This window comes from Coloeus monedula (genome assembly GCF_965178545.1).
Source record: "Coloeus monedula genome assembly, chromosome: 1".
In the NCBI taxonomy this organism is placed as follows: Eukaryota; Metazoa; Chordata; class Aves; order Passeriformes; family Corvidae; genus Coloeus; species Coloeus monedula.
In genome coordinates this window covers 65,400,088-65,472,176 of record NC_138781.1, presented here as the reverse complement: position 1 = coordinate 65,472,176, position 72,089 = coordinate 65,400,088, and the positions used below count along the sequence as shown (strand labels likewise).

The window sequence follows — 72,089 nt, the reverse complement described above, 5'->3', positions numbered from 1 at the left end:
CCCATAAAATTGTGCACTTTTTTTCTACTTGAAATTGATCTGCCTTGACATACAAGAGGTATTAAATTTTATTTCTGGACTTCTCACTCTATACTTCTAGTATAAAATTTTACATTCAGTATTCTCTCCAGACCTACATAAATGCATTTCTCTTTACCCATCACCGTACATAGAACAATGAACGATGATTAGACTGACAGAGCATCACTGTTTGCTCAGCAACAACGCCCATCCACCCCAAACCCTTTCTTTACTTTGTATCATCTTCCCTCTTGAACACGGTAATACCCTTTTCTAAAAGCAAGTAAGTTCTGTGATCACTTTTGAGTAGAGATTTGCTTCAATTTAGTATTTTGATTTGAAATTAAAGGATGTTTCTTCAGTCAAATTTCTTTTTCTTTGGGAGAATAGGTGAAGATTCCTCTGATCAAAGTTTGTGAGGCAGACTGACTTCATGATGAAGCTGTTGATCTTGGAGAAAAAGTGCCTGCTGGCAGAAATGGACTTAAGCAATTCTTTCAACAGTCTACAGGCACCTTAACTTCTGTAGATAAAACCAAGCTTTTCCAATGTTACTAGATGTAAGAGAAATGAGGTGATCTCATTTATTTTCAGTCAAATGAATGAACTGTGCTCTTACACATATCTCAGTATGCTGGTTTTAGCCAAGATTTCACTCATATTAGTAGAAACCTAAAGAGGAATTTGGGCTATTTGTGACATTGAGCCAAATTCCTTTCTGACTGTCCTCTGGAATAATTTTTGCTGCTTTTGCACCTCATTCCCCATTCCTGATTGCTAGCAGGTAGACAATTCCTCCTTTTTTTTTTTTTTCTTCAGACTCTTTAATTTTTACCAACACAAATTCAAGCTCATTTTAGCAGATATTATTTCTGATTTTTCCAGCCAAAGAAGGATCTAAAGCAAACAAAAAAAGAAATCATTGACACAGAACAAGTTGTGGAATTTGCTGCAGCTGGCAATTTTGGAAAACCAATGTATAAGATTTTAAAGTAAGAATATCCAGGTTTGTACAGAACAGGCCCACAGTAATGTTCAGTGTGATGGTTGCATTCACTATGCACTCCAGAATGTTCAACACCTCATACCTACAGAGGACCTGAGAGTAAGAGAGCTGCCTGTCTCTAATGGCCTCTTCCTGATCATGTCCCACTTGCCATTTTTAGAAACATGACAATGGACCAGATATTTGTTTAGAGCAGACCAATGCTTCAGATCCTGTGTAAAGCTTTCCTTCTCCCCTCAAGGTCCAAACTTGCCTGCACTGCGTTGCCAGTGTCCAGTTTATGCTGGAAGTTTTTTTATGGCAGAGGTAATACCTTCTTTTTCATATCTACCTTGCATGTAAAGTTGAGGTCATAGATAAACATGACAGCAGATACAATGAAAAGAACAGTTCTGGGATTGTGTAAGTGAGAAGCAGGATGCATTCTCTGACATTTGTTTGTGGTTTACATGATCTGTGTTTACATCATCTATTTGTAGGGATTTCCAATTTTTCTCAAGGTAGACTGAAATGGAAGATCTTTTTGTGACAGTCTGAGATGCTTTTCTTATGTAGATGACTTTTTCAAGTCTAATGTTTAATTCTGGATTGGGAAGTGGTTTCTGCAGCTTAGAAAAAAACAAGTGAAACTTGAGTAATTTTTTTGCCTTTAACATATGCTGACATGGATATGTGCAGGTCAGTGTCTCAAAAATAGAGAGGAAATAAAGGATCTATCATCAACAAACTCAAGGACTGCAGCCTGGAAAATTCTTATTTTTAATGTTTTCTGTTGATAATGGAATGTCTTACCAGTAGAGAGCAAAAGCAAAATGATGAACACCTGTTTTACTGGAATACTTTTAAATAAAAAAATCTAGTATTTAGTTGTCTAAATATTAATTATTGTATGTTTGCACAGATATTAAGGTATGCATGCCTTTCAGGAGGACCACTCATGGACGTTATCTGAAGGGCTGACAGGTTAATATTGCAGAGTGACTGAACTGAGAATGGTTTTATTGTAGTTGTTGAAGTTCAGTGGACAGAACTGGCTTTGGGTCCAGGCAGAGGACAGGTGGAAGACAACTTGGTAAACTGCACGTTAGACAACTGATATATAAAGGATATGCAGGAGGGCAACTGTGCTGAAACTGCTGAAATTAGCCTTCAGACAGGGACTCCTTAAATGCCAGGGGAAGTTTCGAACATGGGTGTTACTGGTATTAATATAGTATGTTCTACTGTCTTGAGCTTATGATGGCAGTGCCTTACCTGTGAGATGTGGAAAATGACTCCACCACCCATGTGCTTGCAGCACAGTGACTTGCAACATGCCAAGCTGCCACTCTTTTGTAAGTGAGAAGTATCATTAAATGTGGTGAGCCAGTTTTCCTCCTATAGGTTCTTGGAGTAGCAGCTACAAATTCTGTTCCTGTGTAGTGTGGGTGTGCAAAGGGGAGTGACACTCTTTAACAACAAATGTACCTATGCTCACCAAGGGCTGTATAAAGATTTGGTTTTTTTGACTTAGAAGTCATTTGCAGAACTTCAACCTGGATTACTTGAAATAATAGAGCTGTCACCAATGAAATATTTTGTAAAAGCAAGTGCAAATTGCACCCTTTTCAAGAGCCTGCTGGGTAATAGCAGAAACAGAACAACAGAAATGAGGCAGACCAGTGAGTGGAAGCAAACATAAATCTAAGATGCTGAATTCTAGTGAGACAAGAGTAGCTTGCAGAGTAGCTCTTAATTTATCTCCTGTCTCCTTCCCCCAGTTTTTGCATTATTCTATAGGGAATCCCATTACTGATTTAGATCAATAGCAGGCTTCCCAAGGTATCTGTGCTCCTGTGTAACATCTTTGTTGGCAACAGGGATGGTAGGATTGAGTGTACCCTCTGCAAGTGTGCTGATGACAGCAAGCTGCTGATATTCTGCGGGAAAGGGATGCCATCCAGAGGGACCTTGGCAGGCTTTTAAGAGGTGGGTCTTTGCAAACCTCAGGAAGTTCAACAAGGCCAAAGAATAGCTCTCAAAGTGTTTGCAAGGTCCTTTGGTCGGAGCAATCCCAAGTACAAGTACAGGCTGGGTGGAGAACAGATTGAGAGCATCTGTGAGGAGGACTTAGGGGTGTTGGTTGATGAGAAGCTCAAGATGACCTGAGCTTCCAGCTCAGAAAACCAAGCCTGTCCTGGGCTGCACCAAAAGCAGTGTAGCCAGCAGATCTAGAGAGGTGATCCTCCCACAATACTCTGGTCTTGTGGACCCTACCCGGAGTGCTGTGTTCATCTCTTTGGCCTCCAAAAAACCTGTTGGAGTGAGTCCAGAGGAGAGCCACAAGGATAATCGGAGGTCTGGAGTACCTCTCCTAGAAGACAGGCTGAGAAAGTTGGGGATCTTCAGCCTGGAGAAGGCTCCAGGGAGACCTTATAGCAGCTTCCTAGTACCTAAAATGGGCCTACAAGAAAGTTGGAGGGGGACTTTTTACAAGAGCATGTAATGACAGGAAAAGGAAATGAAGGAATAGCTCTCAAACTGTTCACAAGCTTTAGAAAAACTGTATAAGATTTTGCATATGGCTCAAGGAATTATTGATAGGTTTTCAGGCAATGTTATGATTCATAATTCCACTGTTGGAATGTCTAAGTTTGATTTTTGCTGCTTAGAATTATTTTGAAACAAGGGTGCTGTTAGGAACACCTCTTGTACAAGAGTCCTGAAGAAGGATGAATTTTATCCATTCTGAATGTCACAGAAAATCAGTTTCTGTCTTTTTCTGCCCTCAAAAATTCCTGGCTTCCTGGTAACTCTTAGGCTTATCCTTTTAATCACTTCACAGCATGTAGAGATGATGGGTATGGGTCTAGAATATTTCCCCGGCCCATAGGCATTTTCACAGTGCAGCTGTTGATCATGTGAACATATTCATGTTTCCTTCACAGCTGACACCCTGCAAATGTCTGGCATGCCTGGAAATGGCAAAAGTGTTCAGAGCAAAAGGAGCTTTCTTCTTATAGGGATGGCATGTCAGTTTTCTGGAGGGTTAGGGAATTTGAAGTGAAAATAAGGATTTCTTCAATTACATTAAGACAATACAGTCTATCAATGAATAAAAAGTGTTTTGTGCTAAAGTATGGGTCTAGGAATACAGACAACAGAAAACCAAGTAACTTTATTTTTATTCCCTTAGAAGTAAAGGATTTCAGAGCAATAAAGTTAAATGTTTCACAGATTTAAGATTTTTAGCTTGTCTCACCTCACTTTTTTTTTTTGGTAAGAGATGCCTCTTTAAAACTCTGCCTCTTTTGCTGTGAAGTTTAATAAATTTTTGACAGCTGTCAGAGTAGGGATGTGCTGAGAATGCTGCCTATCACACTGACCAACTGTGTCACTGCTTCTTTGTTCTTCCATCTGTCTGTCTTTTTCTGTTTGTCATTTTTTGTCCCACTCTATTACTACAAGTGCCTTTCAGACAAGTAGCATTTTTGCAAGGTGTTTTGTACAACATCTACACAATTGTTCCTGATGCATGTCATCCCCCTGTGTTTTTTCTATGTATTCAATTCTCTTTTCTAGCTAAAAAAATCCTACAAGGTAAAATTAGATCAACCCCCTGCAAAACCAAATATATGAAATCTCATATGAATGCAATTATAATTTTGACAAGAGTCTAAAATGTTTAAAGCAGAATCTCTGAGGCATTAACTTCTGTCAGTGCTTGCTTCTTCACTAAAGCAGAGCTCATGCCTTTATGCAAGGATTGAACAATCCAGTCAACTAATTAAGTATGCCTTCTGTCACTTTTTTGAACCCTTTCATTTGAGGGTGCATGAATGTTTCCCTCTGTAACCTAGTGAACCTAATATAAGACAGTGAATTGTCATTTGAGCTAATCTAACCATATTATTTTCTCTGTTTAAGGAAACAGGGCTATAAGGACACATTTATTGCATATCAAATTATTCAGGTCTTTTGTCTGCAGCGAAGCTCATTTTAACAAAAATCTGATAAAGGAATAAATATGTAATGATGAGTAAAATAATGCATACTGGATAGAGATGACATATCTAATTCTAATGTTAATGGACTTAGTATCAGAAGACAGACAGTTATGCTTCTGTAATCTGCATTGCATAAATCACCTGAAAGAATATGTTAGGCTTATATACCAGCAGAGTGGACAACTGTGTTTGAAGTTAAACCTTAGAACACATATCTGTTCCCACAATCTTCCTATCATTTCGTAGTACATGATCCACAACCACCACTGAACTAGTGATCTTTCTCCATTTTTTTCCAACACGAAGGATCCAGTCTACTGTTGGCTTTCTGCTTGCCCACTGCCTTGCTGAAGCCCACCCTTTTTGGTACTTTTCGCACCAGTTCTCTCTGGCTGCTCCAGGTGGTGAGATAACTGACTGCTTTGTGATTGCAGCCTATACCTACTTGAATTGTGAAGATGTGCCATCCTTCCTACCACTGCTCTGTGGATGTATTCTTATCCTGTTCTAATGAGGCTTTTAAAGATAAGATGAGCCTAAATATCTGGGAATAGTGTTTTCTAGAGTCGTATAAGGCACATAAGTACATGGACAAATGGATTACCTCTACAGTGGATATCTTGTTCTTAGAGCTATTGTCTTGGAAATAGTCTTTGATATTTCAAGCAGTATTTCCCCATTTCCTAGATATATTCTATTTGTCAGACACAACCCAGCTTCAAAATGGCCGGTTTCTAATCACTGTGGTGTGCTGTAGGTCCCTAAATATGTAGGGAAATGGATTTTCACCATTTGAAAAAGTTTGTATTTTGCTAAAATATTTTTTAAAACCCAAACCAAACCCACAAGCAAAGAACCCAAACCCTACCACTCCCAGCTCCCACCAGCTTTCAGTATGAGAAACAAAGCACAGTTCTTCTCTTAAATTATGGCACAGTTCTTATCTTAAACTATGGGAGAATTTACATTTGTTTCTTGCACGTAGTAGTTTTAGAAAGGGAGAGAAGGGAATGGTAGAGAGGTGTCAGTCTCTGAATAAAAATTCCTCTTTCATATATAAAAATGCATTGAGAATGAAACAGATAAATTTTACGAAGTCACTGTGAAGCAGAAAGAACAACTGCAAAGTAGCTGTGTAGAACATTAGTAGTGATTGTTTTGTTTCATTTTGATTAAAATTTTTTTAAACAAACAGCATGATGAGAGTACATAAAAAAAAGATTTTACTGTAAATACTAACATGTTGGGACTGATCTATCTGTTGCTTGGCAGAGGGTAAAAACCCAAACGTATAATTTGGTATTTCAGTGTGAAATACCTTCATACCGGGACAATACCTTATATATTTTTATAAGAAAATATGTTAATTATTTAAGAAAATATATATTTATGCCTTCATATATATATATTTAAGGCATGAGATCTCGTCTCACATAAACTCTTGTTTGTATGTCCAATCCCATCTTTCTTAAATCGTGCCATAGCTTTGAGGGAAAAACTGTATACAACAGAGAGTTTGGAGGTTTGAATAAGTCAGCAGTAATAAGACAGTTTAATATTGTGCATTAATGAACTAGAATGAAAATAAATGTCAGCTGAATAATGAAATATATATACAAATAAAAAATAATAATAAAAAGCAAACATCAGTAAGTTGTACACACACATCAATGCATGAAAGTGAATGAAGCAGAGAGGACAGCAATGCCCACAATGATATCCAGCAAAGAGTTACTGCTTCACACCACATTCTGAGAAGTCATTAGATAACATTGTGATTCAGTATCTTAGTCATTCCTTTCTATACATTACCACAGCATGATCTGCTAAGCTTTAAAAGCAGTTCTTTTGTGTTTCTTTTTGTTCACTTCTTGCTATATGTTCTATTTTGTATCAATGAGGATAGAACATTTCATACAGATTCATCTGGGGAAGGGCTGTTTTTCTTTAAGGGAATGGTCAGGTTGTCCAGGATTTTTGTGTTCACAGAAACAGGACTTCTCAGCTTGTGTCTGCATGAGACGAACTACACTGCGCATCTTGGTCTTCACCTTCACATGGGGTTGTTACCTTCACCTCTCTCTGTCACTAGCTTCCAGGTACATGTTGTCTCCTATCCACATGCATTCTATCATGTCTCATTCTTTGAATAAAACCCATGTTTGGAAGATGGGAAGTGAAGGCCAGGACTGAATTCTGTAGATACATACAGAGGAGGCACTCTTTATGCTCTTTATGCAGATTTACCCCTTCCTGCATTCAAATGGTTGTAGGAAGCAGCTGCCTTGATTTCTTCCATTTGTGCAAGGCTGTACCACATTCACCTCCAACTTTATAGGAGCAGATTCTATCTCCTGCAGCAGGTGTAGCATGGATTCAGAAACAGGACCATGCAGTAGCTTGGATGGACTGCAGTTGGGTACTCCAAAATTAGTAACACTTTAAGAGATGGAACTTTGCCTCCAAATTTTCTGTTTTCCCTCTGGATTTACTGTGGTAAGAACTGATGCTCTCTGGAAGAATTTGAATTAATCTCAGGGTATGGTGCTTTTATTTAGGTGTCCTCTGTTTGGAAAAGGCCACTAAACCCTTCTAATGAAATAAGTGCATATCAGTATTTTCACACAAATACATTTCCAGAAGAGGTGTGTTTGCCATTCTACTGCTTAAGAAACCTCTTCAGTATCTATTAGCAAGTGTATAGACAGATTTAGAGTCAAGAACTGAATTTTCACAATTCGAACCTGGAGTTTCTTGATTAAAATGTATTTCAGTATAAAAGAAATCTGCAGTGACTGACCCAAAATGACTGTGTTTTTGAAAGCTTGATTTGCGTATCACCTAAACTTGCTTTTGTCTTTGCTTGCTTTTATGTGAGAGAATGGTTATCTTTGCACTATGGTTGCATAATTCCTTTATAGACTGCTCTTCTGTGACAAGTAAATATCGTTGCCACCAGCCCAACGGAGTGGCACAAGTTGAATCCCATGCTAATGTCTGGTGGGTATCAAGACAGAGGACAATCGCAGTGCAGAACCTCATATAAATTGTGCATCCAGTCCTAGGATCCATATACATCAGATTTCTTTGTAACTTTGCTTTGAACCTTCAAGGGAGCTATGCAATATTTGGGTTATCTGTAGAATACATTGAGAGACAGAATATTAAATATTCTGAGGGAAGAATGCTGATCCCCACTTTACTCTGCTCTACACTGGCAAAGTGCTTTCTTCCCATGAATCATCTACTCTGTTTTACACCAATTTTCACTTAGCAGTCTATGGCCTGGCCTCTGCTACTGAAACCTGTGACACAGTTAGCTGGTACAGGGCAATTTGGGATGCAAAGAACAAAACTTTCCTGCCTTCTGTGTTCAAGTAAGTCAGGCCACTGCCACTGCCAATAATGTTCTCCTATGTATTTTTTATACACATGAATATCATGCACTTGTATTGGCATTCCTTGGGAATTAAAATATGACATTGGTTTATGCCATATTACATTAGCCATCCCACTGGGGTCAACAGGTGTATTCACACAAGGAAGGAATCCAGGTCTGAGCCTTTGATTCCTGTAGCATTCTTCTTTTAACCAAACCACAATATTACTCTGTGCTTAGATTATGTTCAGTTGCAGCTGAGAGATGATCGTTTGTCTTTCAGATTCCATTCACATGACTCTTTTTTCATAACTGATATACATTAATTTATGCTACATGCTCTCAGGACTATGTCATCTGAGAAGTAATATTTAGATAGCCAAGTATCTGACACAAAAAGCATATGACTATCACACACACACATTTAAAAGTCCAAGAAATCACATCTCCCAGTTGCTCATATCTTTCAGTGTTTGTGTTGGTTTACTTTCAGTAAATACAACTGCAGATCTTTGGCCTGTGTCACATGTCAACTAAGGATAAGAACCCTCAATACAGGAACTCAGTTTTCAAATGTAAATGAGGCAAATACCTGAATCTCAACAGTTTCCTTATATATCTTTGAACTACCAGATTATGCAGGTGTATCATCTGTATTATGAGGGGCAACTTGTACATACAAGAACCCATTTATGTCAATTAAACTATTTGTGTATGGAAGCTAAAATAAGTTTAGGGCATGCACTTTGGCATGTAGACACTTTGCCAGAGTAATTGATGGAGTGAATTGTGAATACCTCATCTAAGGGCATTAAAATACAGAACTGCTAAAAGTCACTAAAGCAAAGGATTTTATATTTTTTTAAACTTTAAATATTTTGCTAGATTCTGACTATTTTATTCTGTGTACTGTCTTGCTTAAACCCAATATAATAGAAAAACTAGATTTTTATAATTTTTTTATTACATTACAAATGCTGGGAAAATTGTAATGAGCTAGAGTTTAGATTTTGAAGCATTTAACTACTCCATTTCCATCTGAATTAACATGTAATGCCATCTTTAATTCTGTATTTATCACAGGAAATTTTTTGCTTGAAAGATATACTTCTGGGAATATATTAATTGTCCTGTGCCATAATATCACTTCTGAAAGGATTAAGTCCTTAAATATTAGAGTTCAGTAGGACTGTTCTTAATCTTTGCTGTAATAATAAATACTGAATGTCAGACCTTTTCAAAGATCCAAATTGGAAACGTCGTTTATCTCAGTAAAATGAAGGGAAGCTCCACATGTGTACATATGAAAGTAGGGAATTGTTATCCCAAATATAGCTTGCAAAGATAATTGGAAAGGATTAATTTACTTCATGTGGCTTTCAGGGATGTGAATAGTCTGCTGTGTTCCCAGGAAACAAAGAATTTGGAAGTCTTTTGCTGGTGCGTAATTGTCTTCAAAGTTTGCATTCTCAGGTATTTTTAGGTGTACCTGTCCTTGAAAAGGTGATTCAACCCCAAACCTCAGGTTTTCCCTGTCGGAAGCTTCTTCATATTGCTCCAGACTCCTGACATGAAATTTTGAATATTAGAATATTTTGTCAGTTCGTTTATAATATTCGTGAAATAGAATTTCTTTCAATAAGTTACACATGCGTATATCTGTACATGTATAAATATTGATACATACCAAGTTTTGGAAGACTCTGTCAATAGAATTAGGCCATGTTATGTTTGTGTTCTAGCAGGTACAGTTTGAGTCTCAGACAGAGAGGCTTTTTTCAGTCCTGTGTGGGAAGCTGGTTAATCAAGCTTCTGTACTTTTCATCTGCACCCACAGTTTTACCTGAGTTGCATTTCCCTTGCTTAGATTCCTCCTACTTATGTAAAGCCTCCGGCTCAACAGTCTAACATTGACCTCTTTGTTCATGGCCATTTACTTTCTGCTGTATGGCAGTTCCGTAGAGGTACTGTGCAAGCAATTCCCTTTCCAGCATATTGCCAGCTGGAAAGAGCTGACATGAACCTTCTAGGAAAGTTGTGATATGGTGTAATATCCACATTCACCTGCAGCCATCAATTTTAAGGCGTTATCTCTGAAAAGCAGAGGGGATTGAGTGGATGTGCTGTAAAGGAATCAATGGAATATCCACTTTAATGCTCTCCTGAGAATGAAGGCATGGTCTGCAGAAATCCATTCCGGCAAATGTGCTAATGCCATGGTGTTTGTGTCCTGGACCTCCTGTGAGGTGAGACCCTGCAGGGTCTCTGTGGTCTGCTGTTGAGTCCCCTCTCAACAAAGAGGTTCTCTAGAAACAAAATCTCCAGGACCTGTATATAGACATGTAGCTTCAGGGAGCAAATGGAGTCCCAGAATTCTATTAGGAAACTGTTCATCTCTAGGGTTGCAAGAATATCCAGTGGTGTGGGAACATCTACTGGTCTGGTTAATACTAAAGTACCAGCATTCAACTTTTACAGATGCAGATCAGATCTGCATTTCTCCCTTCATTATCACTGCATGGGAATTTGCTTGAATGTAGAGAGTAGGTTGCTTATCAGCTGATATGGTGGGACGTGGAGTCAGCCTCAGCTGCAGACTCAAGAAACCATGAAATAGATGAGTTTCATATGTGATTTTGTGAGGCAGTATAAAAAAAAATGTCAGCTACACAAGAGTGGCTATAGGGCTGTGAAAGAAAGTCTTTCCACATATGAACACCTATAAAACATCAGTAGGTGATTTAAAATATTTTTCAGTATGAAAATATAATTTGGATAGTATACTAATTAGTTTAATTACTTAAGTATTATTTATTAAATGCTGTCATGTATGATATTTACTCTGGTTTAGTTGTGCAGATTTCGTATCAATGGATTGGTGTATTGTAGAGCCCTATCTTAATCTGAAAGCTCAAGAATTAAAACATTGTATCTTTTCACTCATTGAACACAGGAGGTTGTTAGGCAGCCAATTTTGAGGAAATGCAGGTAACTTTGTTTGGAAAATCTTAGGTGATACAAGGCCTACACTCATTCACAAAAAAAATGGCTTCACAGTGGATGAGAAGTGCCTCAAATCCTCAGAAATCAAATCACCAAGTGCTAGACGTATGCCAGGCCCGTGTTTTACTGTGCCATCAGCAAGCCACACTCTCTATTCTGTGGAAAACTGACTGCTGCCTCTTGTTCACTGTAGAGGCTGCACCTGTTTCTTCGCTCCTGTGGCCACTCCTGATCTTCTCCTCCTGAGTGCCACTCTACAAGGCTGGACACTACACCTCCATGTTTGTTGTCAATGCGCATGACTAAAGTGGCATTTTCATATTCGAGTGCAGTCGAGGCCCCTTAAAGCAGAGGGTTGCAAGTGTGAGAGAGAGATATGTTATTCCCTAATGGCTTATTACCATTCCATTTGCAATTCAGATCAGCTCTAAATTGACTGAAATTTTTAAACACATAGCAGGCAGTTTAAACTAATGATTGTCTGGAGGTTCACATCTGACACGAGCTAAGCTTCTGCTCAAAACAAATTGCAAATAATTCCTTCCTTAGAGTCAAAATGTCACTTTTTTACATGGTGCATTGTTGCCAGATTTTGTCAGTTTTGTGAAAAGAAAAGCCACACCGAACCCCACAAAAAAACTGCTGAATGTTCTGAATTAGACAGCCGTGTGGCACTGGGGTTGCTCCCCACCCCCCTTATTTACAGTAATGTATATGTGTGCGTGGATCCCTGTAGCCTGATGGAAAATCCTTCCAGCTCCAGCTCCCAACACCCTCAGCCTGCACCACATGCCCCCAGGGCCTGAGCTTCCAAACAACCCTTGCAGGGAGTGGGATGCCTTGGCCACCAGCATCTCTGTACCTATAGCTGCCAGGGTGAATGACCGACTCCGCTTCATCCCAGGCATTCTGCCTTGGCTGCCTCCCTGTTGTCAGCTTGCCTAGGCCCAACAGCCACAGTCCTGGAAGTAGGGGTGCCATGGGTGGCTGTGGTGTATCACAGCGATGATGAACACTGCACAGACTGGGCGCTGTGTGCCCTGATGGACAGTGCTGAGCCTTCTGCACTTCCGTGAAAAATGCCTGGTGCTGGCACAGAGCTGCTTTCTTCAGTCCCTGGAGATGTAGTAAAATGGGCTTAATCCTTCATTGTTTCCATTTTTCAGTACCGTGCAATGGCTGCTTAAAGCAGTATTTCAGAGTTGGAGTTTAATTCCATCAAGATTTCAAAGTCCATAGGTTTGATGATGATAAAAAGGGAAGCTCTTTAAAAATATCCAGTGGGGTGGAAATGGTGTGTTCAGTTTGTGATTGAAATTGAGTTTCCCTTGAAAGAAATAACCCATCTGAAGGGACTTGCTGGAGAAATTCAAATAACTTGCAACCCCATATAACTAAATGCACATGGGGAAGTATCTGCTAATTTCTAAAGAGAAAGAGCTTATCTAGAGAGAAAACTAAAATCCATTTTTCTTTGATGGAATCCTTGTATATTTCTGCTTTGTAGATGCTATCAAAGGGATAAGGTTTGGGACAGTCTTTTTCACTCACAGTGTTACTGGATCTGTTATGTTTGTTGGTTGTTACTTGAATGCCTGTATTACTTAGCTGAATTGTGGCAACTTTCGGACTCCAGGAAAAGGTTTGTTTTTCAAAAATTATGACAATGAACCCTCTTATATTCATCACAGTTGTTGTTCAGTTGCTGTTTATGTTTCAATCTTGAACTGTGTATTGATATACTTTGTACAATATTGCATGTCTCAAAAGCTTTTGCATAGTACATGGTCATGCTTAATGTTTTCTCAATCTCTTTTCCCATTGAGAAATATTCCTTGAACGGTTGTTAAAATGGTGTTTTGATGGAAATTTTCTCATGAGAGAAAGTATGGTGAAATGGCATGCTTCTTATGCACTAAAATTGTAATTTCACTGAAAATTTTCATTTTCTTGCTGAAAAATATAAATCCAGAATGGATTTCAATCTATACATGGTAAGAAATCCTGAAACATCATTTGATTGTCTTGATTAAGAATGTCTCTGTGAGGAAGTAAAAGTTGAAACCAAATCAAAGGACTTTTCTTTGCGAAAAGTCAACTTTCCTACTACATGTTCATTACATGTAAAAAATTGCATTTCGGGTTTTTTTTTTTTTTTTAAGGAGAGGGTAAACATTAAAAACCGCATTTCTTCAGATTTTCTTAACTTTGTGATCTTTTTGGGAATATCTACCTGCTCAAAACTAGCTCTAGGAAAGAGGTGTATATGTGTTACATTTTCCTTATGCTTTCAATATGTACAGTTGAAATGTGATATATTTTGCAGTTAACAAAAACCAGCAGCAACAAAGAAGAGGATCAGCTTACAGATTTTGTATATGGATTAGTATAAAATAAGTTTCTGCTTTCAAAATAACCTTATAAGTGCCACCTGCTTCCACTATATAAATCTATTTTGTTGGAGAATAAATTTAAATTCAGTTTGCCCAGCTGCAATTAAGTATATATAATAGAAGTATTGCTGATTGATTTTAAGGTTAGAACTCAAACAAAACTATCTTTCATCTCTGAGGCATTAAAAACCATTTTTCATCTTTTGATTTGCTGGAGGGAAGGAATGCCATCCAGAAGGACCTTGATAGGCTTGCGGAGTGAGCCTATGCAAACCTCAGGAAGTTCAACAAGTCCAAGTGCAAAGTCCTGCTCCTGGGTCATGGCAATCCCCAGCATCAATTCAGCCTGGGGTAAGAATGGATTTAGGACAGCCCTGTATAGAAGGACTTGGGGATACTGGCGGTTAAAAAATTGAGTATGAGCCGGCAATGTGCACTTATAACATAGGAAGTCAATCACACTCTGCATCAAAGGAAGTTTGGCCATCAGGTTGAGAGAGGCGATTCTGTCCACTCTACTCTGTTCCAGATGCCACCTGGATGACTGTGTCCAGTTTTTGGGTGCCCAGTAAAAGTACTGTTAGAGCAGATCCAAAAGAGGGTCACAAAAATTATCTGATGGCTGGAGCACCTCTCCTGTGAAGAAAGGCTGGGAAAGGTGGGGCAGAAGGTTTCAGGGGGAAGGTATTGTCACCTTTCTGTATATAAACAGGATGTCTTGTCCTGTAGTGACAACAGTTTTAGACTGAAAGAGGGTAGATTTAGATTGGATAAAAGGAGTAAATTTCTTAAAAATGGGGTGGTGGGATGCTGAAATGTTGCTCAGAGAAGTTCTGGATGCTCCATTATCACAAGTGTTCAAGGTCAGATTGAATGGGGTATTGAGCAACCTGATCTAGAGAATGTCCCAGTCCATTGCAGGGGGGTTTGACAAGATGATCTTTAAGGTCCCTTCCAACCCAGACCATTTAGCGATTCTATGATTCAGTGCATGCATTGGAGGTGTTTCTTTACCACTTCTCTAAAACCTGTAGTATGGGTAAAAGACAGTAGCACTACCATTCTACAGCTTTGCTCTGCTCTTTGCCCCTAGTTAGAATTATGCCATGACAATAACATATATATTACCCTTAATTTACACCAAGACAGGATTCATAATCCATTTGATAAAAAGGCTATACCAGTTATGGCATGGCTTGATATCAAGGTGATGTGCACAGTATAAATAATTGCATAGGAAATTTTTTTCCCTCACAGCAGTGATGTAGCTTTTTTTTTTCCTGAGTTATGACATGCACAAGGAGGATTGTGTAGCAGTCCAAAAAGATCTTGTGAAGCAATCCTACTATCTAACACTGTATTAAAAGCTTCAACACTTGTTTTGGTATTAGTTTCTTTGTCTTATATTCATCTAAACATTACTTTCATTTATATGGAATCTCAAGTGAAAATAAAAATAAATGGGTATCCTAACCTTCTTGAAAACCATTTCTGATGCTTTTGCTTTACATTTTTCATGGTGCCATACATCAAAAGCTTGTCTCTCAATAAACTCAGTCTGTGCATTGCACTTTCTTCCATCTCATAGCCCTTGAGAGACTATGAGAGTATTTTCTAACACCATGAAGTATTTTCTAGTACGAGATGATAAAGAACAGAATCCTTTATATTTTCTCACTTTGATGCGACAGGGACACAGAGAACAAATTCCTTGCAAATAACACAAAAAACACTTTAAAGAAATGCTGAGCTGCTTATTACATTAGCATTGACATGAGGACCCATGGTCTCTATTGCATGGGCCTCATGAAGATACCATGCAAATCCAATCAATTCAAGTATCTTTTGTCATATTAAGTTACAGTACATGTGCTGTAGATCCAGGATGTTGAAACATCCAAAAGACTCTGAGGCTTTAGTTAGGCTTGGATAATCATCAAAAGCTTGGAAAGTTTTTTGCTCTATATGAACTATTTTTGTCCATGAAATCAGGCTGGAAATCTCCCAAGACTGGGTCCTGGGGAAGATTATTGTTATTTCAATCATCTGGCTAAAGAAAGAGCCTATTGTCATGTGTGATTATTGGCCTAATCCTGCAAACCATGCACAATGTTTTCAAACATGAAGTCAGTAAAGGTAAGCACAATAATATCTATATATATTTCAGGAGCTATTTCTACCTTAGCAAAGGAGTGAAAACAGTGGCAGAGAGACAAGTTAATGTTATGTACCACACTTTCCTCTTCTTTGAATTATAAATAAACAGAGCAGGACCTTGTTGGGAAGGGCTCCTTTTTTCTTCTGTCTTAATGTACAGTAACAGTGACTTGGTTGATGAGTGTTGGTCTAGTAATTCTGATAATACCGTTAAATATATATTATTCTTATTTGACACTGAAAGCTGAAGGGCGGTAGTCATCTTGACAGAGAAAAATACTCCATTAGCGAATGGGAATATTTTTAGAGTTAGTAATTTAGTGCACGAATCAATTCCTATTCACTGAGTGCACATGCGTGTTATCTATTCAATATTTGCAAAATCCTTTGCAACATGTGGTATATGGTACAAATGGTATGAGCTTTATGGCTTCTTTGATATGCTGGAGTGAGTGCTCTTAGCATTTCTGATGACTCACACTGTCACTTGTGAATTAATAAGTGATCTGAACTCTTCAGTGTAATGAACCCTATCATTTATTAAAAAGGGAAAACTGTTCCCCTAATTAGTGTGGTGATGTTTGATAAGAAAATTCTGTTTTTGAAGGACTACTATTATTAAATATTGTCGGTAAATACTGTTCATTTTTATGTTTGGCAAAGCACTTTCTGGTAGTTGACTTGATGAAATTTAGCAAAGCATTTGTTGTAAAAGTGTTCTTTAACAAATTTTGTCTACTGTCTATGTTATCGTTTTTTAAAAAAAGAAAATATTGAGAATATCAAAAATATAGGAATTTGCAGTAAAGGGTTCATCCAAGGCATGTCTTCCCAAACCCAAGAATGTTAGCATGGGATTTAAGTGGGTGATTAAAAGGGCATAAAAAACCATTATTGACAATGTAAGCAACATGGTTTTTTACTTTCCTCAATGCACATTAAAATTGTAAATTGGAAGGTGGGCTCTGTATCCTTCAAAATGGCCTTGCATTTTTTGTATGTTCCAAAAGTCAGATGGGAGAAGTCTCTGAATTCTTACTTTTTTTCACCAAAAATAAGGACAGTTTGTACTGCTTTCACTGTATGGAAAAAAAGATATATTTCAGAGGACATTAGGCACCATTGCTTGTCTGTTTTCATTTACTCCCCACAGTTGAATAGAGGAACGGAAATGAAAAATCACTATGAAAAAACGTAATTAAAAAGAAGTATTTAGTTGTGGGGGGATATATCTAAATACAGCCTTAAAATCCCAATAATAATAGATACTGTTAAAATGCTATCTGGTAGTCATTGAGTTCTTTAGGAAAAAAAGTTGGAAAACCATGGCTGACACTCTTACTGTTTTCTGAGACTGATGTTGACTTTAGCTTCATTCCTTAAGATGGATATGAATATGAAGAACTTCAAAAAGGTATCATTATGTTTTAAAACTGTTGTTTTAAAATGTTTTTTAGCACTTAATATAAATCTGTGTGTAGTCAATCTTAAATTGCAATTGAATTGAACACCAAGCCTCAACATCAGTCTTCAAGATGTAGCAAAGTAATTTGCAGGCACAAGTCATTAAGGGCTTGAGACAGAAATACTCATATATGTTAATAGCTTTACAGATCAGCAAACCCAGTAGTTTCAGTGGGAATGTGTATGCCTGTGGTGTTATTCCCATGCATGGTTGTACTACTAGATTTCTTTAGTGTATGGATATATACATAAGTATGATTACTGAGTTTACATTTCTGACATAATTTTTTGCCGTATACATTTCATTAATAATAAGCAGACTCTATTTAAAATGTAGCCCCCAGAGAATTTCTGTTGTTCAGAAATTAAATTTAGAAGATATGTGTGGTGTCTACACTGTGTATCCCTTTTTATTAGAATTGTGCATTGTCTTTGAAATAATATTGTAAAGGTCAACTCTATTGTACAGATGAATTGCCAAGTTATAGTTAAAACACTGGAGGCTTTTTGTAGGATCTCAAATAAAAAAGAGGAATAGAAAGGATGATAGAAAGATTATCACATTATTAGTTAAGCAGCTGATTCCAAATGATATATACTGTCAATAAAATCTTCCCTTATTGTCTTTAAAATCATCCTCAAAATTATTTCTTTTTGCTCCAGTGGCTACCTATCATCCTGGAGTCTAGAAACAAGTCTTGAATAACAAGTCGATTTCTGTTTTGTGTATCTCTGCTCCTCTGTTGTGTTCAGTGATAAATGCTCTCAGTAATAAGTTGGCTTAAACTTCATACCACTTAGATTCCATGTCACAAGGTGTTTTCTTAAATTTAGTGCCATCTATGGAACCTTGAATATAATTTTAAAAGGGAACAGAACCTACATTTCAGCTAAGGAGCTTATATTTCATCTAAGTGGACCTTTTCTTTCCATTCGTGTCACTATGCAATCTTAAATGAACAGAAGTAAATATATGAACAGATTTTTAAATATGGCCAATTTGGACATTGAATAAATAATTAGAAAACTAGCCATTTTGTGAAGTAGCCATAAGTTAATACGCTCGGAAAAAAATACTTATTGTTATCAGCTTCATTTATTTAGAAAGAACATGCTTGTTTTAAATTCAATTTTATATAAAATAAGAGTTTGGCCATGTAATTTCTTGTTGGACAAAAGACAAGAGTTGCTCAGGACTTACAAATATGGACTAATTAACAAAATGTTAGAACCATAGAATCATAAAATTAACCTGGTTTGGAAGGGACCTTGAAGATCATCTTTCGATAAAGAGCTGATTCCCTTGTGGTCAGGGACACTTTTTGCTAGATCAGGCTCCTCACAGCCCAGCCTGGCCTTGAACACCACCAGGGATGGGGCATTTGCAGCATCTCTGGGCAACATGTACCAGTGCCTCACCACCCTCCCAGTAAAGACATCCTTCCTAATATCTATCTATCAGTAAGATAAGTATGTATTGTTCCTACTAACAACTCAAAGAAATAGAATTTCCAATTGACCTACATTGTGGCTTGAACATTCAGAGTCTGAAGGGTTTGTCCACGGCAGGGCAGGGAAGGTGTAGCCCTGAATGTGTTCATGGGCTTCTGTGTCTCTCTGTCTCCGTGACAGCTGTGATGACTCAGAATATTAACCAGATCACTTTTTAATACTACTTTAGCTAAGCAGCTGCGAAACAGATAGCTTTTCAGTTGTTTAGATTCCTTTTTTGTCATTCTCTTGTATCTTTCCTTATGAAATTAAAAAACTCATAATTGTGCTAAAATAGGCTGTAATAAAGCCAGTGCATGCAAGTTTTAAACAATTGGTTTAGCACTGTAATTTTTAAGCAGTTAATGAAAGTCATTGTTTTAGATCTAGTCATGTAAGTGTAAAATTATGAATGTCTGCCCTATTAATCAAGTTGCTTTTGAATTCTAAAGAGATTCTGAGGTAGGAGTTTGCTCAGTGAGACATAATCGTTTTTCCAGCTCAATACAGACCAGTCCCATTATTCATGTTTTCTTTTCAATAAGAACTCACACTGTAATTCTAAGCACTTATGATAATTACAAAGGACATTTTTTCTTTTTCTTTTTTTCCTTTCCTTTAAAATGCTTCTTTTTCCTCCATTGGCATTATAACAAAAAGTAGAATATTATAACCATTTTAAATTCTAGTTGGGACACTTGCATTTTGCTTGGCAAATTTTATCCATTTTCTTGCTTGACTGTGCTGTACAGCTGTGTTGTTAAACTGCTGTTGCATATGCCCCAGGTTTTGTGCTATTTCAGAGCTTATGAAATATGTCAGTTGTGACTGTCCTACAAGGAATTTGCTTACTGTAAAGATGATTTTTTATAGATTAAAATTTGGCTTAGTGTATACTTATCCAGATAAAGCCTGAGGCAATCAATAATTGAAAACATGAAGAGATTAAAAGGCCATTATATATATACACAATTAGAAATGCAAGTATCATTGCGTTCTTATAGAGATGGAGACCTTTCTGGCAGTTGGTATTATCTAATCTCTTACATAAATACCTATGATGGCTGTGCTTATTCTGTTACGGTAATGAAAGTCTTAAGCCCTCAAACCCATCTCTGGTGTTTCACTCTTCCTCTGAGCTGGCTCCAACCTGGAGCAATGCAGCATGCTTGTGTAGTGGGAAGCCAGCTCCATGAGGAGCTGATTGGAAATTAAGCTCCTGTTTACTAAAACTGTGTGATGAAGCCAAGGCTGGGTTTATTTATTGCTTACAAGGGCAATATATAGGTACGGTCAACGGCTTTTGTTGCAGTTTGGCTTCTTACTTGCTGTGTGACTGTAAGCCAGATTCTTTCAAAAGTAGTCAGTTGTTTTGGTCTTTCCAAATTTTCAATGTGTAACCATAGTGTTTTGAAATGAGTGCCCTAAAAACCTTGTGACTCAACTCAAAGTAAACATAGACACTTTGGTTTTAGGACAAAAGACACCTCAGCTCAGCTGATGCCCTTTTATGGCTTCAAAGTTCTCCAAGTAACCGCAACCACCACATTGTTTGGGAGGAATGTGAAAAGCAGATGAAGATATGACATGATATGATACGATACGATACGAGATATGATATGATATGATATGATATGATATGATATGATGTGAATGCCCATCATTTCCTTTTGAGACCTACTGAAACCAGTTGGTTCCTTTGCCCTCAAATAGCTACCTCAAATATAATGAACTTTCCATTGGAAATGCCTTTTCTCTAAATAGTCAGTAGAGGCATAGATATATCTGTATCTCTGTCCTTAAAATTCTGGATGTGTCTTCTCTCTCCATGAATTGCATGCGGAATCAATGGCTGTGTTAGCCAGGATGGATTCCTTAACCTTTCTCTCCCTACTCTGACAGTTTTTTGTACAGAGTAAAATAATTGATCTAAGCAGATTGGATTTCAGACCATACTTTCACTTTAGGGTAGTTTAGTGTAATAGGTGATTCATCTGCTTTCTTATGTCCCTCTTTTTTGTTTCCTCTCTTTTTGGAGAGGGTGTAAAGACTGATGCAAGTAAGATATCCTGTTATCAGTAACTGGAAATTGAGATCCCAAAAGAGAAGCTGCTGTTAAAGGTATAAACCATACCATCTATTTTTTATTCACTGATACCACTCAGTGTTATGTGCTTTTGGATTTAAGATAATTTTTATTTGTATCTGCATGACCTGGTGATCACTGAAATACTACTAGGGGAGGAGATTAGACAGAAAAGTGTATTCTTGTCATACAAGTAGCTGGTAATATTTTAAAGCACCAACACCTGTGGTGCTAATAGTTGCAGCCGGAATTCATACAAACATGCCTGAAAGTTACTGATGGAACAGATACTGCACAGTGTGACTTTTCATAAAGTGGCAAAGCATCAAGAACACACAATGAATGATTTCAGTATGTGATTAGACCCATGAGCACTCAACAATTGTTATCATGGATTAGGCGGCACTTCAGAACCTTGAGATAGTTGTCGATTTTGTGGGAATCTCGGCGGAGGCAGTGCAGCAGGTTGTAAAAGGCAAAGAGTCTGGAGTCCTCATCAGCAAGCTGCAGGGATGGAAGTCCGTCCCATGGAGTGTAAATGTCATTTCCGACCTCCCCAGAATGAACCTAAATACACAAAATGGTACTAATAGTAAATGATAGTGAACCTGACTGGATGTAGAAGGCAGCATTTAAAATGCTGTCATTGAAGAATGCAAGTTACTATTGTATGGCTTCTAATGTGCTTTCTGTTGTGCCTCACACTATCCCATACAATGTTCCACATCTTCATTCAGATTTTGAAAGAATTTGTCAGATTTCCTGGTTTATTTCCCTAAAGCATGTAAAAAGCATAACTGTCTCAGTAGTGTTTTAAGAGAACTGGTGTGCTAACCAACATTCAGTGAAACCTGACTTTGCAAAGAAATCAAACCTTCCTTCTTGCATGGACTCATCAGGGACATCTCTCTTTGGCTCCCTCCACCTTCAAAACTTTGTTAACACTTGTTCTTAGAAGTTGTTTGTGTGAAACCAACAGATTTGTCTCAGCCCTTATCAGACAAATCTCTCAATAATACATATTCAGAAGTACTGGGCTTCAGATTCCATTAAAAAAAATGCTGAGTGATACAATGACCTCTAATGTTAGAAAACTACATGTAGGAACTCATGTAGTGAGCTAGTATCTGTGGTGAAGATTGGTTTAATTCTCCTTGTTTGAAAACAATCATTCATTTTCTCATATCACATAAATCTACCTTTCATAGCAAGAAGGAAGTCTGTGCCTACTGGTGCTTGTGCACCATCCTTATTTCATACAAGTTGTACTTTGTAAAGACACATAGGAGAATATGTGTCGCTATAATCCAGTTTAAGCAAAAGGCAAAAAAACCAGACCCACTATGACTCAAAAATGTGGTTTGACACTAATGAATGTGCCAGTCTTATCTCTTTCAGTAAATAATGTGAATGAGAAGGTGGTGACAGGGCAACTGGAGCAGCACCTAACTTACTCTTATCTGGAATCCTCACCTGCACCCTTTTTACACATGGATGTGTGATAGAGATGTATTTGATTACACTGATAAATGTATTTGTGGCCTGGATGGTATAAGGTTTCTGAGTGAAGAGACACCTCACTGAAAGAGAGACCATGAGCAATCTAGTGGAAAGTGGTGGATACAATGATGGTGGCACTCTTCGCGCTGTTCAGCTGCTCAGAGCAGTGAAGTCAGAACCTCTTGTCAACATCTAACTCACTGACAGAATGATAAATTCAGCGACTAACAGAGGCCCCTTTAAAAATAAACAAGCAAGAGCTGGTTTTATTCAGGAAAGCTTTCAATCAATTACTGGTAACAAGAGCTATTCAAGTATGGGTTTTGTGAAACAACAGCCCTGTTGTCTAAACTTACAAATATAGGGGGAACCAAGTCTGACACAGAGTCCAGAGGAATCAGTGTGGTGTGAAAAGAGAAATGAAAGATATCAGGGTTACTTTGCTGTATGCCACATCTTTGCAATAGCCCAGACTCCCAGAGCTGTTTTAAACACAGTATCTGTTTCCAAAAACTATGCATAATACCTATTTGTATACAGATAAACATAAATATGCTAAAACACACACACACACACACACATATATATATGTGCATATGGAAAAAATGGAGATGCCTTGTTAAACAATCAGGATTGCAAATTGAAAATACTCAAAGATAGAGTGACCACAGACAGTCCTGATGATTACACCCTCCCCTGAAGCATGACTGGGAGTATGATGGATTATTCTCTGACAATTATATCACATTGTCTCTTTAGAAATTGCAAGATAGCAGAAGAAAAGAAAGCTGAAAGAAGAAAGCTGAAAAGTTCTCAAACTCGACTATTTTGTCTCCCTTTTTTATCTTCACATCTACTGTTTCCTTTCATATTCCAGGCAGGGAGAGCCTATCAGTGTATGTGTCTTCCTTAAAGCAATAGGCTGGAAGGGTGTTAAGGACCTAATACTTACCCGCCCAACGATTTTCTCCATTCCTTCTAGAAGTCGTTTGTTTTGTTCTTCAATCTCCACAGCCTTCCAGAGAATGGTTTCTGGAGCTTCTTTGATTCTTTGTACTTCAGAGGCCAGATGGATCAGGGGATCATTCCAGGAGCGCAGAACTCCCAATATTAAATTCAGTAGGTCTTCATGCTGCTCATCCATAGTAAGGAAAGGCAGTTAAAAGAAGAAAGCTAAATTCTGGTAACATGTTTAGAGCAGTGTCCTCAGACACTGTGATTTAGGAACTTATTCCAGGACCTATCACTGTATGTGCCCTATAGCCTAGTCTTAGATAGCTCTATGCAATTGCATTTTTGAAGTTTGTCATTGGTGTCATCATGTTCTACAATATTTGCACAAGTCGTATTGCAGCGGAAAATATAATCGAATACTCTCAACATTAAGAACTAGCAAGCATAACTATGTCTCATCTCTGTGAAAGCACACCCAGAACTCCTTACCTGATTTTTGATGAACATTTTAAAATCCACTGATCTTTTTTTTTTTTTTTTTTTTTTTTTTTTTTTTTTTTTTTTTTTTTTTTTTTTTGGGTTTAGTACTGACTGGAAGGTGCACATTCTGGGAAACCACTAAATAGCTTTTATTGCCTCTACAGAATTCATCTGTCCTCCCCTTTGAACAGTAGTGCTTCCAGCAGTAGCTCTCCAGTTTTAAAAATTGTCCTTTCTTGTGGTCCATAGGAATTCATAAAGCTTATGGTTTAAGGTAGTGGCAGTATTAAACCTTTTCTTCTTTGCTAGATGCACAACCCAGGGCTGTGAATTCTATTGCTCCCAATAGAACATCTGAATGACACACAGAGAAGCTGGCAATACTGTGGGATTGAGAAGATACCACCACCACCATGAAACTGATAGAGATTTCACTCTGGAACAGCCCCATTTATATAGCTCTGATATTTTTCTCTCCTGAGAATTTTCAAATTGTATCTGTGAGCATAGGCTGAACAAGATTATCTTCATCTTCATTGAAGTTTATGATTATTACAAATGATGTATGTATGTAGTGTGTTTCTCTTTACAGATATTTTGCAGATTTTCACACTAGAGTCTTTGTATTTGAATGATGATGTGACCACTTTTGCCTACTGGTAACAGCAAGAATATATTTTCAATGCTTTTTTAGTAATGCCAGTGTTTTGAGTTACTGGAAAACTATTTATCTCTGTCTACATACAGCGATGTGTTTTTATGTTTGTAAATATATTAATTGTTTATAAGATGTTTTAAAATAATGTTTAAAAGTTGTAGTGTTCTCAGCACTGCACAAGCATGGTATCTGGCATTGCTCCATGAGGTAGTATTTTAATTGGAAATAAGATGCAGTGATTAAATGTACCATACAGGAAATGGAAGGTATGATGAAAGTCACTGGTACTTATATATGCTGTACGGTTTGCAACTTAATATCAGCAAATGTTAAATCAACTTTGGCTTTTTGGTGCTTTCCTCTTCCTGGCTTTTTTATTCTGATAGAGCTGATCTCCCTCTCTGACTGCTGCCTAATTGTTCCATAACCCTCCTTCCCTGCCTTCCCCTGTTCTGTCTTACACTGAATGACCCTAGAAATGAGACTTACATGAATCTGCTGAGCCTGCTCCTTATCTTCAGGAGTGGTTAAAGATGCAGTGTGGCAGCTATTGACAGCTTTTGCAATGAAACCCCGGCCCTGGGCGTAGCGTTCATCCTGCAGATCAGCACGGACAGGCATTATTGAGACAGAAAGGTAAGAGCTTCTGCTCAAACACTGTGCTAGCTAATTGTTGTTCCATAGCTTTTATCACTTCTTTTATGCTTTAATGGTCAAAAGTTTCTGGTGAGTCTCTAGAGTGGAACTGGCACCCAGCAAAAACATATGTTCCACAGATAAAGAGTGATGGGAAAATGTTATCTGTTAATAGAAGTGCTGGGGATCTTAGCAGCATTCAGGACTATATACAGATTTGGTCACCATTGGGACTATCACTGTCTGTGCAGCAGTCATATTTGTTTACTTATTGTATGTTAACATATGTTTGTGATTAAAAGTATTAAATTGGTGTTTTATATTTTCTTGCTCTCAGGAAAAGAGTACTTACAAATTCATTGAACATTTCCGAAGAGAGGAAGTGGATGTAGTGTGAAAGTTTAACTGCTCGGTCAAAAAGTTCCTCAAGGGAAAGTTGGCAATTGACAGATCCATTGGGGCAGATTGGCAAAGAGGTCACACCTTCCTTTGTCAGAAGCATGTGGGACACCAGAAGGACCACCAGCAACAAACCTGTTCCAGTTTAAAACACAGCAAAATAGGCTCACATTGACTTGCAGGTGCATTTAGAAGTGGCTGTCAGAGCCAAGTGCTGGGTGATTTGGGCTGTGCTGTCATACAGCTCAGAGAACCCCCTGTGCTGGCTGCTGAAGAGCAGTGGAGAACGGACACACTGTAATTCTGTAATTCTCTCATCCTTTCTCCCCTCTGTCATCCTGATGCTATAGCAGAGCCTGTTACAGAGTTTGAGGAGATAAGGTAACCTGTGCTGCATGTACAGTGTATTCTGAAGTATTTTACTGTGTGTCTGAATTTATACCATAGTGATAAAAAGAAGAAAAAACAAATCAAACTTCTTCACAGTGCAAATACAGATACATAATTATATTTGCACAGATACATATGTTTGGAAAATAGATTGGCCTTTTTATTTTTTTTCCTTTCTTTCTTTCTTTCCCTTTTTTTTTTTTTTTTTTTTTTTTTTTTTCAGTCCTCCTCCCAGAGGTCCTTTTCTTCTTTGAAAACATTTGGAGTTAAAATTAATTTTTGTGAGAGAGTGGGGTTAGGTCACTCTTAAGGTTGTGATTGTCCTGGGATTTTCTTCAAAAGATTTCCAGCAGCTGTGCTTCTTTGCTCGTTACAGTTTAACCCTAAATTTCCTACTTCTAAGAAAACAGTGATAGTTTTTGTCTTTTCTCCCTGAGCTTCTGAAACTGATATAAAGAACTTCTCCTTATCTAAAGCACAAAGCCTCATCTGTTTAAAACTTTCCATATTAACTTAACAGAGTTAAGTTTTTTATTCAGTGAAATAAAATAGACAGAAAAAACCAATGGAAAATAATGAAAAGAGAATATTTGGTAAATGAATGTACTTGTTCTGAGACTTTACTTCTGGAAACTGACCCGTTACCTATATTGGTTCACTAGACTTATTTATAATGCTAAATTAAGTGTATTTCAGAAATCAACAAAACCATCTGTAATGATATAATGTGATGTTTCTTTCTAGCTCTACATTAAAAAAAAGTGGATTTACACATTATTGAAGTAAGCCTTCCTTCTCCCCCATGGCCAAGGTACATGCTGCACGCTGCAGTTAGGAAAGTACTCTGAGGAATAACTCTATGAATAAGAAAACCTGAGACTTGTTGGCTTGGAAAGTTGACAACCATTAGGAAAACATTAATTTGAACATTAATACATCACCTCTAGACTTGTGGATAATGACTTCCAGTCATAGCCTTCTGAGTGGTGTAGCAAACCAGTCCAGATCCAAACTTTCACATGAAGGTGTGAAATCCCTCAAGCCAATTTTCTGTGACACTGCCCAATGCAAAGGTACTCTTAGAAGACAAAAGGAATCAAGTTCCTTTCTTCAGGTTTCACCCTATCTGGAAAACTAGGGGGCTGGAAGACCTCAGTTTCTAGATCTGTTACATTTCAGCTGCCTCCTAGTTCAATCAAAATGGAAAGAAATATAAAAATTATCAGCAGGTGAATGTCAAAAGTCTTACCTTTCAGTGAAGCCCCCTTGGTGCTCATGGTAGGGATCCTGTATGATGACTTGCTTTACCAGAAAGAAACCTCAATACTTGCTGTTATTCTCTGCACATACCACTTTTATATACACCACCCAGGGTCCATTTTGCATACATTCAGCAGGTCGTGGAGTTTGCCTCGATAATTACAAACATCAAATTGCCTTTCTTCCACATTCATATTCAGTATTTTTTTGGTCCTTTTTTTTTTTTTCCTTTTAACTGTGAGAGGGAATTTCATTAGTAAGTTGAGCTATGGGATCCCAAGTTTGATTGAATGAAGAACGTGTCAATATTTTGCCCTGAATGAGGTAAAAAATGCCACTGATCCTAGAAATCTCCAGTTCTGAGACAGGTATTCTCAACATTTCTAGTGTGCTGCTCCCATTACCCACAATACTCTTCTCATCCTTTCTTGTTTCTTCAGCCGCCTAAGCTTACTTACGTTAAAATTCTGGCTATTTGTGGGAGGCAAACAGTGGTTTGCAATGTCCCCATTGAGAGAAATAGCATAAATTGTACAGAAATTTATCCAGCATAAAAGGAATGCAGGCTCCTGGAAAGACAGGTCACTATCTGTAAAATTATAGGTATGACATTTCTGGTAGGTTAAAAAATATATTGCACAGTACAAATCTCGGTATAACTGATCCTCAGTCTGAGAGATGTTTAGAGAAATAGGCTGAGTTTTATATTGAAAAAGTAATAATTTAGAAGAATTGAAGAAGTAGGAGTTATATGTTTACTGCTTAATCTGAAATGTCTCATGAATAAGTTAGCATTATCTAAAAAGAAACAAACCCAACCTCTACAAACCCATGAAATTATTTTCTATATTCAAAAACCCTCTGCGTAAAAGATGGGCATTTCCACCACATGCAAAACATGTGCTGTCGTCAGCAGTGAGGTTTGTTCTCAAATCTGATGCATCTGTGGTAACCTACAAACCAGCCTCAGCAGGTTGGCCCTGGTTTCTCCTTGTGTGAGGCTCATCTGCATGAATATGTTAGCAAATATATAACCTTTCATCTGTTTCTCAGGTCCATTTACCCATGAAGAAACTTTCCAAATTAGATGGTCATAATGAATAAGGTATACAGTGTTAATGAATTTTCTTGCCTTTAGACAATTTGTTCCATACCTGTGGAACGGATATACATATAACTCAGAATCCTTCATTGTTTCATAACTGTGGACAGGATTCTGAACAAGGGAGAAGAAAAGTAAAGCATTTAGGGAAGGCATTCCTTGGGAAACAAGATGCTTAGGCAATAAATCAGAGCTGGTAACAGGAGCTCTACCTTTGCTAAGTTCTAGGATGTTTTCTAGAACAGTTTGTTCTGCTTAGAGGCTGCACTGTTATTGGAAATTGAAGTTCTGCTGAGTAAACAAAGCAGTTGTTGTCTGCAGCAGGAAAAGTGGCAATTTGATGAAGGCAGTAATATTAGAATGGGGCCACGGCAAAAACTCTAGAAAAAGCATTTGTCTCCTAAACTGATTTAGTGGCTTATGAGCTTGATTTAATTCAGCTCATTTGAAAACCTGCCCCAATAAGATTACAGGTGAGACTGAAAAATCCTGGTATCTCACATTAGAAGAGTCCTGTGAATTAGATGAACAGTTCTCAACCCACCTCTTGCTCTTTCATTTACTAGTCTCCTTTTCTTGGCATTCTGAGGGTTTGGTAGTGGGGCCAAAATAAGGCGCACAGTTAATTAATAGTCGGGACTAGATAACAAAGGCAGCAGGTAAACTCCCAAGGCTGTCTTTTCCATTTTTGGAGAGTGAGACCTCTCTGAGGCCTGACGGCATCAGCTGAAGTCAATATCCTCATATGACCTAGCTTGGAGAAGAACATGTCTTTTGCTGTGTAAATGTAGACAAGCACCTTAAACGTAGATCACAGGAGAGTGGTTTATTTGAAACAATTGCATGACATTTTAATTAAAACATTCTACCACAAAATAATATACTTTAATTTTCTCTTGCACCTTTCATCCTCAAATACTCTACGAACATGAATGGATTAAAATTGTCAGCAATCAAGAATCATAGGCAGGAGAGAAGACACTCTCCATAAAGTAGATAAGTATAAAGGTGAAGTTCTTTTGCCAGGTGTGAGAACTGACACAGAGGTTAAGTTTATTTGTATCTGCACAGGAAGTCTTGGGGGAAAAAAAAAAAAAATCCTGATTCTCAGACCTGCACTTTAAGTGAAGAACATAATTTCTTACTAGTACCAAAAAAGAAAAACAAAAGTGAGAGAAAGAAAAGAGAGGAAAAGTTATAATAACCAGAAATAAATATATTAAAATACTAATTTTCTTTTATAAATTAGGGATTTGGTTCTATTTAAAAGTTGAATAAAAACTTCAAAGTAGCTGAAAATGCTTCCTTCTGCCTTTTGAAAGGGACCTGGCTTTATAGAACTATATATGGAAGAAGTAGTATGAAACTTGGCATCCCATTGTCTCTGATTATGCTCTGAACCATGGAAAGGAAGTTCATCCTAGCCCCCAGTAGCCACCTAATTTTAACAATAGCTCAAGACAGCACTGTAAATAGCCGGAGAGTTATCAGTACTGAGGGAAAAGCCTCTGGAACAACTTGAGGATCTACAAAGCAGGGCTGTGATTAGCAGCATATATATAAAAAATTATCACATTCCTTTTATCTTCAAGATCTTTCCTGGAAATAAAATGAGTAGTTTTTACCACCCAGTGTAAACAATATAACAAAAGCGGGACTTACTATAGGCAGACTTTATTGTATAGCCTTTAGCTCATTATTCATGCTTCATAGGCATTACATGTGATGTATTGATATTACAGATAACAATATTTAGTGCTCATTTTTCACTAACCTTATCTTTCCATCTCATATCAGGTTGAAAACCATAAATTAGACTGTGGCATCTTGATTAGGACCTACTGATCAGTACTGAAGATCGAATATTCCTATTTCATTTTACTTTATTTAAAGTTTTTGAGATATGCTAAGTCTTGTGTCTAATTGATGGCTAATGCAGAAGAATGAAAAATCCTTTCTAATAGACTAGCTCCTTACTTAAACTACTTAAGTAGTTTAATTGAAGACTGGTAATATCACTTGATTTTGACTTTTACTTACTTGGAAATATCTGTCTTTAATTACAGAACATTAGTTGATGCAGAAGTTTGAAATGCCAAATTTTTGTTATGTTTTTGAAAGATGACTCCCAAGTGCAGATCATGCAAAGCTGAATGTTCAGAAAAATATTCCTGTATGTGATCTAAATGATTGACTCTTTGGATACACAATAATAAAAAAAAGGATTTGTGTGTTCTTGTGTTCTTGTTTTGCACATGCAATGAGATATACAAGGAAGGCCAAGGCCCCTCTGGAATTAAATCTGGCAAAGGATGTCAAGAAGAACAAGAAGGGCTTTTTCAAATACATGAATAACAAAAGGAAAGCTAAGGATTATGTGGGCCTGTTACCAAACAGAAGGGACACCCTGGTAACAGAGGATGCAGAGAAGGCAGAATTGCTGAATGCTGCCTTTGCATTGGGACATGACCAGCCTTCAGGAATCTCTGACCTGGGAGCCCAGGGTAGAGGAGGGTTGGAAGGAAGGTTTTCCCTTTTTCAAGGATGACTGGGTTAGAGAACAACCAGGCAAACATGATGTCCACAAGTCCATGGGCCCTGATAGGATTTATCCACAAGTGCTGAGAGAATTGGTGGACACCATAGCAAGCCTGCTCACAATCACCTTTGAAAGTTGGTGGCACTCAGGAAAGGTGCCTGAGGACTGCAAAAAAACATCACTCTGGTTTCCAGAAAGGACAAGTAAGAGGAGCCAGGGAACTACCATACAGTCAGCCTCACCTCAATCCCTGGAAAGGTGATGGAGTGCCCCATTCTGGGGGCCATCTTTGTCCACATGGAGGACAAGAAGGTGATCAGGAGTAGTCAGCATGGATACACTAAAGGTAAATCATGCTTGGCCAACCTAATTGCTTTCTGTGATGAGCAAACTACCTGGATAGATCAAGGGAAAGCAGTGGATATTGTGGAAAGCAGCTCTGTGGAGAAGGACCTGGGGGTCTTGTCTTTCTTATATAAAATAGTTGCTAAGTTATCCTGTCAACTTTACTTAGTGGTTGGCTTTGAAAAGTTGCAAAACTGTTTTATCTGGATCAAAACCAAATCCTCAGAGCACTTTAAATTTTCATAGAATCATAAAACCATATAATGGTTTGGGTTGGAGGGGACCTTAAAGTTCATCTTGTTCCAACCCCCTGCCACGGAGAGAGGCACCTTTCACTAGACCAGGTTGCTCAAAGCCCCATCCAAACTTGTGGAAAATAAATTTGGAAGAGGAACATAGACAGAATATTTTGTTTCAATCTAGATAGTTTTAAATGAAAAATGTTTTGTCTTTCATGATTACTCCCTATAATGTCCATGAAACTTTTGTGCAAAATTTAAGTGATCTTCTAGGAGTCTGTTAAACAAGGGCTCTTCTCCCATCTTCATCATATAGGGAACAGGAGAATTTTAAAAACATTCTTTCCAAATGTTTGTCTCAGCAAAACCAGCAAAATGGGGATTGAATCCTTTCTTAGTGTGCTCTCTGCATGCAGGCTGGTAAAAAATAGATAAGAACATAAGGAAAATAACTCCATATGGAGAAAAAAAAAAAGGTGGAAATCTTTGGGAGATTTTCAGTTTACTTTTAATTCACATACCAGTGTGGTTTCATTAAATTTCAGAAGTAGAAATAAAAATGAAATGGCAGAACATGTTTTAAAAATAATTTATCAACACTGCCACTATGATGACATACATCTAAGTACACCATGAAATATTAAGTGTGAATCCCAAGTAGAATTCCAGCTAATGATAGCAACAACCCAGGGGACTTTGCAAAGAATGGAGTAAAAGCTGACTAGTATATATTGGTCCTGATACTTGAAGTTGTTTGAAGCCTGTGGCTCAGTGCTCCCTAATGCTGTATCTGTGTATTATCAAATAACTTGGCAGTATGAATTTGATCTGGATCACGCATAACTGCATTATGGCACTTCAGCTGAATTATTGAGAGACCACGTTACAGTACTTATCCTGGCCTGATACTTGATACCAGATTTATCTGACCCTTGGAGGTCGGATGATAAGGATCTGACATCTGCTAGGACAGAGATGCACTACAAAACTTTTGGTATAAATGTGAAATGGCAGACTTAGCCCATGCTGGTTCAGCATTTAATGTCATGTGGTTTATTTATAAGGTATTATTTATCCAGTACCTTAAATCCAATTTTCCTTTACCAGAGGTGAAAACTAGTGATTTTGAAAGTGAAGACAAAGGGGAATCTCCACCCTCCAAAAAATCTTTAGAATGGATTACTGGGACCATTGCTGTGTAGTTGAGATTTTGAGTAGTTGTGACAGCTTCTTCTGTCTACCCAGTTTGAGTCTTGTTCTGCTTCTGGGACGGTGGAATAACATGCTGTGCCATAGTTGGCCTAATTGCCAAAGCTGTGAGATACAGCCCAGCCCAAATGAAGAAGTATGTAAGTATTTGCACACTTTAAGATACTGCTATAAAAACATCACTTTTTAGTGATGTTTAGTGTTTTAGCTCTTAGTCTCAAGAAGTATGCTTGACTCTGAAGCACACTGAGCACCATAGCTCCAAAGACTGAAGACCTCGTGTTTTAAATAGTTTCTATGTTTTTTGCTTGTTTTCCCACACATTAGCTTTTATGTATGATTTGTTTCCCTTGACAATGTTCAGCTACAATCATAGCTACAATATGCTACAATCAGGTTATTTTCCATAAGATCCAGATTTCAGCTAATCATTCTTCAGAATAAAGTAGAATGAGTTGCAAGATTTTACTTAGGGTAGGCATGCCAAAGTGGAATTTACTAGTGGGCTGGGTAATTATTGGTATTGGTTTAAGTGTTATATTTGTGTAGCACATTTCTAATAAAAAGTAAGAAACAGTGAAATTACCATCAGAAGGCTGAAATTTTCCTGCCAGTAAGTGGGAAACAGGAGAAATAGAACTTGGTTTAAGTATTTGCATATTTTTAATTCTATGGATAAATGCATCATTGGAAAAATATTTCCTTAAGTGCTTTGTGGAACTACAGTCTGTAAAAGTAAGAGGATGTTTTTTTCAATTGCAAATACATTGAAAAGAGTACTGAAGTGTGCACAGAGATTTTAAGCACATTTGAACAGGAAGGTATTTCCAGTTTGTGGTAAGCATGCTTCTGTTTTAGCACGCAGTATTTGATTTTAGTAATGGATAGTAACACAAAATGGCAAATGGCAGTTTTGTCCTGCTCTTTAGAAGTGCATTTTGTGAAGATGCATTTTTCCTCCTGATGTGAAATGCATGTGAAATGCTCATTGGTCCAAAAATTTCTGATATATATGTCAGGATTGAATGGAGAGTAAAAGGTGAGTAGAATTTTTTCGGGGGCTGTGGTATTAGCTGAAAGCAAAATAACAAGCAGAGATCTATTCTGATCTTGCTTTTTTTGGAGGATCTTACTTTTAGCTATGCATTTATCAGAGGGAGGATTCTCAATCAGAGGATTGCTCAAAATCCTCTGTTTCATAATGGAATGGAAGTAATACTGAAACAATGTGATGTTTACCTAATTGTCTTTAAGGAAGCATTCAACGTCATTTTTCTCTGAGTGATTTCAAAACCTATCACATTTTCTTTACTTCATTTGTTCATAACTGTCTCTAAACCTAATATATAAAAAAACCCCAAACCTACAAAACCCCAACAAACCCGTAATGGATGAGGTATATGTGCATCAGGCATCTCCTCTCCCACAGGAAATTTGGAACCTCAAATCTTATTTAGTATCTCACTAGAATATTTCTTCTATTCTACCTCATTTTTAAAGTATTTAAGTTAAGGTTGTCATATTTATTGAACCCAGGCTAGAAATTAATATTGACATAGATTTTTTTGAAAGACATGTGAAATTATTTTAGTAAAATGCATTGAACTACTTCCTAAAACTATTTTCTTTGAGGAAAAAGTGGGAAAATAGTTATTCTGTTACTATATATTCTGTGCTATTAAAAGGAATTCTGCTACAAGGTAAAAAATGCATGGAAATACATATAGATATATACAGCAGGAATAGGCCATGGTAAGTTCTGTGCCGAGGTTGTCAACTATTCCAGGGCATCTGGCAGGATTTGCTTATAACTTCAAAACTTATAGCTGATAGCTATATTGGACATTAATTAATATAAGCAAAAAAGAAATGAATGTCAATAAAAATGAAAACAACTGAAGCTTTTAAAGGAAACATTTTTAAACAGAAATAGAAAAAATATAGTCAAGAAAACTTTTTAGTAGCAGACATCTCTAACCAGTCCTTAAAAGGTCAAATACATTAAATTGCACACCTGCAGCACATTTTTATGTTTAAAAATTCATTAAAAAATATTGAAGGTGCATTTTTGTTCAATCTCTTCTTTAATGAATATATTTGCATATAATCACAGCTTTTCTCCTTTAGAGCTTTCTTACTCATTTCCTAAGTCCTCAGTCTGTAACCTGATCTTGCGGGATTTGCAAAGCTGAGGCCAAAGTCACCATGGAAATGTCATGACACTGCCATTTTCGGAAGTGCCTGGTCATTTTAAGTGGCTGACACGGTGCAGCTTCGTGGCTGAGCAGGAGCAGGAACGTCAAATAAACTGTGCAACTCACTTCATTAGCCATGGATTTTTGTGTAAACAGGAAGAGGTAAAGGAATTGTTGCCTGTTTTGTCTATGTATTTTACTTTGGTTTTTTTGAAGTGCGATTATAAATTCATTATTTGAGCTTCCCTTCAAACACAGCTCTTCCCAAGGCATGAAGGCTTTGATATTGTTACAGTCCTCCTTGGGAAAAAAATAAAAAAACACAACAGCAACCCAATAGGAGGGAGCAGAGTGCAGCACAATCTTTGCATGACTTTCTCCTTACAGATTTTCTGATTTGGCTGTGGTTTCAAAGCTTGGGGCTAATATTCCCTGTGGAGCATATTTCAAGAGTGTTTGGCTTTATACCTGTGAAACACATCAATACTATCCCACCTTCTAGACAGCAGAAAAGATAAAATTTTCCTAGTGAATAAAATTAACTTCTTTCTATCCTTCATAAAAATGAATATGCTAAACAGAGGTAGTTGATTAAAAAAAATAGACTTAAAGTAATTCTAATTAAAGGACTGAAGTTTTATTCAAATTATTATATTCTTTCCTTTAAAAAAAACCTCAACATCCTGCCAACCTCCTTAAACTTACGAGTTTTTAAATCAGTCTTTAGAAAGTAGAGGAGAGACCTGTATCAAAATAATGCATTTTTACATTTGTATTTGCTGTGAGGGATGCAATCATAGTATTAAAGATTTCTAATCTACTCTAAATCTTATAATAAAAAAATATTTCAGTTACGTGTAGGAGAAAGAGAGCCAGGTTACAATTAATGATGATCGAAGAACAGAACATCTCAGTTTTTGAATATTTATTTCTCATCTTTATAACAGTGGAGCAAAAGAGTAGGTCATGTTGGCTTGCAAAATTAAAAGTGTGGTATGAGTTTGCAGCACATTTTGCCACTATGACTCTTGAGTTTGTGTGTAGACATATCCTGTAGCTGGATCGATTATTCGCACATGGCTGTGAGCTGATGATTCCAAGTAATTATATGGGGATGAAAAGATGGCAGAAGGTTTTTTTTACTTTACATCAGACTTGTTCTGGAGAAAAAATCATCTTTAGGTAAATCAGTTAATGTAACTCGAAAATTCTTCCTGTTATAGTCAGTTTATCTTCCACAAAAATTTCTTTCCTACATGGATCAGAAATCTATGGCTGTTAAAAAAAACCAAAAAAGAAAATACAAACAAAGAAAAAACCCCAAACCCTTTTCATTTTAAGCAGTGTCAGTAGAAATAAACCTTTTTACTTCTTAGAAATAGTGATCATCAGAAGAACAGAAAGGCAAAGTGGCCAGTCATTTTTACGGTGCTCTGATTTTACTCTCTACCTTGTATGAACAAGTATGAAGGATTTGTAACTACACTGGCAGTAACAGAACCTGCAGGTATTTGTAATAAAGACCTCATTAATCCTGTAAAATCTTAGTGTGAGGTAGAGCTGCTGTTAACCATTCTCACTGGGCTAGATGTGAAGAACCTTCAAAGCCTGTAAACATGCCAGCAGTAACTGACTATTCTTGTACATTCCCTCCAGCCACCTTTCACTTCACAAAGGTTTTAATTTAGATCTCTTATATCTTTAAAAGCCTTAAAAAAAATTTCTCCTTATCTTCTTTTTGTTTTTTTCTCTATTTTCTTCTATTTAGAACATGAATCTGTGAGGAGGAAAAAAGACAACAAAAATCCTTGACATCTGGAGAGAATTTGAAATTGCTTTTTGCGTTCTGAATTGAAACCTGAAAGTTTTTTAAAAAATATGAGTAAAAGGACCAATCAGCAAGAGATACACCTAACTTATATGAAAGGCCCATGTCAGTGTTCAGTGCTCTCCACTGGAGATTTTGTGGAGGAATGTGATTAGTCTGAAGTTTTTTTCCTAAGAACATCAGTTCAGAAAGTCCTGTTAGGCTCTGAATAAAAGCAGACACAATTTCTATCACATTGTCCAGGACTGCAGACATGCCTCTAAACGACAGTGGAAGAAAAAGTATATAATTAGCATAAAACCCTTCAAAAAATATTCTGCGGGTGTTTCTGTTTGTTCTGTTTTCTGTAGGAAGATGTCCCTAGTGTTTCTGTTTTGTGGTAAATCTAAGGTATTTTTGGGACAAGTTCTAGAGGTTTGGAATAAAATCAGTAGAGGACATGTTGCTATCTCTACAGGAAGAGTTTTAACATTGTATGTTCTAATACCTTTGGAACTATGACTATTTCTATAACCCTAATGGAGTGTGACTTGCCAGTATACAAAGGCATAGGTCATGTGCATAAACTGCACATATACTTATGCTCTATTCTGAATCCCTATTTTAATTGCTGCAGAATCATCCACACATCATATAGCCCTATTTAATTTGTACTGGCTTTGGTTTTCCTTTCTCTACTGTTACATGTGTTCTATTCATGCCCTGCTGTGACACCACATGAAAAACAAAAGGTTGTTTGACCTCCCAAAATCCATTAGTCTGCCACCTGTCTTCATGTATCTAGATGCAATGATGCACATACTTGCATCATACAACGCATGCACATACCTCATTTTGTTCTGGACAAATGGTCTGGATCAGTCCAGAAATTTGTTTCACAGACACATCTAGTCATATGCACACCAGAAACATCCCATACAAGCATGTGTGCATGCAAACCCAATTCACAGGCCTACTGCATGTACAGGTGTCAGACTCAGTTAAAGTTGCAGAAAAATTTAGAAGGCCACAGTCCATGTTGATTTGTAATGCTTTTGACAGAGTAAGGTTCTGTGCAAAAAATGGAAGGAGTGATCTGGCTTCTCTCAGCCTCCTTTCACACTGTACTTTGTGTTAATGGAAGACCAGCTAATCTTAGCATATTGTCAGGTGAACCTGGATTATTTTTCTCAGTAGGTCATACTCTTAGCATATATGATCCTACGGCCAAAGTAAGAGAAGTGCCATGGTCTTCCCTGGGATAGTCCTGATATGATACTGAATTAGTGCAATATGTGGGATGAAGTTTGGTACAGATTCTCTTCTAAAACATACCCCTGTAGATTTAGGGAAGGACTAAATTTCAGATACTTATTTTGAATAGCAGTGAAATCTACTGTTTTGAACACTGATAGGGTTTAGCAAAGAAAAGATAGAATTATAAGGAGACAAGTTTTTGGGTTTTTTTTTGTCTCATTTATAATCTTGTTGCTAATGAATATCGCTTGCATGAACATGGCAGGTAATAGGGAAATCATTTAACCGTCACTTTGATCCACTGTTCAAGAACCTGAAAGTTACTTTTTTTCTGGCAAAGCCTTCTTAACTCCTTTTAATTTGTAATTTTTGTTCAGAATTTTAGCTATTGGAAGTATGCTGTTGCCTTATCCTGTTATTTTAATCTTGGCAAAATCCACATAGGAATTTAGCAAAATTGAGAATAGTTATCTATCTCATTGCTAATAACTATCAAAAATGTTATCAACCAAGTATATCTTTATTATTAAAAATGTATATATCTTCTTGGCAGGGCAAAAATTACATGTCACATTCCCTTGAAGTTGTTTGCTACCAGCTACTCTGATATTTTTTGGAACAGGCTTTGTAATAAAGAAGAGGCACGTTATCATTCCCTCAGGGTGTCAGCTCTCTCAGTTGCTGGATAATTCTGGAAACAATGAGTCCCATATCCAAGCCTAGTCCCACCAAGATCCAACCTGCATTCTGTCAGGTCTGAGATCCTGCTCAGATTTTTTATCACAGAATATGGTGGAGTGAGAAGGGATGCCTTATATATGTATCTATTTATATATAAATGACTAGAGTCTATTTATGGGTGAAAAGATAGGGATTAGATATTTTCATATATTTAAAAATAGTTGATGCATGTGGAAGGTATCTTTTCAGCTTTATACCGGCTAGCGCTTGTATTTCAATGCCTTAGAAAGCCTCGAGCAGCCTTGAGAGGTAGCAAGGGCGATCTAGCACTTTAGTAGCTCTAAAATCGGTACCTGAATCAGCTGCAGAGCAAATACCATCAGCAGAAGCAAAGAGGGAGAAATATAGCTTCCTGCTCGCTCAATTCCCTGCAGTTAGAAGCTTTCAAACGAGACAGACAACCAGAGATGTTCACAGGAAAGTAGCTGAGCTGAGAGAGAGGGTGGAGCCTCCCCTCGACCATCTTTTATTCGGAGAAGGGGAAAGGGGAGGCCTGGGGGCGGACCCGGGGTGAGCGGCCAATCAGACACTGCTGAAGAATCTGAGTTACATTTGGTTTTGCCCACGCTTGGAACAAAGGAGCTCGGAGCACATGGGCAGGAGCACGTGTCTTTGGGAGGGGGAGGGGAAGCTCGGAACAGGCAGCAACAGATGCAAAATATTGGTGTGATGTTCTTCCCAGGGGACTCTGTATCTTGGAAACTGGCTTGCTGCAGTTGGAACCCAGGACTATTTTTCAGATAGGCTTAAGGGCCATCTGGGCTAGAGGTATTTAAGTTACTAGCACAACCATGGATCCCTACTGCCAAATCCAAATCTGGAATTAATTTTGGAATTTGACCATTCAGAGAAAGAGCAACATAAAATTGTATCTGTCAATTGTTTTTAACTGTGGATGAGTAATACTGAATGCAGAGAAACCTCATGTTCAGGCCTTGCTATGAAAACTGGAGCATGAGTTGCATCATTGAAGAGTGTCATTTCAACTTGTTTGTGCTAGTGTTGTTTTACACTTATGATCCCTAAATCACTTCTTTTGTTTAGCTGGAGAGCTATTTCTTGACAAAATCTATGATTCTCAGAGACAGAGGATCAAGAGAGCAGTATTGTAACACTCCTGAGCTAAGGGAAGACTGGACCCAGGTTTTGGAAGAGCTATAGCAGAAAATAATAGCTTCTTTGTCATGCTAGCCAATATTCTGGAAGATTTTAGATGCTGAGTTTGCCATTGCTATCTAGCTTGTCTACCAATTGTCTGCTCTCCTGTTTCTTTGCCTACAGTTCAACACAGAACAAGAGCTAGCTCTAGAGAATGAGCGAGGAGAGATGGAATCATCTTAATTACTCTGATGGCTGTAGACAGCAAATAGTTGCAGTGTTTCAATTTTATATCCATCAACTGTCACCTAATTTAGTGGATACTCATTGATCTCCAGCAGAGAATTTTGAAATTATAATCAATATGAAGATGCCACAGAGGAATAATAATAAACTTCTTAGGAGCAGAAAATACATTTAATGAATCAGGAGGTTGAGTAAATAATACCACATGTATGTGGTGAGAGTTGTCTGGATAACTGTGGTTACAGCTCCAAATAGCTCCTAAATAGCCTACAAAATAAAAGTAGATTTAGTCATTATTATTGGAAGGTCTGTTCATGGGACTATATCAAACGAAGTTACAGCAGCATAAAACATGAGAAATATGAAAGCTCTTCTTGTTTCTCTTTTTTAAAAAAAGTGGTAGTTTCCTTTGATTTTCTGGCAAAGCATGTGTATATTTGTATATGTGAGGACAGTAAAGACATGGGATGAAAGTGGATAAAAGAAAGCTGCAACAAAAAGTAAGGAACACTTATTCCAGAGGGAAGAGTACTGCCCAGCTGAAGGATTGACAGAAAGGCTTGCGTGACTCTTGCCAGCATCTAAACCTCTGCTTCATCCAGTTTCATGTCTGTGGGCCAGTGCCATACCTCATCAGCTAGCTCGGCCCAGGCCACAGGAGTGAATAATCTGAACCCCAGAAGGGGCTAGAGCATTTAGACTAAGATTGTGCTGAGTAATCCCAGCTCTGACATTCCTGTGTGGCCTTGATCGCATTCCACAACATTTTTGCCTCATTAGCTTCATCAGTAAAAGTGGGTGATATTTACCTGAGGGCTTCATAGGAAATTTACCACTAACCAATTCATATCTGAGGATTTTGTGTACTGAGTCTGATCAGACAACACTCTCACCCATCAAGTGGCTGGACATTTAACAACCTACCCTCGCCCAGGCCTGCAACGCAGTTCAGCACCTGTGTGTGTCTCTATCTCCACTGACCCACGTCTTGGGTGCTGTTCCTAAAGAAGAGAAGTGGTAATGGGCTAAAGAGTCCCATCTGTCTGACTTAGGTAAAGCAAGCGAGTTAATGGTTCCACAGCTGTTCTGCAGCTCTCTCTCCATGCTGCCTTTCTGTGGGAGAATGTGTGGAGCAGAGGGAGCAGGCAGCTGTTGGGGGATTGAATAGGTGACCTCTGAGGCCCTTCCAACCTGAGTGACTTTGTGATTGCATAATTTGAGGCATGTGTTAAAGTAGGCTGGTTTCGGAGGTGTAATTAGGAAACAAAGAAAGAAGCCAGAAATCTATGACCATTTCTTCCACTCTTGCTGCTTTGTCTTCTGTCAGTTTAAGAAGATTAGAGGACCCTGTGTCTGTGTGTCTCTTGATTACAGAGCAGTACCTAAAAGAGGCCTTTTTGCTGGCTTCTTTTAATATTGGAGAAGGACTGTATATGGCAGCTCTGCTCTTCTCACATCACAGAAACTACAGAAAATTTGGTGCCTTCTCAGAGTGTACTGCTCACATGCTTCACTGTATACATGCATAGGTAAAACCCCTATATATTCCTGCAAGCATAACAGCCACCAGCTGGTTCTGGCCACAAGAAGACCTCGTGCTATGCCTGACAGCTGCCTTTCTCAGTGGCAATTCTCATACAGCAGAAGCAAGGGTACAAGCAAGTGATTTACTCTGCTTGTAGCAGAAGTTTATTCCCAGCTGACATCTTTCATGAAGACACCTTGGTCCATGTTAAACACATGCCACCGCTGATTCATCCAACCCTGATCCCCCTGCCTGCACCTGGCAGTCTCCCAGATTACCCCACAGGACAGACAAATTGCTCCCATGGCCTGTATGTAGCCCATGGGCTGTAGGTTGAGGAGACTGATGGCTACACTGCCTCGATTACTCTATTACTACTTTAAAGGCCCGAGCAGTGGCAAGAACAGATTCACTGAACGCTTGAACTCTTTGCACTCCTGAGCTATGCGACAGGCAGTGTTTAAAAATAGAAAGCACAGCTCCCCTGTGCAGCCCCTTTCCCAGCGATTCCTCCTGGCAGATGAAGTCATGCCCACAGCTCACTGCCCCATGAGTGGGCAGCCTGTCTCCGGCAGCGTCAGCAGGAGCCAGCACGGCGAGCTTAAAAGGCTGTCAGGGGTTGGCAGGTCGTCCGCCCAAGGCAGGAAAGAAGGGGGAGGGAGGGAGAAAAATTGAAAAATAACCACAAAGAGAACAAGCTCTTTTTTGAAATTGGAAACTTTAAAGAAAAGATTTATGAACCTTTGGGTTTATGAAACCACCTGGTGCTTTGGAGTTTGCTGCTGGTTAAATTTGGAAGTTCAAAGTTTGGTGGTTGTTTTCCTCCATTAAAAAAAAAAAAAAAAATACATTTAGAATAGTCTAATTCCACATGTGCATTGATCTTTTAAAACTCACGCCCACTTAACTTTGAGCTCGACTTGTAAAAATCAGAAAGATTTAGGGGGGAAAGCCTGTTACTTTTTAAGGGCAGCTTTGCCATTTGTGGTGCGCGTTGAGCAGTGCGGCCCCTGAACTCTGGCTTTGCCGTCTGCTCAGTTTCCTCGTGGGTGCGCAGTGTGACTTGTGCTCTGTTTTGACAGTTGGTGACCTGCGACCCCCAACCCATAAAATGTTTAGGCTGAGGACGCCTGAGAGGAGCTCTCAGACGTGATGGTTGGCGGCTCTTTTGAGACAGGCCCATCATCTTTCCCCCCAGCCCATATATAGCAGCGGCATGGAGCCTGTAGGTTTTGCTCACACAGCAGTTTGAGTCAGAGAGTTCCCCCCACGCTTCTGGTTCTGGGTTTCCAAAGAGAAGAGAGGTAAAAATGAGAGTAGGAGAGAATAAGAATCTCGTTTCGCCTTTAGGGTTGGACTACCGTTGAGCTTGTGGGTCTCAGCCATGATGCATGGCAGCAAAACACAGTTTAAATTCTGCTTTTGCAGGAGCATCTGAAGCTAGAAGGGATTGTCAGAGAGTTACGAAGTCTGTCCTTTGGTACTGAAACAGCAGCAATACAGCTTCATTTTTTGGTGGCTCGTTTCTTTCTGGTGTTTTATACTTACTGATTATGCCTTATTACAATATTTGTAGAGACAGATAGTTATTAGATTAGGATGAATCATTCAGAATGAACAATTTATTCAGCACATTGCTTATTTTCCCTTCTTAAGTTTGCAATTAAAAACTGTGTTACTCTTAAATGCATTCATTATTTCAAAATTAGCTGTCAGCTACATGAGTGAATATTCTTGTTCTGAGTTAATTTGCTGTCATTTTCAAGAAAAATATTAGTAATTTCCAGTACTCTGGCTAGCTTTGTGAGTCAGGTGAGGCTATCTCTGCTGCCCTTTTGGAGATGCAAGTATTAAAGCAGCAATAATGTTGTTCTGGAACAGTGTGTTTAATTCTAAAATCTAATTTCAGGTTGTTAGGGCTTAATTGTAGACTTGAAAACATGGTGTAAAAGTGTTTATACATAAGCAGGTATTTGAGATTAAAGTTACTCTCTTGCCAAGCTTTCATTAAATGTTTATAGAATGTGAAGGATGCTGGCCTTTAAGGACTAATTTGAGAATGTGTATGAAAGCTCCAGTTTTATAACTGGTGAAAAATAGCATCTGTTTCTTCTTTCTTGTGTTAATTCTCCTTTGACACGGCCAACCTTGTAGCATAAATGAGAGGTTTCTTATCGCAGCCTAATATCTGTCTATGGCAGGAGTTGAAGCAGTCATTGCAGCTTAATCAAAACTGAAGATTTTTGTTTTCAGTCAAAACCAAACATAGCAGGTAGAGTTCACTCCTGTAACCCAGCAGGGAAGATTTAAAGAACTGGTCTGTTTCTGGATTTGCCCTGTGACTTCTGACCCTCCTGTCAAAGATTACATTTGGCAGTACAGCTTATTACTTATCCTCTGGCTTATTAACTCCTACCATCACCTCATATACCTGGCGCTGCAATTTGAATTTTACTAGTTTGGAGGTTACTAACCCAGTCCCTAATTGCCAAGATCCATCTGTAAGAGATAGAAAATATACCTGTGAAAAAAGTTTTAGATGGCATGGGATTAATATTTTAGCACTGTGATAGCATTAATTCACATGCTAATTCTGCATTTTTGCTCTTTACTTGGAAGCTTACAGCTCTTGAAAGAGAGCATTATGTGCTCTGTCCTTCTTTTTCAGAATAAATGTGAGTTTTTCTCTTGTTCAGTCTTATGCTAAGAGTTTGAAATAAAGATAAAAGTTATTTCCACACAGCAATATGCTCCATGGTAAAAGAAGTATCTCCTGGAGATCTAGGTTGAATTTCTGACTCTTCCTTATGCAGGTTACTTCACAAGTTTCTGTTCTAGTTCTCTATGTATAGAGAAATTGACCTTATTGCTCTTCTGTGCCACCCTTTATACTGCTACTTGAAACTCAAAAATATTTAATCTGAAGATCAAACGCACTGGGTGCTGGTATAGAGTTTAGCACACAAAGATTATGACCTTGTTTGGGGTCATGCTCTTAATATTCCTAGGAGGTGGGCAGAATTATCCCCATTTTTCTCATGGGCCAGTTGAGGAAAAGTAAAGGTAAGAGATTATTAAAAGTAAAAAGGTAGAAGGAAATCTATGTATGTTCTCTTCCATTTTTTTGCTTTACTTGCATCTCAGGCCATCTTTAGGCACAGGCTAAAAGTGGGCATTCATCTTGGAGATCTGAGTACAGGCAGATAGGCCTGTGAGCCTTCCTCTTATCATGAGGACAGCAGAAATTAATTGACCTATGTTGCTAATCCCTTGAACCAGTTCTGCTCAAGAGCATACTTACCTGCCTCAGAAAAGTACATATTCCCTATGGGCACATATTTCCTGCAGGAAAGGTTAGGTGGTTATACCCTTTCATGTTCAGTTCCAGGGCAGAATTGTGTATGTCAGTGCTTGGAAATATTGGAAGTATTATGTGGGTGCTTTTGGCATAATATTTTCATGTATAAATCCTGGTGCCACAGAAGGAAATACTTCTGCCCCTTCCAATTCTAACCAATTTAAGTGGAAGAAAACTGGGAAAAGTGAAAGGGGAAAACTAGTTGGTGGTGGAGGAACTGCTCACATCTTCTGTGCTGGCCTGGAAGCCTGAACTAAAGTTTCTGTCTCTTTGGAGCAATGAGAGTTTTGCCATTCAGTTCCAAGACCCAAGATAGCATTCTCTGCTTAGTCAGTTTTAGTTCCCTTGTGTTAGACTATCAGGAGCTAACTGTGGAAGCAAATCTCTCAACCACTGGAGCTATTGAGTAATCAAGATATTATTCAAGAGGCTAAAGCTCTTTTGACTTTCCACCTGGGGTCCATGAGAGTGATGTGAAAGGATGCTTGCCCCACCTGTGGCTAATCAACAACACCTAAGTGAAACAGAACCCAAGAACTGTAATAATTTATTTCCATTGCAAAAGAATGCAATGTCTCAAATAAAAAAAAAAAGGAAAAAGACAAAAGAGATGCGCTAGACAATACCCTTTTTGGGAAACAGAGTAACACGGTCACATTGTGGCATACACTACAAATTCCACACACACTGCTGGAGGCTCAGGTCAGAAGTGCAAGCATATGTGAAGAACAGTGGGTGGAGAGAGGTCTGGAATGAAAAAACTTGTGCATCCTGCCTCAATGTGAACATTTGTGTGTTTCTCTTACCCACTTGAAGGCTGCTCCTGGGTGGTTCCTGGGATAACCATGTGCCCCAGGCCCCTGGCAGGACTTTTTTTGAGATCTAGAAATGGTTTAGATATACCCTACAGGCAGAAATGTATGTATATATAGCATACACATTATGCTATGTTATACATAGGTGTAATATATTACAGAAGTAATGCAACCAGAATATAAAGGAAAATATTTTTACACTATTTTTAATTTAATTACCTCCTTAATTTTCTGTTACTTTGTTTTATAGATGCAAGTACTCCTTTAATTTTTGCAAACTGGAATTGGGATATTACAAAACATTTGACAACAGAATTCAAGTTTAATGCAATATATATACGTACACAATTTATACAGTAATATGGATTATAAAATTCTGTATGGCTTTACTTAGTGCACACATGTACGTACCTTCAGATACATGTAAAAAAAAGTCAAAGACAAGTCAAAGAGCCCAGTATGATTCTGGTATATTGATCTAGTAATGACTCTTGCAAAATTGTAAATGATGAGTTAGAAGGCACAGACTTTCTTGTCTCTTGGTATAACAGAGGAGAATGATGTGAAACTATATTAAGAACACTGAGCTATGGACTAAACGAATTATGATGGGTATCTACCAGAATTTCCCAAGTTAATCTTATCTCTTTCTCACAGCTATGCTGATTACCATCAGTTTGCCTGAATTATTTGCCTTTCAGAATTATTTCCATTTGGGCATGGTTAGTCTCTTTGCCTTCCCGTCCCTTCACCTAATGTTTACAAGCCCCAGCAGGCTCTGTTTTGTGAAATCTTTGAACTCATCTCATGGGATATGACCTTGAGAAGTGCAACTTCTTTTATATTTTCGGTATTGATATCTCCTAGAAATTTCCCTTGCCTGTTTTCCAATATAGTGTATGGTGTCTGGGTTTTGGTTTTGTTGCTCTTTGTTCATTGTGGTATCTATGGGCACCCATGGCTGATAAAAAACTCATGTATGTTTATATACAATAAATGAAACATGTTTCTAAAGGTACACTGGTTAAGAAAAGGGAATATTTATGAACATGTACTGTAGTGGGGCAACTAAACAGAAATTAAGCGATAACTGCATTTTTTCTTTTGAGAATAACTTTTGCTTAACAGAGAGAAGAATAATTTATCTTTGACTTCACAGTCTCTACAGGACCTATCTTGGCTCTTATAACAGACTTTGGCCCAACTCTTGGACCAAATCATTTTCTAGGATGAGCAGGTACAAATCATAGCCAAGACATCTGAGCTTTGTGCAGTATTTAGTGAGAATATGACACTTTTATTTGGCTTTGTTCTCATATTTTCCAAATTAAGGAAAATAGTTTATTTTCTCACAGCAGGTACATTAAGGATATCATGAAGATTTATGCCTATACATCTTGACAAGGAATTGATCATATACGCCATTATGTTCTTGAATAAATGGCAGAGTGTCCATGTAACAAATGGCAACTAGTCTTGCAGTTAAAAACATCCTCTTGCATGATAATTGGTTTCTTTTGATCAGTTGAGAATGCTTTTTGCCCCACAGACACATACTAATAAAAAGAGCCAGTAAAATTTAACAGTGACTGGCACAAGCAAATAGTTATGTCCTATAAATCTTAATGCAGTCATTGCAAATACAGGATTTGCCATCTGCTTTTGTTTATATCAGGTAAGTAGAGCTGAAATTTTCAAACTGTGATTTGTAGCTGAAGGAGAAATATTTACTCACATCATGCTGGCTCTTGTTCTGTTTCTGACTGAGAGAACCCGTGTGGAAAAGGTAGGGTAAAGCTAGAACACCTCAAACTTTTAGGAAAAAAAGAGAAAGTATTTAACTAGAAATTAAAATACCAACCAACTAAAACCTTCATCAAAACTTCAGCAAACACATAAATGCTTTCCAATCAACAATTCTCTGGGAAAACAGTTGTGATAAGCTGCAAACATATTGTTGTTTTATTTGTTATTATAAGAGGGAGAAGTGTTTGTGACAAGAGTTCCTCAGAGTGATAGTGAATGTTGTTTGGCAATCATTTCTCCAGAAGGATCCATTCTACTAAAAGTTTGAAAGATGCTGAGCTGATTGATTTGAGCAATGGAGTCTCTGTTGGAGTGTTTTTTCTTCTAAAGTTTCGTTCTGACTGTAGAAGTGATGGTACATCACTGCAGTCAACTGAGGCTTAGCCAGTCACCTCTAGAGCTGACAGTGTAGAGTTTGCTGTTGAGTTGGCCATGGCTGGACTGCAAAGAGATCTGTGTTTTCTCTGAGCCATGTTATGGCACAGAATATAAGCGTTATAAGCTGTCATTGCACAAACTCAGACATGATGTGTTCTATTGGGAAATTAGACTGCTGCCTAGTCTACATATTTAAAGAAGGCAGGGTCTGAAATTGCCTTTGCACAGAAAATATTTCCTCTCTGAAATGATGTAATCAAAGATAAATAGATATTCGATGTAATCATCGAGTCCCTTTCTCAGTTTTAGTGTAGTAACTAAATTTTCTTATTTCACCAGAGAAAAAAGTAGAGCACAAATTTTTCCTAGTTCCCACTGAAAAAAAGGACAGATTTTTTGTTTTCTTGAACAGTCTGGCCTGTTGCTTTTGCTGTAATTTTTGTTTGTGTAAATTCAGCAAAGTAGTCTGAAAATTGATTGTATTTCCTTATGATTCTCTGTGGAATGAGTACTACTAAGTATGTGTGGTTGGTCTCAGAATAACTTGATCTGATTTCAAGAAAGTTGTCCCTGACCTGCATAATTTCAATTCAGAATATAATGAGAATGTCTGAGTAATGATGCAATTTAGATATTTCTCAAATTATTTACTAGTATTTGAAAATGTAAATAGCTAGAGTTGACCTAATAGTTTCTAACCTATTACCTGTAAAATAGGACAACTGATCACCTGCTAAATGTGGTATTTTCTCCTCTCCTTTTTTTTTTCTTTTTGGCTCCACTTTCTCTGGAGAAGTATGCTAAGCAGCCATTGTAGCTGATGATATTGTATCCTCAAATTTTATAAAGAGTTGAAAATGAACATTGCTCATTCACTTACCTCTGAAGTACTCACACAAACCTGTTATTAGGAAACTTATTTTGATGCTACTAGCTCTTCATTCTGAATGCAAATTATTGACCCACAACTACTTAAAAGAAACAAAATCCTTCTAATAACTTATAAAAATACAGAAGTCTGCTCTTAAATTGGAGGATTAACTGGCTAGGATTGACTTTGCATATGGAATGGCAGGAGGAAAAGAGCAGCCTGAGTCATGTAACTGGCCTTGTTTATCTCAGTAACAGAGAGAAGGAAAATTTGATTTTGTGCATGCAATTTAGCATGTAAAAGGTCAAACGGGTGCATGCCTGCAGGTAGTTAATCAGAAAACTGCCATAATTTCCAACCCAAACAATGTTAAGCAATAGAAAGATAATTATTGGCACTTGCTCTGTGAGGCTGATTTCAGCTGATATTCATAAACCCCTCTTGCTTCTGTCCTGAGTATTTTACATGATACAAATGGTTTTAATTAAAAATAGTGTGTCTCTCCATCCCCAGTCCTTTTATTGTCTCCAGTATGGTTGGAACAGAGTGTACAACACAGCAGAAGTGCAGCTGGGGCAGGATACCTCTTGGGTAGACTCAAGTTTGTTTTAATTGAATCTAAAAAAAAAATTATTGTCTGGCACATGGCATGTGCCATCTAACAATGGGCAAAAAGCCTCAGATCAGTGACAACTGAGATGGAAGAGAGAGACTGGCTGTGTCATCTGAAAGCAGCTCTTAGCCTAGGTGAGTGAAGTGTGTGCGCAGAGGAGTTACTGGAAAGTCTTTTGAAACAGAACTTTTCTCCTTTCTCCTTTAGTTTTCCCTTCTCCCTTGTATTTTACATTCTTTATTACTCTGAACTTCCATGCAGCACTTTCAGCCCAGTGCAGATAATCACAGAGCAGTGCAGTGTCTGAGTTAATTTTTGTGCCCGCTTTTTGTTTTATGGGCTAGTAACCCGGGAAACATGCTTCTTTGTTTTTTCAAGATGCTGAACATCTTTTAGTTCTGTTCAATTTTCCAGATGTATGCTGCAATTAGCCAAAAGATACCATTCTCCTGTCCCATTTTTCCTTTTGCAAATTTACATTTTTTTCCCTGCACACGAGGTCTCATAGGAAAACTACTTTCCTTCTCACCATAATCTACATATACATTTCCATACATCTTGTAGTGCTGCTGTCTGACATTCAGTTGTGGTTTTTAAAAAAATAATAATTAACTCAAATCCCAAATAAATTGGCCTCAAATCAAGTATTTCTGTTAGATCTGTTTGGGACCCTATATGTGGCAAGCATAGAATTCGCATTTCCTTCCCAGATGTCAGAAAATGGTGTCTGCATGCAAAACCCCAATGTCTTAGAGACAGTTTCACAAATGCAGCTTTCTTATTTAGTGAAGCAACTCACAGGCAGCTTATTATTCTAATTTTCCAAAGTCTGTCCTGGCTTACAGAATTGCTTCAGGGCATAAAGTATTGATTTTGTTCTGAAAACTTCTGTGTGTTTTAGGTGCTATCTATGGGCATCATCATTTCCCATATTGAGTGCCTTGTGGGAGGTGCAGAGTTCCCTCCACTCATGTTGTATTTAAGGTAAATGTGAGGTAAAAGAAAAGAGTCAGCAGAGATCTTGAGAAAACCCCACTTCCCCAAGGGGTATCATAATGTACTTGAGCTTTGCTAGGCACTTGTAGTCTCCAAACATTTGGCAATGTAACTAGTCAGACATAATCTAATGTAAACCTCATTTATTTCTGTTCCTAGAAGGGAACAGATGAGGAGACTGGAATAGTTTTAATGTTCTTGAACTGTGTATGGATGTTGAGGAGGCAATACTATTGTTGGCTGTGGCATGTTTTTATTTTGAAACGATGAAAATGTACTCAGAGAGGGAACGTCTGGGTCTGTTTCCTGACTGTAGGGTGCACTGGCTGGTAGAGGGCCAGTTCCTCTGCTCCTGGAGTAGGACTGAGCATATGAAGCCCTCTATCTCGGCTGAGATGTGGAGCAGGGGCATGGCACACAAGGGAGCTCTGCAATGACTCAGGCTGAGGAGTGGGAGTCCTGGCTGCGAAATGCAGCTGGCTATTTCCTGCCTCACTGCTTGATTTTGCTTACTGCTGTATGGAGCAGAGAGAGCTGTACGCCCACCCCTTCCTCTGCCATTCTTGAAATTTCCTACTGGTAAAGTAACCAGTAGGGAAAAAAAGAAAAAAAAAAAAAAAAAAAAAAAAAAAAGAAGGTTTAAAAGAAAAGAATGTGAAGGAGGGAGATAGAGAGATGGATAAATGCAACTTTCTATTTTCTTTTCATAAATGTAGAGGGAATCCATTGAATTTGACCCAAAAGGGGTAGCAAGTTTAATTTATTTTAATTGAAAATAGGAGTGCAATTTCTTGATGACATTTCCACTATTGTTGTTGTCTAGATATCTATCATTCCATAAACAAACAAAGGCTCTAGTCCAGCGTCAGAGAAAGTCTGTTCCAAATTCTACAAAGGACAAAAAGAGAGTCCTGGACTAAGGGGGAAGCTGGCAAGGTAAAGGACAGTACCAGACTCATATTTGGTCCTGTAAATAGTCAAGTGCTGAAACTTAAGATCACAAATATCTTCTTGATTTAATTTAGGTGAAGAAATGTCAGTGAGAATGTGGGTATGTATAAAATTAACCACATTTTAAAGCCTGCAGAACTAGGGCTTAAGCCACACTCAATAATACATAATGATTTTTTACTTACCTTTTCAGTATCACTTTCTGTGGGCTTAAAGGCAAACTATGAACTCTGAATAAGAAAATGGTAACTTTGTCTACTGTTTCTCAATTTACTTTTTTTTTTTAATGCTGTAGGTTTCATAAACAGGCGAGACCTTTTGAAGGTTCTAACAAGTCACACAGATGAAAGCAGATTTCAGTCCACACAGCCAAATTTTCACATGAAGGTGCTCATTGTATTCCTAAATCCATAGCTCTCATAACAGGCTTAAGTCATTCTGCCCAAGAAAGAAAAGATGAATTGTGAGTTACTTGCAAAGATGTTATGAAGTCTTGATCTGTGAAGCACAGAGTTGTCACTTAAGGGTGTCACCTTCTCCTGAAGAGAGTCAGAGTTGAGGATGCACTGTGCTGCTTAGGTTCTAGACAATATGACAAAACTGTGACTGTTAGGGGATGTTGTAATGGAGAACACATGGATAGGTCAAAAGATTAATCAGAAAGTTTACAAAAAAGCATTTTTTTCCTAATATTTCTTATCTTGCCCAAGAATGATCAGTTCCATAGGGAGGAGCACTCAAGGTAGAGTGTAACGTGTGGTTGCAGTTTTGTTTATGGAAAATTGCAGAAGGAGAGGGTAGTGGGTTCATTCACAACACATTTCTGTTCCCAGGAATACTAAGGAGCTAGGAAAAAAACCTCAAAAAAGTAATAACAACAAAAAAACCCGACCCACCTCTCCTTAAGCAAGGCACCGAGGATGTGGTCTTCTTGCTGATAACTTGTCACAAAGGCCTGACAAAATTCACATACACACACATACAAAATCTGCATGTGGACTCTTTAACTTTCACTCCAACTGCGATTTTGATGACTGAATTACAGGATTAAATATGTTGGCAGGGAAGGCTGGAAAACTGGACTGAGTCCTGAGAAGTGGCATGGTGGGAAATAAGGAAGACACGCTCCCCTGCAGGGCCAGGGAATGGTTCCAGGTGCCTGGTGGGACTTTAGACTGTCAGCTAAGGTAGCAATACACACATCAAAATCAGCCTTCTCATGGATGTTTGAATGGGAGGTGTGGTGGGAAGACCCACACAAATGTGCTTTGTACCTTTCAAATGAATTATAACTGTGTCTGCCTCTGGTCCAGTGCCAAAAGTAATCCCAGAGAGACTTCTAAGGACTTTCGAAGTGTGGGAGTTCATGTGGATTTGCTCATCATGGCAAATTCCACTTTAAAATGTGCACTACTGAACTTCTGAAGATCTGGTCTCCTAGTATGTGTTTGCCTCAGTACTGTCAGTAAAACAAACACACATTTAGAAAAAAAAGAAACAGCAAAATTGATTAATATTGTGTTGCTGTGATAGAGTGGACTTACCTAACATGCTTTTGCTAAATTTGCGGTAGCAATCTTCCCAGACTGAAGCTCTCACTAATTATAACAAGTAGATAAGCAGCCTTTTACCAGGCTCCAGGAAAACTGTTCTCTAACTGCTGCTCAGACCAGTTCTGTGGCTGATGGGCATACAAATGCCACAAGCAATCCATCTGAGATTTTTGAAACAGAATGCATTATGCTGGAGTTTGACTGATTGCCCAAAGAGATGTTTATAAAATAGACAGTCTGTTTACCATCATTTTGATTATATTTTCAGTCATTTGACCAAATTCCTGGAAATCTTAGTAACTTGGAGAAAGGCTAAAAAAATAGCTCATTTGGTCAAATTATTAGGGCATTTTATTTTCTTGTTTGTTTGGTTTTATTACTGCTATATAGCACATAGTGCTTTACACTCTCTGTCTCTGTGGGAAGAATTTTGAATCATTTGACATTATGACTCATTTAGCTGTGCCACATATATTAGGATTAAAAATTGCTGAGCAGAAGGGCAGAGAATTCGTGTACTTTTACTGCCTTTTGGCATGGTTTCTTTGGAAAATATTTTGGTTTTATTAATAACACAAAACTGGAGTAAAATTGTTGAAAATAGATTAATATATTAGGACATGTCACACAACAGAGAGTTCTCCAAAGGAGCTTCAGGAAAGGAAGTACTGAAGATGGTGGAAATTAATCATAGCAGGTTTCTGTGTTTTCAAATGTTGTAGGAATGCTGGTAAAATAGGAGTGGCCTGAAGTTTAAACTCCATTTCGGTAAGCCTTGAAGAAGCAAAAATCTAAATTCTCTCCTAAGCCTAATCTAGAAGTAGATCTTGGTGTGAATTGAGTTTCCATAGCTGAGCTAAGGTCAGTCAAGAACAAAGAGGAAAACAGAAACATAAACTCTCCCTGAAAGACAGAGAGAATGCAGTGGGTGTGCTCATGCAGCCATTCTGAGGTGAACATGATGGAAACCATTATGTTCTCAGTTTTTGTTGTTAGACTCATTGCTAATGGTAGTGGGAGATTTTTCTTTCTAATTCAGTAAGAACTTGAAGGATATTAACTCTAAACAAGGAGAGAGAGAATTAGAAATAGGGTACAGCTTCAAGTTAGGGGAAGATAAAACATTTCTCAAAAAACCTGAGGCTGCAATGTGATCAGAAAAAATGAAGATAATCTGAGACAGAAGTAAGCTACACCTAACTGGAAAATAATGTTAATAATACCACAGAAGAATAAATATTTGAATGAGAATCCAGACATCAATTGACTCTTATCCAGTGTTAAATGGAAACACATGCTTTGCACTAGGAGCTAGATGAGGGTGGGAGGAGGAGGTGGCAAGAAGCCCCAAGCTCCTTTTCATTTCAGTGTTATACTCAATCACAGCCACTGCCAAATTAGCCCATAAAAGTTGAGCCAATTCAAGACCATTCCGTTTAAGGCTGAAATATCTCTCTCTCTCTCTCTCTTTCTCCCTCCTTAACTCTGTTCATAAACATGCTGCAGTCGGGTGTTAATTACAATCCCCAGTACAGCCTCAGAGTCCTGCAGATTCTCCTGGGGAAAATGACTGGACTCAGCACTTTGCAGATCTGTTTATTTTACTTTACTGCACTTTAGTTACCCTGGCTGGCTTGCTACAGACAGAGGAGAGAGAGGAAATCCCAGCCTATAGCAGAGTCCTGGGCAACCAAAGAGCATCCCTCTTCCCAACCAAGCAGCTTACATGAGAATTGCTTGCCCAAAGTGTGTTGATTGGGTGTTGAATTGTTCTTTCTCTGGGGACCTGACCTTTCAATATCCTGAAGAATCTGCTTCTTGCCAAGTCATTCCAAGCCATCTTCTCCCATGCCGTGCTTCACAGGCAAAAGGCATGTGTGAGAACATCTTGCCACATATTATCTATTTTTGCTAATAGTAAGAATTATTTGCTAATCTCCAATGACGTGATCGGCACTGAACAAGACAGAGAGGAGCACAGAGCATACCCTGAGGAATTTATAATTTTGAAGACAAACATAGATGAGACAATATGCACTTTGAAGACCCTGAAGTAGATGTTGACCTACTAAGAATTTAAAATGAATTAACTGGGAGTGGGAGATGATTTTTTTCCCCAATGCAGTCTGCTTTAAATAACAGACTTTTTTACTTGTGCTCTAGCAAGAAAATGCTGTCATGAAAAGCATACATGTCTTACCTTACTATTCCCTCTCTGGGAAATAAATTAGGCCACACTCTTATGTACGAAAATTGGCAGGCTATTGTTGAAGCAGATGCAACTCTGTTAAGTTACATCAGGTGGACCCCTGACAAAAGAGATACACAGGCGCCTGCATGTTTTAAGATAAGCCAAAGAAGTTAATGGTTCTGAGCTCACAGAAGGCTAAATATGAATTTGAGACCTTGGGTATCAGCTTGGTATTTCTTGGAATGTGCACTTTTCTTAGGTAGAGAGATGCTTTCATTGAAGTAAGGAGAAATTCCAGATATTTTTATACCACCTAAGTATGCCAACTAGAAGAATTGATTCTTAAGTAAAATTTGTTTGAAAGGCAAATTAATTTCACTCCTAAAAGTGGCTACATAGGTACACATAAAACAATGACAATATAATTTTTATTTGGGAAGCAATACTTTCTTTTGTGCAACTTTATTCCTGTTGCGGTTTTACAGGGACTGTTCTGACTGTTGACCAATGCTTTCTGGAAATCAGACAAAACCACAGGGCAAAGATTTGCCTATACAGGAAAATTACCAGCAGCAAACTAAGATGTGAAATGACGTTGTGTTATGTGAAATGACTCTGCACTAAAACCCCCAGTGGACACTGAGAGGGCACACTGAGGGTTCCTTTGTATGAAGTGGCTTCCTCAACTGCATGTAAAAGTACACACGCAGGGAGCAGCCAGCACGGTGTAAATTCATACGTAGCTTGTAAATTCACACCCTACCTCCTTTGTATAAGCAAACCAGTAGTCAAGGCCTTGCATTCATTCCACTGGCATAAACCTGATTGAATAGATGAACCTTACACCTTGCCCTGAAGGCAAACACGTTTGGGCTAATGTGATGTGTAATGGAGGGAATGTTGTCAGGAGCCAGGGCACTGCAGTAGATGATCTTGGGAGAGCCAGTAAAAGTGCTTCAGTAAAAGTGCTTCAGTAAAAGTACTTCAGAAATTCTCTATGGCCATGAGGGAGAGAGGACATTCTCAATGCCAGAGTGACAAGATGACCTAGCACCCTGGAAGAATGTGATCATGACTTGAAATACAGTTTCTTGCCCTGTGTGTCATTCCTTTCTGAATGGTTTTGAAGGGATCTAGTTGAATAGTGTATTTCTCTAACATTTTAGTCAGAATGAATACTAATTATTTATTATCTTTGGCAGTGAAAGTTATAGGAGTGCAGCTGAGCTCAGACCTGCCAAGTCTCATGTAGCTGAAAACTCACTTTCTCACAGCAACCCCTGGACCTTTCATAAAAGTCTCCCTCTATGGTGAGTATTCCTCAAGGTTTTTCAATGAGATATTTAAAATCCTTTTTCAGGTACTTTGAACTGTCCTTCCAAAATGCCACTACTTGACAGCCCTCTAAGACACAGTCATCCAGTGCTGAGCTGATTCCCATCTGATGTAAAGTAGCGACAGTGATCTCATCTGCTCGAGTTTCACCGAAGGTCAAAAGCAGTCTAAAGAACAGGGGGGCCCTGCCTGAGAGGGATGAGCATCTCCCTTTTCTCCTGCCACTATTACTTTTGTGGGAATATACACAGAGCTGTCTTTCACATTTTTATTAGATTCTTATGTGAAAAGAGTATGTTTTTACAAAAACACATGAGCCATCAGGCTGTTTTTTCAACCTTTGTTATTTGATGGCATCAGGAATCCATTTGCAGAATGTGATTTTACCTAAACATAAATATTTACTGTGAAGTATTTATCTCTGTTTAACAGTCTAAGAAATTGCATGTGCTTAAAAAGCCACTCAGTTTTCAATGACTAGGGCTACAGCAGTTTTATTGAAAATATTTTTTGTGGTTTGATCAGAAAACTTAAGAGAGGCATGAAAAAATCATAGTGACTAAAATCCTCTCCCTGCAGCCCTGAACATAAACCTACAAAAGGGAAGTGGGGCTGATTGCAGACCTGAGAGGTGACAAGCATGAACTAGCTACTCTGGTAGTGGATTCAGAGGGCTACTGCATATTTCAAAATGGTGGGCAAGGCACAAGAGCTGCTGAAGCCTGTGTATATGGTTATTAGCTCATACCAAAGGCCATATCTTCAATGCTATAGTTAGCCACATGAGCCAGAATAATTCTTGCACAAATTTATGCTTTTCTATTTTGCAATCACAGCTTCATTTTGTGGTTTCCATTTTCTAACTCTGGAAGTAGACATCTCACCTGAGGAAGTTTCAGTTATCTTTTGTGCTTATGAGGCAAACCCAGGGGACAATACATCATACATTTCCGAGATATTGTTCATGATGAGTTGAGTTCTGTGGAGACTTCTCTTGCTTCCTTCTTCTCATAGAGATCTATCTTAAATAGCTAACTTGAACTGGATGGGTAGCAGTTATTTAGAAGAGATCCAACTAGGACCAGAGAATGAGCATAGACTGCACCATCATGTGCTTCCCGAACATGGTGTGCAAGAAAAAAACATGGACTGCCATACTTATTCATTATTTGGCTGAATTCTGGTCATTTTATGTACCTGGGAATTTTTGGCTAATATTGGACTCTGGCCTGTGTGCTGTGCAGAGAAATCCACACAATTTTAGTAGATGCCAAATCAAACAGTCACATTGGTGATGGCTTGCCAGAACTGAAACGCTTCAATGATCCCCAGGCTGGCTTCTCGAGCCTCTAGTGCTACCTGCTCTGGAGATGTGTTTTACATCTTTCAAAGGACAGCCTAGGTATTATGTCAGCATTTGTCAACATATTCTGGCAATAAACTCAGAATCACATAAGTTTGGGGTACTCACCCCCTAAGGGCTGCAATTCTACTATGCCCCAAGCATGGGATGTTAGAATTTATGACTGTCTGCAGAGATGTTTCTCCACAAGGATCCATAAACAAAGCTGCTCTATTATGTGAAGACTACAGAACAAAAGTTCTTTGCTCTTAGTAACTGCAGTATCTGTGACAATTTCTGTTCCAACCATTTGTCTTCTATCTCATGCTGTCAAATTCATGAAACTATCCTGAAAAAAAAAATAAGAGAATGCTGTAGCTACTTCTGACAGCCCGTTTTTCCCCCTAGATATGCAAGACAGCACAGTCAAAGCTTAGGTTCTGTCCTTCATCTCTTCAAATCTCAATTGCTTATGCACTGCCTGTGTTTCAGAGCAACCTGCAGCCCAGTTCTTCTCCCTGTTCTTGCTTCGCTTGTGTTGGGGAGGTCTGAGGTGGTTTTAAATCAGAGCACAAGCAGCAAGAAGCTGCCTTTTCTGTTGTGTTTTGGCATCTGGCAAATGTGAGCTCTGGTATGCTGTGGACAGCCTTGGATATGACAACAGAGTTCAAGGGAACTCCAGGGACCCTTGCAATCACTTCTCTGTGTTGACCTTTGTGAACAAGCAGGTTGTGCCCGACAGTTACATTAACAAAGCATTTAAGCTTTAAGGAGTTTGTATTCCAGGTCAGTTTTAGGTAATTCCTACAACCTATTTAAAATTGCTTCAGTGCTATTAAATAATATTGTTTAATTGCTTAATATGTGAATTAGTCAATAAAATCATTTACTACATCACAACAGCCAGAGGCCAGTATAGCACGGCTCAACACCTGGCCAAAGCCTTCACATAGCCTGGCCCTTGGGACACATTTCACTGAGAAAGAAAGCACTTGGCTGAAATGCCAGTATTATCCCTCAGTCTTTCTGTGAATATCACAGCATCTGTAACTGGTAGCTGGGTGACCATGGGGTACCTGAGAAGGGATAGCACTTTTAGTGTGTGAGGTGTTCATGCTCTCTAAACATTGTATTGTTAAACTCCTCGGGTATAGCAACGAAGTGCAGACATACTGAACCCATTAGCTATGTGCAAATGGTTTGAACAGAAAATAGCCCACTTTAGTATTATTTTAAAGAAAGATGAAGTAATGTAATGCAATTATAAGAGACTGAAATATGACTGATTTATTGAGAGACACCATATTTGGCTTCAGTGACACAGCTGAAAAAACCTTGGAAGTAAGAAACACAACAGGGACATTTCTGGTTTGAAAAATCACCAAATGTGAACTGCAGGTTTTGGAAGTACTGGCACAACTTCTGTTTTATTCAAACATATGTGACTTATTTAATTATCTATAGGCAAAATCTGGTCTTATTTTTTTCAGCCTAGGGCACAATTCTCAATTATACTGCTGGAAGTGGGGTTAAAGTGAGAATTCCCATGTTTGTCTAAAGATTAAATTGGCCCAGATGGAAAGAATTGAAAAGAGTTGGTTTGTTCTTCATCTTTTGTTCTCTTGAGCACTCTGGATTCCAACTGGAAAAGAAATGGAAAAGGTGCAATGTGACCTGAAAGAAAAGCTGCTCCTATGACACCTCCTGCCACAGAGGTTTAGACCACGTTTTTGGATTATTTATGAAAACTCAAACTACATTGTGTGCAGTGTGCTCTTCCACAGAATTTTGAAGTCACTGAGAAATCATTACAATGAACTAGATGGTCCTTGGGCTTATTAGCAACCTTCTGTTGTAACTAATTCCTCCTGTGCTAAGCTCATGCCTTTCAACTAGAATTTCTACAGACTTAAAAATTGCTGCTAAAAGTTGAGCTTTTCATTTTTCTTTTAGGCATTTTTAATAAGATTAAAAAGCTTCATAACAGAAGAAGGGATGGTATTTTCATTTCTCTTCCTCTGAAGACCAAGGGTTAAGACAGCAAGTTGTATTGTGGAGGTCTGGGTTAAGGACCTTTGTGCCACTGGTTGAGAGTGTGACTTTGAAGGACTCTCCTGTACCGTGATGATAAGGCTGACAGATATGGCCATATTAGCAAGTTAAAATACATTTGAGGGGTAATATAATGTGTCTGCTCTGCTGGAAAATGCTGGTTAGTATTTTAGTGGTAATTTTAAAATCTTCATAGAATACTCTGCGACACAGTGTTTAGGGTGGTCTGTGGGGGATTGTGGATTTAGGAGCAAGGAACAGAATTTAGATATTTTGTTCCTTTTGGAGAGTATTCCAATTGAGGAAAAATTACACACCACCTGTTCACTTTTTTCCCCTCAGTAAAAACCTTCAAGCAAGTCACCTATGCAGCCACAAACACATGTTTTTTCTTTTTGCTTACAAGCCTGAAAATACAGTTGAATGTATTTTTATTCTATTTTACATTTCTGCTCTGGGCAAATGAAATAGTGGCTAGACTAAAGGAGGGAGTTTGTGAGTTGATCTTGTGTAAATCCTGTGAGTTCCCTATGCAGTCTGATGTCAGATAGATGCTCAAGACAGTAATAAAGTCTTTTGATGTGTCTGCAGTGCAATCAGAGAGATGAGCAGGTTTTCTGGGTACTTTCTGAAATGTCTGCTGTGAACTGAAATCTGTGTCACCAGTAGTCTATCCTGGCTATGGCAACTGATTCAGAAATCACCCTGTCTGCTATGACAGAGCCATGCGTTCCTAGGCTGAGAAGCATCAGTTAATTGCCAGATTTTTAAAGTATTTCATAGTTATCTTTCAAGCCTGCTTCTTCCTTCCTTATTAAGGAGCCTTGTGTTTACTAAACACATTTGTAAAATTATCTAGTTGGATCACCCCTATTACTTTCTATCCCTCCAGGTCAGTTATGACAGTGTGGTAAAGTTCAGGTGCTCTGGGCTCCTCCTATATTCAGTGGAGAATGATAATCTCAAGAGCCCTTCTGTCTGGGGGTATTAGTGTGGCTTCTGGCTTAGATGCCACTGTTTGTTGCCTGAACTAAGTACGGTGACCCTAAGGCTCCTTTTTGTTTTGCTGTAAATAACACAGAACTGATGCACAATCTCTCATTAGTCAGTTTAGATGCTTCTCACATTAAAAAAGTGTTATCCAAGTGCCAACAACTACAACCTGCCCTTCTCTTGAAGGGTGTAAGTGGGGCAGAATGTGGAGACAGTGGGCTTTAAAATATTGCCAGACCTCTTCTGGAAAAAATCTGCAGCTGCCTGTAGAACTCATAGCCCCCTTTCATTCTGCCCACTAATTATTTTTCTTCTCTCTAGCCATCTATTTCCCTTTTTGCCACTTCTTAAAAAAAAAAAAAAAAATCTAGGTAGCCCCATTTTTCAAATGATAAAATCTGTGAGCAGAATTTCTTTGCTGCATTGTTCCCTTCCTAATGGCTGTTTTTCCACAACACCCTACCCTGTTACTTGGGAAAGGTAGAAGAAAAGGGAAAAAGAAAACATGTGTGGAGAGGATATACCCAGAAATAAGAACCATGCCATGTAAAATTGTTACAGCTGTTTCTGTTTTTATTGACTGTTTCTTTTGGATCCATTTCTCTGACAACTGCTGCTCATGTGAGCAGGAAGGCATGCAGCATGACATTGCTGTGGACTGTGGGGTCCTAGGGCCAGGGGTAGGTTGAGAGGGGAGGGAAAGGAAGAGGGTGTGGTGGTGAGGACATTTATGTGGGACACATCAAAGCACATCCTTGTAATGTGTTACAGTAACCCAGGAAATTCACTGCAGATGCACTGAATAACCTCATGGCAATCTGGGGTTTGCAATAGTGTTACAGCAGCAGCAGCTGTCATGGTACTTGATTTTTCAAATTTCAGTGAGCCACTTCTCCCCCTGCTCCCTCATACAAATCCAGTCTCTTTATTTGAGTTTCCTCCTCTGAGCAGCCTCACTACACAGTATGTCATGCAAACGAAAGTTAAGTGTGCTACAAATGAGATATGCAGGGCCTCTTATAAGCTGGGAAGGAGCAAAGAGTGATTGTTACAGTCTTTCTTGATTTGCTTGGATAGGACATTAAAGGGGCTGTTCAAACATGGAAATGGTGAATTAGGTGATTCTATACATGGAGGGAAATAGCAAGAGAGATAGTTTTCCATGTGAGTAGATAGTAATCTTTTTTATGGACAACATGAAGTATCTGCCTCCTTTAATAGAATCACTGGATGGAAGCTGAAAGATAGGAAACACAATTTCAGATGCTCAACTCAGTTCATTGGCCAAAGAGGGAAAACATCTAGAAAGAACTCTGAAAAGCACCGCTGGCTTTTCTTTTTTCTGCTTTCTCTTTATCCTTTGGAATATCTCTGTTACACTCAGGCTCCTTCAGTAAATGGTCAGTTTAAAAGATGTATCTTGATATTTTTTTTCCATATGCAAAATACATGTACACCCATTATGTTCATACAAATGGTTTGGAATGTACACAGAACCTTAATATATCTTATGCAGCAATTATGTTATATCTCTTGGATGCATGTGTCAGTGACTTGGGTCAACTACAAAGCTGTCTTTAAAAAACCAAACCAAACCAAACCAAACCAACAATGTTAAGCTTTTATTTTGCTAACCAATGTAAAAATCTGAAACTGTAAATGAAGAGAAAATTATAAACTGCATCTTGTGATGTCCATTAATTTGAGATGAAAATAAAAAGTAGTATTATAAATAAATGCTTTATATTTTATTAAGCATTAATTTTTGCTCAGCAATTTGTACTGTAACTCCTTCTCCCATCTGTCCTTGGTTTTCATCCATATGTGGAGCCTCGGTGTGTCCCTGATATTTGTCAATTTGTCAAAGCTTTGGCACAAGCTGGAGGAAAATAGACCATACACTAGAATCTTCAGTCAGAACACACTGAAATCATGTGGATTGGATTCAACTCCCAGAGCCAGTCATACCTCTTCAGCTTTTGATTAGAAATTAAACTCAGAACTGAAGGGCATGTCGCTTGAAGGACCACTGCAGCTTTAGCTAAAATGAAGACCAGAACCATAGGCCTGTTTTGAAAGAAGTCATACTTGATACAAATGTGAAAAATTGACAAAAACCACATTGCAAAAGCAGCATCTAAATACAAAAATTAGTTCATTAACACTGTGACGACACCAGTTCAGAGTGGTACAAGAATTTATGGTTTTCATATGCAGATCATACCAGTTTTTCTTTAAATAGGTGCTGATTTTGGAAAAGGGATCTATGCATATAATGCTAGTTTTTCCTAAAATACATTTGTTTGCGTGTACAAATTAAGTTTATGCCTAGCAAAATACCCCATAATATGCAGCTATGTGCTCTCACCTGTGCCTGTTTACCTGTGTTTCTTCCCTGTGGCTTTTATTTGTACAGGGTTTGTTACTAATGAGTCACTCTGGAAAACTGGTGCTTTATGAGCAAGACAGTTGCAAAGTGAGATGGCTGTGAGTGCCTGCACTCAATGTAAATGCCCAGAGCAAACCACTAAGACAACACATGCATTCTTTTAAAAACTGGGAGCAGAACTAAGCTGTAAAAGCAACTAGTGATGCATCTTTTGTGACTATGCATTTCCAGGCCATTGCCTTATTTGCTGAATGTTCTCCATACAGTTGATTGAAAAAAGTAGGTGAAGAATAATAGGAAAAAATATTTTTTAAATGAGATTTCTAGCAATTCTTGGCTATGTTTGATTCAGAAATACTAGTATAATAGGGATTTTATTGGAATTTTGGGATGTTAGTTTTAGGTTACAGAGAAATGTTTGAATAAACAAGTGAAAAGTTTGAATAAACAAATCAAATCCCCAGCAGACATGAAATAACTACATCTTCTGAAGTTATTCTTGACAAAAAAATGCTTGACAGTCATTGAGGTAACTTTCAAGTTACCTTATATAAACTGAATTTGATTGTTCATTCCTAGGAATAAATGCCTGCAGCTCTAGAGATCCTCACAATGATAAGATAAAAATATTAGAACTGTGAGGATAAAATACAAATGAGTATATATGAGAACCTGCTCTCTTTCCTTCATTCTCTCATGGACTTGTTGGGACAGAACGTTTTCCCATACGCTCTGCAAATCCAGAGCCCAGTGCCATTGGCTTGCAAGCACTTACATTGTTTTCTGTTGATCAGCAAAAATCTGTCTCTGGATTCTCTTCTTGTCTGGTTTGTGAATAAGACTAGTGTCCAAAAGTGATAGAAAAACCCCTTAAAAGATGTTGTTTTGGTTTTTGCTGGAAAAAAAATTTCAAATAAGGAAAGCGTTTGATTATTCAACGATGCTGGGGCTCTCCCGCTTGGTTTTTTTCATTCAGAGTTTTCATTTCTCCCCACCCAGAATATACCAGAAAATAATTTCTGCTGTGCTTACAAATTCTGGAATTTTAACAGTGAATTCAGTGAAAGATATTTCTTTTCTGACTGATTTTTCAGTATTTCCCCTCAGATTGCTATGGCTTAGCTTATGGGCATCAGAATACTGTTATTTCGTTGTCTGCTATTTTTTTCCTAAGTTCCTTATGTTCTTAACTTGCAGTGAGTTTCATACAACCTTTGCATACCATTGGCCGAGTCACTTGGAATGTTCCTTTTTGGCTCCTTGCTGCTGCTGCTGAGGATGTGACAATTTGATGCCATAGGTGTGACTTACAAAATTAACTAAACCCACCTTGTGTTCCATAAATTAGGAATGAGGCTATCACAAAGTGAGTGAGCATCTCATGCAGTCTCTAGTAGAGTTTGTGAGAAGAGACAAGTGGAAGATGTCAAATAAGCAGTTTGTGTTCAACCTGGAAAACACTGATGTAGGATTTTTGAGAGATTAAATCCAGTCTCTATACCGCCTTTCACTGAAATGATGTGGATCCCTGTTAGTGAAAAAAGTTGGCAATTCCTGTCATGGACAGGGAAAATGAGGGACCAGTGAGGGCAGGGACTGACTCTGCATACGGCAGGCTGGTTTATTTGATCACCTAAGCTGGTGTCTCTGGTATACAAACCTTATAATCATATCTATTTGATGATTTCTTTATTAAATCAAAACGAAGTACTGACTATGGGGCAAAATAGCTAAACATTCCTGGTTTGCCGTGAGACATGGATGCCTATATTCAAATGTTGCTGTTTGTTCTAAGTCCATTCCCAACTGTACATTCTTTTCCATGGGAAAGGGGGAAAACTGGAGACCCATCCACAAATTGTCATACATTTTCACAGATTCTGGAAGCTGTTACATTCTTGCTGGGTTTTTTTGTTTGGTTGGGTTTTTTTCCCCCACAAGAATTGTCTGTCTCTGATATAAAGTCAGAAAGTCTGTATTTTGGGATTGCCTCACCACCAACTCTAGGTACCTCCTGCTTCATGAGCTCTGCAAAGTCACTGCAATTGTGACAAGATTGAACAAGGCTAACAATAAACCTGACCTTCAGCAGATTTGTGCTTCACTTTCTTAAATCTTCATTGCCAAGAAAATTGCCTAAGCAACTCTTGGGTGAAAATTGCAAACAGAATGTGTTAGATCTGGTTACTTCTCTGTGTCAGAAAAATAAAAGAAAAAAAATTCAGTTTGTCTGGGTTTTTATTTTATGGTTCAAACAACATAGCTATTATGTGTGTGGATTAGTCTTGTGGGCTAAACATTTAAAAGTTGGCTTCAGATTAGCTGAGGAATAAACATGATTGTTTTGTTGGAAAAAACCCTTTGTTCAAGCTGGAGGATCAGTGCACAGAAGGTATAAACCTCAAAGAGAAGAAAAGAGAATTATGAGTGATGCTATTCAATCAGTAAAGAGTATATTTGGGATGAAATAAGCCAAGCAGAGTTAGAAATATTAAGGCAAGGATGTAATTTAGTTAGAATAGCACACTTGCATTCTACAATGGAAGGAGGTCAGTTTTCCTTCAAGGCCTCTATAAGCTTGTGATTCTACTCTATAGTGGTTTGTTTATTTATTTTTCACCCCTTCTAAGTGCTAGTCTCGTTTTGAACAGAATTGCAGATTTTACTGTGGCCTTTTATAGTTGTCCCACAAGTTAACCCTTTAAAAACACGTATTTTTTTCAGCCAGAGTCGGGCTACAACAGAATCTCAAAACTACAGTGGGATTATTGAAATCAGAAAGACTTAAAACCTCTCTAACAAATTAGGTAAAGAAGCCTGACACTTCATTTATTAAAATAAGGAATGGAGAATGGTAATAATGATTTATGTTCCTTTTTTTTTTCTTCCTCCAGTTTGTTAATATAAATCAAGTTCTAGAATTGAATTAGTTTCTGGCACTTCCCACACTCATGTATTCGACAATATCACAGCCAGACAATGATGGGAGGATAAAATAATCCAGATGCCTTCAGTTCATGAAGCAAAGAGTGAATGTTCTCTTTTAAATTTGCAACTAACTGTATATGAATAAGATCAAATTTCTCTAAAAGTAATGTCTGGAAGCTTTTTAGTTAAGCCTGGTTTTAAAATATGAAGGTAGTGAGATGAGTCTGGACAATACCCATAAGGATGCTAGTAAGTGGCCAGTAGGGACATAGTTTTTCGTTGGTATGCATTTTTGTGTAATTTTCAGGTGTGAAGACTGTTAAAGAAATATAAATGACATAAAAATCAGCATTTTTCTTCACTTTAAACCAATACACATACACTTTTCCAAATTTCTGGATAATAAAAATTATTTCCCTGTGTTTGTTGGTGCATCCATTGTAGTATGCGGGCCAGCTCATTTCTTTCTTCTGGCGTTCCTCTTTAAGATTAGTATGCAAGAGGAGAAAAATGAGAGTGGAGCTGAACTGAAACTTTGTTTTTTTCATTATAAGATGATTTATTTTGGTGTTGTTTGTTGTGGGCTTTTTTTGTTTGTTTGTTTGTTTGTTTTTTTTTCTTTCTTGTTTGGAGGTCTCAGAACAAGTGTTTGAGGTTCTCTGGCTGCCTCCAGAGAGCGAAGATGCTCAAGGGCCCTCTGTCAGCTTGCTGTGGCCAGCTGTGCAGAGGGATGCTAAGGAATGCATTGCAGAGGTGCCTCCTTTGGCTCCACAGGGTAAGCTCATTTCTTGAACACGTGCTGGACCTGGGACTGCTTTTGCTGCTGTGTTCCCTTGCGCTGCCAGAAGCCTTCTTAGCCCAGACCTTCTACTGATGTCTTCCCCAAAGTGAGGTGATTATGAACACTGCTCTGCTACAGGTCAAAAGCAATTCTATGAATCTCCCTTATTTAGTATGTGAGAAACATGTTAATTTGAGTATTTTGACTTACTCAACATCTATGACCTAGCAAACTAACAGGCCAATATTGAAATATGCTCTGCATTGTTGTTCCTAGTATACAGAACACTTTCCATGACACTCCTGGATCAGCAGTTGTTCAGCAGCCTGTCTAGTGCTGGAAGGACTAGTGGGTTTTGCTGATTTATTACAGCTGTCTGAAACAGATCTCAACAGCACTTTTTCGGTGTTTGTGGGCACATGTAAGAGAAGAGGCATAGAAGGGAGAGGTGACTGTAGTCACCTTTTAGCCATTTGTGCAGGAATGGAATATTTCCTGACAACTCCAGTTACCATCTGAATCAGGTTTATTCTTGCTGTTAGACTTTCGATATACTGTTTTATGCAGAAAACATATTGCTCTGCATTTCTAAATCAGGTTGGAGGTGTGATATAAAATTCTCTTGGGGCATTTTAAGGTAATAGTGTTTCCTTTTGTTGCAAGACTCACAGTGAAAAAAATGGGCAATCATACCACGGGAATAGATGTGTTAACAGAATTCCTTCATGACATTAGATTCTGCTGAACTCCAAGGCATAACTTATATCACACCTAAAGTCATTAAGTGTAGAGACAAATTGCTTCATAGAGGCAAACCCTTTGTTACTGGATTTTTTTGTCTTTCATCTTACTGTTCTCCTTGCTATATGTGGTCTGTGGAATAATATCTAGGATTGCTTTTTGAAAATGTTTCTGTTGGCTTGGTTTGAGAAACCTCCACTATCATCTATTGTAACCAAATTTCTAAAATAAATTATAGCCCTGTGGAGCCACAAGTGGAGAAAACAGCAGGCTTCAGATGACATTTTGATAGTTAAAGGGCCTATTGCTGTTGTATTACTTGGGCCACTGATTATTCCTGTTTCTTTATTTACAACGACAAAATTGTTAGCTTTGCAAAGGAGAACCTGCCTCAGGTGAAAAAATAACAATTTGTAGTTAAGGCTGGACCCAGAGGGAGTGAGAAATTCTCGGAGGGAACATAACCACATTTTGTGCTGTACTTCAGCGCCCCACGGATCCAATCTAGCATGCAGACAAATGGAGCTAAATACAGTGCTTAAATGTGCATATTAAACCCTTGCCAGAAGCTACAGTTATTAAATAATACCAGGAGCTCCCCCAGTATTCTGCTAAAACAGTTGGAGCTGACTGCCAGGCTCATGCTTTCTGGGCAGATTATTTCAATCCTTTGGGAAAAGAAGAGCCACTTTAAGAAGTTAATACCTCTGGGGCAGTATATTGGAAAGCTTCATTTGATCTTCTGTGACATGTATGACAGTATCTCATTTTCAAGCTGAAAAAGTCCCATCCATGGGTTATGCCACAACCAACACGCATAAATAAGGCTCCAGCTAGGAAAGGGAGAGTGGTGGGATATTGGAATGAGTGGCAAATGTTATCTGAAGCTCTTACTTGAGTCTTACTATTAAAAAACATGCTGACATAGCTCTCTGGGATAACTGTGATACATTAGTGGCTTATTTGCTCTGTTTGGCTGAGTGGACGATAATTGTCAGCACGGGGAAGGTGTCAGCAATCACAGTGTTTTAAACGTCTCTGGCCAGACCAGTAAAAGGACAGCTCACGGAAATCACAGTTCTCTTCATCGATTAACCACATCCCACAGTCTGTCAGTGTGAACAGCATTAATTTTGTTGTGGCCCTTGTATGGAAAATAAACTATTACCACCAAGGGCCCCTGAAAAAGCTGTTGTATAATCCCAGTGACAGAGAAAAGAAAAAGGATGGAAATGTAGAAAGAAGCTTCTTCCACAGTCCACATCAGCCGTTAGGAATTTTTATTAACAATTGCTGCAGATCTCCAGGTGCTACAGCTATGCTGGAGAATGGCTGCTGCACAATAGGTTAGGCAAATTGAGATACAGAGCCAGATTGGGCCAATGTCTTGCTAATCCTTGACTGCCTTGGACATCTGGTCCTTCTGGAGAAGGATATTACCACACATGTTTTTTATCACTGAGACAGAATTTCTGGACTATACTGTTGATTCCAATTACAACACTGTGTTTGAAAAAGCATTTAAAAGCAGCACCTACTTCTCCCTGTTTCTTCAGCTAAGTCTTTCTGATATGTTGGCTCTGAAATACGTTGAATGGGACAATAAGAAATAGCATTTCAAAATGCTTCATTGTGCAAGGTTTTCTGTGTTGGCTTTTCTGTTTTTGTTGTTGTTGTTGTTGTTGTTGTTGTTGTCTTCCTTTCCTACTGTAACTAACAGAGCTGTGATTCTGTTTTCTTGGCAGTACAGGAGCTCATTCAAACTGAAATGAGAAAATTGGGACCACTAGGGCAAAAGTCAACAAGCATCTGCAATCCGTGATGAAGATTTCTTATCAGTAATGAGGACTAGATATTCCTGGCCTATTCTTCACTGAAACAAATACAATTCCAAGATGGACATTGCTTCTAAGGGCTGGTGCTGTTTCCTAATCCTTAATCCACAGAAAGGTTCTTGTTTTTAGGAAGGAAAGCCTTTTCCACACTGCTTTCCTGCCTTTCCTTGAGCACTATAGAAGATAATTTCTGTATTTAAAGACTGGAAATTGTGGGATACTTGCCAGCTCTTTTATGGCCTCTTGGACTTCGGGAAAACCATTTTTCCTCAGTTATTCCTTTGTGAAGTAGATGCAATGGTACATCTGCTTTCCACGTACCTTGGGAGACTTGATTGATGATTGTAATGGGCTTTCTCAACTAGAATGCAAGGAAGAACAGCAGTTTATTACAGTGATACCAGTTCAGGGGTCGGTGTAACCTTCTCTTCTTCCAGGGTGAATTAAAAATATACTGCTATAACTTAGCCCTTATCTGACCAGTATGCTCACTGTGTGCTGATTTAAAATGTGCAGGCCTATCTTTATTGGAAAGGAGCAGAATTTTCAGCTGTTCATGAGAAAAACCTCTCTGTAGAATGGATTTTAGAAAGTACTAAACATCACTGGCTTTGTTTTTCACTGGGAAGTGGAGCGTTGACAGAGCTACTGATAAGAAGTGGCAAACCTTTACTACAGCCAATGGTGCAAGGGAAGATTTAGTGCAACTTGGTCCAAAGCTCTCAAGGGTTGTATTGTCAAAATCAAACCAGGAACAGAAAATAGGAAAAACAGATGAAAAAAAATTATTAAAAGACCTCCAGAAAGAGATATGTCTTTATTGGATAACATTATCACATCATTACTTTGCTGACATAATAACAAATCAAAGAAAGGAATATTAAATATTTTTAAAAATGAATAATGTAGTAACATATCATGGAGCTTTAAAGTGTACTGACCTGGATATATCAAGCCTAAGCAATCATTTCTTAGCCCTTGTGAGATCATTGCTTGACTCTGAAATTAGAATAATTTCATGAGTGTGTGGGAACAAGAATGAGGTCACCTCCATCTTAATTAGAAAAGGATAAATCAAACATCCAAGGCATACTTTCTTGTTTGCTGTTGACTCGCTTAGATTGGTATGATATAGTCCTGGGGCAGTATTTTATGATAGCCTATTTTGCTGCCTTGTGTATTATACTCCTTTTGCCTTTCTTTCTGACAATAATATAGGGTTAATCATGCTTACAAAACTGTTAAATTCATTCTGTTTCTATCTGAAAAAATGGAATGAGGTGAGCAAAACATTCAGATAAATAACATTTAATGCAGGCTTTATATAAGCCAGAGGTCTCAATAAAATTTTAAATCCTTTTAGTCAGCTATTCTTCTAATTACTTTTTATTTCTCCTTTGCTGGAAGAGCTTTCAGGCTGTGTACCATGAACATGTGGGTCTTTATTTCACATTAATGTGTTCAATAAAATAAAATTATACAGTTGAGTAATATGGATCAAAAACTAATTTATATAAACATTGATTGTTTCAGAGCACTGGAAAACTTCTTTGTCTTGGTCTGTATGACTGCATTTCGGTAGACTTGAAATATACTCAGTTGTTATGGCCAGGTTTTAATTTTAAAAAAACACTGATATGGAAGACATTGATTGACAATTGGTTCTGCTGTGTTCCTCCTTCCTGGAGTAATGAAATAATTGCCTCAAACGAGATACGTGACTGCTATCTTTCCTATTTTCTTTACCAAGTGCCTGAGTCAGTACTCTGAAATTCAGTGCTGATCCTTCAGCGACAACAGTACTGTATAAGGAATTTTCTGAGATAAAGAAATATATACAAATACTCCTAAATTCACAGAAAAAAGTTAGAAAAAAAAAATAGTATTATTTATATTAAGTACAAGGCTGAGTCTTTGGACTTTGACTCCTGCTATGAACCTATAAGACATACTGAACTTTCCTGTCTCTATATCACCCTAAAATATAAACAAAGTGAGGCCAAAAGATACCGTTATAATTTTGACACTGATGTATTGATGTCAGTGTGGTCAAGGTTTCTTGAAAATTACTTATCAGTGGAATCTGAGTTGTGCTTAGATTGGCAGTTGGGTCATTTGTCTTCAAAGATATGCACACACCCAGTATTTCATCTTTATTTAAAGATAGTAATTAGAAACCTTAATCCTAGGCCACAAAACATGGAAGTCAATCAGAATATTGAAGCTCCTGAATTTCCAAGTAGAGCACATTATTTTGACAAGAGATCAATATTCAAACTTAGTAGTCTTAGCAGAGCTATGATAAGAGAAAAACAACTATTTGGGCTCAAAATAATAGACAGGCTCATCTCCTTAATAACAATATGGTCATTGTCTCTGCTAGGCTAGAGCCCAGTTAAACATTCAGTTAAAAAGCTTTCCTACTGCATGGAAAATACACAGTATGATAGCTAAGACCCTTAACCCCCACAAGCAGCAAAGCTTCCAGGTGAATTGCTGTGAGAGGAAATCTTTCAGGCACTAGGGTAATCTTTTCTTGAGTTCTCACCAAGCCAGGTATCTGCACTTTGCAGACGGAAACAGAAAGGAGAGAAA

The 72,089-nt window shown here is 38.2% G+C and overlaps 1 protein-coding gene across 1 annotated transcript; it reads right to left on the bottom strand.

The window, feature by feature from the left end:
- Positions 1–21,361: 21,361 nt before the first annotated feature.
- On the bottom strand, positions 21,362–27,280 carry PRL (prolactin; the record flags this gene model as incomplete). Its single annotated transcript, XM_082277388.1, has 5 exons — positions 21,362–21,553; positions 23,439–23,618; positions 25,068–25,175; positions 25,567–25,748; positions 27,253–27,280. 5 exons carry the CDS (start codon positions 27,278–27,280, stop codon positions 21,362–21,364), a joined length of 690 nt encoding a protein of 229 aa, XP_082133514.1.
- Positions 27,281–72,089: the final 44,809 nt, after the last annotated feature.